The sequence below is a fragment of the Hemitrygon akajei genome, chromosome 17, assembly GCF_048418815.1.
Source record: "Hemitrygon akajei chromosome 17, sHemAka1.3, whole genome shotgun sequence".
Classification (NCBI taxonomy): domain Eukaryota; kingdom Metazoa; phylum Chordata; class Chondrichthyes; order Myliobatiformes; family Dasyatidae; genus Hemitrygon; species Hemitrygon akajei.
Genome location: NC_133140.1, coordinates 76,586,578 through 76,658,666, shown reverse-complemented (window position 1 = coordinate 76,658,666; position 72,089 = coordinate 76,586,578). Strand labels below are relative to the sequence as shown.

Below are 72,089 nucleotides of genomic sequence, written 5' to 3'. Positions count from 1 at the left end.
CTTGTTTCTACTTACCTATACCTGCTATGCACCTCAATTTTACTCTTAACTAGGGCCTTAATATCTCTTGAAAACCAAAGTTCCATATACTTTTTATATTTACTTTTTCTCTGACAAGCTTTGCACTCTCAAAATTTCATTTTTGAGGGCCTCCCACTTTCCAAGTACACCTTTGCAAGAAGGCAACCTATCCCAACCCACGCTTGTCAGATCATTTCTGATGCCATCAAAATTGGCCTTCCTCCAATGTAGAATCTCAACCCATGGGCCAGATCTAACTTATTTACAAATTTACCTTTTTGCATATTTTTGTAAATTGATGCAGCTTCAAAAACATTGCAGGGGAAAGATTGGCGAGGACTAATAGCTAATAAATAGGCACGTAGATATACAAATGTGTAACAGGGCGCCACAGACGAAACCTAGAAATAGAGACACGGAATGCAGCAGTGATGACACCCAAGTTTAAGGAACTTCACTAATTATGTTACAGCCTGCGCCCGTTGTTGTTAATTACGTTTGACTAGGGATAATATATTTTTTCTGTAATCAAGACCTACTTTACTTAATTAAAAACACAAGTGATTCTGCAGATGCTGGAAAACCGGAGCAACACAAGCAAACATGCTGAAGGAACTCAGCAGGCCTGGCAGCATCCATGGAGAGGAATAAAGTGCCGATGCTTTGGGCCAAGGTCCTTCATCAGTTCCTGAGAAGGTTTTGCTCAAAGCACCGGCTTTTAATTCCTCACCATAGATCCTGCCTGACCGGCTGAGTTCCACCGGAATTTTGTGTGTGTGTGTTGTTACTTAATCAAGCCTGTACGTAACTACCATCCTGCTGGCAGAACCTAGTTTTGCTGTTGATTAAGTTTCTGTGCAACCTTGTCAGCTGAGAATGTAAAAGCTGCACCAAACTCGTGCTTACGTAGATCAGCTTTGACTGGTTTCATTGTGCGCACCGCTATAATAAACCACTCATTATTTCAAACACCACACCCTTCCATTTGCTCCTACAAGGACATGTCGCTGTTGTCAAGTAACCAAAAACAGATGCCCTCCCTCTCTCTCCTTCTCTCCCCCTCTTTCTCTGCCCTATGTGATCCACACTAAATTTGATTTATAGGCGATGATGATCTGGAGTCCACAGCAGCAAGGAATTTCCAGTCACTTGACATAGTGAGAAAGGAGCAGCTAATATATTAAGCCTCTCAGAAGTTAGTACAGGCATGATAGCTCAAGTAAAATCCTTCCATGCCACCAATACTGTTGACTCACACACATCATCCAGCAACTGAGCATAAGTCTGGTCACCCAAGGTTACACATTCATCTTCCACTAATTGCTGACTCATGAACACAAGAGATTTTGCAGATGCTGGAAATTCTGAGGAGCATACACAAAATGGTTGGCAGCATCAATAAAGAGTCAACATTTCAGGCCAGGACCCTTTATCAGTCCTGACCTGCTGAGCTCCTACAGCATTTTATGCGTGAATCTCTGACTCAGCTCTGCATCAGGTGATGAGATGCCTAGCTTCTCAGCAACTTGCCAGCTTTTCATATTTTATACTTGAACTCAAATTCTTGTCATTGGCATTTGTGGTATTGATTGCCAGAGAAATGAATTCACAACTTCAAATTGAAGGTTTTCTGGCTTCAATCCCACACCCATATTAACACGAGCAATAATTGGCAATTAGTTTATTAATGTACCGATACACACAGAAAAGCTTTTGTTTGGATGCCATCCAGAGAGAGATCATTCTATATGTAAGTAAAATAGGAAAACTACTTTGTGGGCCAAAGGGTCTGTTCCTGTCATGTTCTGTGCCACACTCACACCCACACACCCACTCATTAATATAAATATCTAATCAGCCAATCATGCAGCAGATACTCAATGCATAAAAACATGCAGACATGGTCAAGAGATTCTGTTGCTGTTCAGACCAAATATCAGAATGGGGAAGAAATGTGATCTAAGTGACTCTGACCATGGAATGATTGTTGGCGCCAGACAGGGTGGTTTGAGTATCTCAGAATCTTAATCTCCTGGGATTTTTATGCGCAGCAATCTCCAGAGTTTACAGAGAATGGTGCAAAAAAAAAAACCCATCCAATAAATGGCAGTTCTGTGGGCAAAAATGCCAGAGGTCAGAGGAGACTGGCCAGATTGGTAGTTTACAGGAAGATGCCAATAACTCAGATAACTACACATTACAACAGTGGTGTGCAGAAGAGTATCTCTGAACACACAACATGTCAGACCTTTAAGTGGATAAGCTTCAGCGGCAGAGGATCACCAACATACACTCTGTGGCCACTTTACTGGGTACAAGAGTTTCCACGGAGTGTATGTTTGATGGAACAACAGCATGTAGAATGTAGTGCTACAGCTACAAGTAGGGTGCAAGGGCCATGTTGAGGTAGACTGAATGATCAAGACATTACCTTTCTGTGAACCTCTAGTTATACGTAAGAGCATATTGAATAAAGTATTTCTTAATAGCTTGGAATATGAGATTCCCTCCTGGTGCCTTGTGTTGACATAACCTGTAGAGAAAGCAGCTTTGATTGCTAAAGCTCTGTTGGATCAAACCAATTCACTCGCTGTGCCACCCATCCACCAAGAAGTCTCATTCCACTCTCTGTCAGCCCACATATGAAGTCTGAATTACAAACCCACAGATCAGATTTTGTTCATTTGAGGCTAACAGTGAAAGAGAGAAAAGAGAATCAGCTGTGACTTAATTAGTTACTTAATGTACGATCTTTAGTGAAAGTCAAACTAAAGCCTCCAGGAGTACAACTGTTTCCGTGCACACTGTACATGCCAGGAATATAAATCACTTAAATGGGGACAGCATAGTTAATGATATATTTTGGCCGGAAAAAGAAGATAGATAAAGTAGAGTAAATGGCTTGGTTCTACAGTGTATGTGGAAATAAAGGGGAGGATTTATATGGGCATCAAGCAAAGTGCTGGAGGAGCTCATCGAGTCAGATAGCAAATGTGGGAAGAAAAAAACTTATCTTTGCAAGACAAAATACTATATCATCTACAGTTTCTTGTATATATGGTCATAGCTCTCTCAGAATGTGCTGAGACAATGGTTGATATAACATTTGAGATTCTAGGTTCTGATATTTGGCCCATCAAGTCCGCTCCACCATTCCACCAGGACTGATTGATTATCCCTCTCAACCCAATTCTCCTACCTTCTTCCTGTATCCTTTGACACCCTTACTAATCAAGACCCAATCAGCCTCTACTTGAAATATACCCAGTGACTTGGCTTTCACAGACATCTGCAGCAATGAATTCCACAGCTTCACCACCTTCTAGCTAAAGAAATTCCTTCCCATCTCCCACTGCAGGAAGGATGTGAAATTCTTGGAGACAGTGCAGATGAGATTCATGAGAATGATGACATGTTTGAACGAATTCAACAAGGTTAGACTGGAGGAATCTGATGTCAAAGTCGAAGATTGAATTTATTGTTCTCTATATTCCGATTCTGATTCTGATACATAGGCACGCGTACATGTATACACAGGTAGAATGTAAAACATACTTCCAGCAGCATCACACAAGGAACGTTCACAAGAAAAAACATAATTAAACATAGATTATTCACAGTTTTTACAAGAAAATACAATTAGCACAAAAAAACAAAGAAAATTTTAGTGCAAAGTGATCAAAATAGTCATTATTTTATTAAGCTGTGGTGATTCAGGTTTGGCATGTTGGTTCAGGAACCAAATGGTCGAAGCAAAGTTATTTTGGGACTTCTGGTTTCTGTCCCTCCTGTCCAATGGTGGCTGCAAATTGCCCTTACACAAAGCAAGGCTTCCAGCATTGTCTCCTTACTCATCACAAGCCCAAGAGCCAAAATGGCTTGGCTTCTTCCTATCACCCCTACTGGGGTATAGGCCAATGTGAACAGCTCGCTAGAGTACTAGAGGCATTTATCTTGGGCTGGTCTTTCAAGTTCAAAGTTTGAAGTATATTTATTATCAAAGAATGTATACATTATACAGTCTTAATACATGTCTTACGAGCAGAGACAAAGCAAAGAAACCCAAAAGAGCTCATAAAAAAATGAAGACTGGAAAACAAACCAGTGTGAAGAGAGAGAAAAAAACAAATCGTGCAATCAATAGAAGTAAGCAAATAGTAGATAGAATGAAAGTGAGTCCTCAGACATGAAGCCTAGAGCAGTCAGAGCAGGTCCACAGCCTCAGATTCAGTGCAGTGAAGAGCAGAGTAAATATCATGGAGCAGCTAGCAGACCCTCGCCTCTGATCCCGACACCTGGCCTTTTCAATCCATTTGGCCCAGCAATTGAATCATTCAAATGCTTCCAGCAGGATGCTGCCATTCTGCTTAAACATACGTTCGTCTATTGATCACAAGATCCTGCTATATGTTAAGAACTCAAAGTACTGCAGGTCTACACAATCAGTGAGTTGCTCACTGGCGGAGGTAGTGAAGGAGCTGCACGACGTGCTGCTGCCTGAGTCGAGGGAGGAATACAGTCAAATAATGAGTGGCTGTCATGATCGCTTTTCTTGTGATCGCAAGACTCTTTTGGACATTGTTAATCTGGTTCGACTCGCTGATTTATGGGATGCGATCAGAGGAGGATGGACAGGGCCTAGTCCTTTGTTGTAGTGAGGATTAGGCCTGAAACCGCAGTGCTGCCTGTTTGCAGCCGCCCGGAGTGAGGGGAAGAAGCTGCTGCGTTTCACCAGGGGTGGGGTAGCGTGGTGTCCAGAATGGAATTGGTGCTGCCCTCCCTGTGTTTTGCTCAGCAGAATACAAGCTCTGTTGTGTCCGTCTGCTGGTTTTTTAGCAGCACTCAATGGACTCAGGCATCAAGCTATGAGGTCATTTGCTTTGCAGCCGCCAGAGCTGAGGCATCATGCTCTACTGGGGGAGGTGTAGCGCAGTTGTGGTAACTGAAGATTTAAAATGGACTGAGGGGTCTGGGCTATATTCATATACATTTGTCTGGTTGAATTTTTACTAATATTCGATACGTATTTGTTTATACGTGGACTAGGCAAAGCCATGGACTCACCCAGTGGGAGTCAGGCGTTGGGGCAAGGACTGGGTCTCAAAGCCACGATGTTGCCTACAAGCAACTGAAGCCAGTTAACAGATGGTAGCAGTGGGCTGGGGTGTTTGGGGGCTCTATCTCTCTCTCTCTCTCTCCCCCCTCTCTCTTTCTCTCCCCCTCTCTCTCTTTCTCTCCCTCTCTCTCTCTCTCTTCCTCTCTCTCTCTCTCCCTCTCTCTCTCTTCCTCTCTCTCTCCCTCTCTCTCCCCCCCTCTCTCTCTCTCTCTCTCTCTCTCTCTATATATATATATATATATATACACACACACATACACACATATACACATATATACACACACACACACATATATATTTATGCATATTCCATGTTATTGTATTTTTACTGATATTCTATATGGGTCTGTTGACATGCATCAAGCCGTGACATCGTGGGGTGCGGGGGCAAGGTAGGTCTCAGGACTCCTATTCCGTGATTGTGACCTTATGTGTGCTTACTGTGTGTGAACATAATTTTGCACCTTGACCCTGTAGTAACGCTGTCCCATTTGGCTGTATTCAAGAGTATTCATATATCATTAAATGACAATTAAACTTGAATTGAGAAAGCGTTTTGTTAACCACCAATAAGTAGGTGCTGTCCTTCAGCAGTGCCATCTTAAACCGTACGCCCAGGTGTAGCCCATCTTCTTTTCCTGGGGATGAGGTCTCCTGAGCTTCTGTTGCCATTTCTGTAATTCTGTGTGCATAAGTGTGTGCTTTTGAGAACATACTGGACACACACAAACAAAAAGCCATGGATGAACCAGAAGATTCATAATCTCCTGAGAGTTTGAGCTGTGACATTCAACAATGGTGATCCAGAATTATAGAAGAATTCCAGATATAACCTTACTGAAGGCTATTTTAAGGGTGAATAAAGCATTGTGACTGAGATTAGAGATGGATCAGATACAAAACAGATTTGGCAGGACTTGCTGGCTATTACAACCTAATAGCATGAGTCGCTGTGATACTTCACTCCTAGATGAACTCAATGACTTTTATTTATGGTTTGAAAGGGAGAATAAAACTACACCTGTGTGAATCCCTGCAGCCTCAGGTGACCCTGTGTTCTCTGTCTTGGCAGCCAACGACAGAACATCTTTCAAGAGGCTGAGCCCTCACAAAGCGTCAGGCCCTGATGGTCTACCCTGAAAGGCTCTGAAAGCCTTTGGCAACCAACTGGTGGGAGTGTTCAAGGACATCTTCAAACTTTGACTACTGCAGTTGGAAGTTCTCACTTGCTTCAAAAGGGTGAATATCCAAGAAGAGCAGGGTGAACTGACTTAATGATTATCATCTACTGGCACTCACATCTTCTGTGATGAAGTGCTTTGAGAGGTTGGTCATAGCTAGAATCAAACCCTGCCTTAGCAGGGACCTGGATCCACTGCACTTTGCCTATGGCTACAAAGGTCTACATTGGATGCAATTTCACTGGCTCTCCACTCAACCTTGGATCACCTAGAAAACAGTAATACCTATGTCAGGCTGTTGTTTATAGACTACAGATCAGTGTTCAACACAATCATACTCTCAGTTCTAGTCAACGAGCTCCAAAACCTGGGCCTCTGTACTTCTGTCCATAGCTGGATCTTCACCAGGGGATTACAGATTGGTGGATTGGAAATAAGATCTTCTTCTTTCTGACAGTCAACACAGGCACACCTCAAGGATGAGTTCTTACTGATGATGAGTACTGAAGATGAGTACTTTCTGTACACCCATGAATGTGTGGCTCGGTACAGTTCAAACGCCATCTATAAATTTGCCGATGACACAACTATTCTATGCCAAATTTCAGACGGTGGTAAGGAGGCATATAGCAGCAAGATAGATCAGCTGGTTGAGTGGTGTACAGCAACAAACTTGCTCTCAATGCCATTAAGACCAAGCAATTGATTGTGGGATTCAGGAAGGGTTAGCCAAGGGAGCACACACTTGCTCTTATCTAGGGATCAGAAGTGGAAATGGTGAGCAGTTTCAAGATCCTGGGTGTCGAAATCTCTGAGGATCTATCCTGGGCCTAACACATTGTTGCAATTGCAAAGAAGGTACAACAGCAGCTATGTTTCATTAGGAGTTTGAAGAGAATCAGAACGTCATTAAAAACAATCACAAATTTCCACAAGTATAACGTGGAGAGTATTCTAACTAGCTGCATCACTATCTGGTATGATGGGGGTGGGGGCACTGCACTGGATCAGAAAAAGCTGCAAAAAGTTGTACCTCACTAGCTTTTCCTTTTCTTTTTGCACTACTTATTTAATTTAACTTTAATATATATATTAAAGTTACACACACACATACATATATGTATCCTTACTATAATTTACCACAAAACAACAGATTTCACGAGATATACCAGTGGTATTAAACCTTATTCTGATTCTCTTCTATCCATTGGTCAATTTCTTAGCTTTTTCAATCCAACAGTAATATATTCCAAGGTTCTCCTATGTGAAACACTGTACACTTTCCAGCTGACTGTCTGGGTGCTTTGTCTCCTAGAGTCTTCATTTAATTAATTTCTGGCTGCATGTAGATATGCTCTCCTATTTTTGATCCCTTGTTACCTGGTAGTTAGTGTCTATCATTATTTTGAAGATAGAGTGGGTCTGTGAAAAACAAACAGACATGACTAATGATTCGCAGTGATGACTTTCAAAAGAGTATACAAAGTTAGTGAATAAACAAATTTCAAGTTGCAGAGGAGAAGAAGGGAAATGAGTAGATAATGTTCAGTACCACAAAATGCTGGAGGAACTCAGCAAGTCTGGCAGCAACAGTGAAGGGGAATAAACAATCAATGTTTCAAGCTGAGACACTTCACTGGTAAGGAAGAGGGAAGGAGTCAGAGTAAGAAGGTGGGGTAGAGGACAGGCGGATGAGAGGTGAAACAAGTTGAGGGTGAAGAAGGGGGAGTGGGGGAGGGGTAAGAAGCTGGGAGATGATAGGTGGAGGAGGTAGGAGCTGAAGAAGAAGGAATCTAATCGGAAAGGACAGTCGACCCCTAAAACATTGACTGTTTTGAGGAGTAACTCAAGGATGCATCACCAGCCATTGTTCTACTCTCTCTGAAATCAGGACTATGTGGCTAGGCACAGCTCATACACCATCTGTAAATCGACTAATGACATCACAGTAATAAGGAGAATCTACTATTAATTACTGTCACTCCAAAGACATCATCTTTTCATTTCATCATTGCCACTATGGAGTCTTGGTATGCACAGATTATCCAATTTGTCTAATCCGTCATGATGGTGTCTATACCTTACAAAGTTCTTTATTGGCGTTAATTGTTGAGGGACATCCTGATTTAATAACAAAAATCTATTTGAACATCCTTAAATTAATATTTAACAACAAGGCAAGAAGATCAGTGATATGTTTTCATAAAAGGTGGATCATTTGTGGAATAGAATACTATCAGGATGAGTAAACAGTATTACTAAATATTTCTGGTGAAATACTGGTAATATCATGATAGCTGTGATTAAGGTATGCCAAAAAGAATCGGCTGCCTGCAATGAATTGGTTCAGTGATTCTGGATAATGGAATTCTCATCACTTGCATTGATAAGTGGAGCAAGGTAGCATAGCAGCTGGTGTAATGCTCCACAGCGATTTGGTTTCAATTCCGGCTGGTGCCTGTAAGGAGTAAGTTCTCCTTGTAAACCATGTGGGTTTCCTCCAGCTGCTCTGGTTTCTTCCCACATACCAAAGATATAAGGTTTAGTAAATCGTAGGCGTGTGGTGTTGGCGCCAGAATCATAGTAACACTTGTGGCTGCTCAGCACAATCTTTGTACTGTGTAGGTTATTGATGCAAATGATACGTTTCACTGCATGCTTCGATGTTTTAATGTACATGTTACAAATAATCCTAATCTCAGCAATATTAATGAGATATCAAAAGAGATAAATAGCCTGAATCATGTAGTAAGTTGAAGACAATAAGGAAGGAGGATGATTAGAAATATCAATGAAAGATGCCCATTTTTGAGATGGGAAGGAGATTCAATGTGGATGAGTTAGACCAAAGCACAGAACTGAGCCTATAAGACCATAAGACATTGGAGCAGAATTGTGCCTTTCGGCCCATCGGTTCTTCTCCACAACTTTATCTCTCACAACCCCATGTTTCTGCCTTTTCCCTGTAATCTGTGACACCCTAACTAATCAAGAACCTATGAACGTGTGCTTTAAATATACCCAATGACTTGGCCTCCACAGCCATCTGTGGCAATAAATTCCATACATTCACTTCCCTCTGACTAAAGAAATTCTGCCTCATCTTGGTTTCAAAGGGATATTCTTCTATTCTGAAGCTTTTCCCTTTGGTCATAGATTCACCCATTTATGGAAGTATCCTCTTCAAGTCGACACTTCCAATGAAATTCTCCCCCTTGTTTTACTAAACTCCAGCAAGTACAGGCTCAGAGGCTTCAAACGCTTTCATATGTTAACTCTTTCATTCCTGGCATTATTCTTGTGAACCTCTTCTGGACCCTCTCAATACCAACACATCCTTTCTTGGATAAGGCACCCAAATCCACACACAATGCTCCAAGTTAATTTTAAACAATGCCTTATAGAGAATCAGCATTACAGTCTGGCTTTTATATTCTTATATTTAAATTACTGAATAGAGGAAGGGTCAGGATTTTGATGGGATTTGTCTGCAGCTCTCTCAGTGAGGGAGATGTAGAAGGAGATCTTCTCCAAGAATTGCCACCTTGTCGCTGTGAAGAGTCTTGTGAGTTCCTGAGAACCCAAGAGCGACGCTGTCTGGAGCTTAGCTTCTGGTAGGATCACCCATGGTGGTAAGGTCAAGAGGGAGGTTGCAGACAAAGAGTGATACAGCCAAGACCTCAACAGTGGGGCTGGCAGTAGATGATACATTATAACAACAGTGAAGGCAGAAGAAGGTCATAGCAGAGAAGGGTCCCCAGTCATCTTGCATTCCATGCCACTGGACCCTAACCCCAATATGTCAAGGACTGGGTGACGGTTGCCAACACAACAGCCTCCACACGATAACAAAATCATGCATCGGCATTCTCCACTAGGAAATAACCTATTAGGGAAACATCATACTTGATTTGAGAAATCTCATTACTGCTAGAGTGGGATACACAATTATACTGATCACAGAAGCACACAGCAAGATAATAGAATATCAAAAGATTTTGTTTATCTCTAAATCAGGTGATTAAAACTTTTGATAAGGGTCTTTAGAAGAGATTGTGGCAAAGCTAATTGGATACGCTTTTTATTTAGTTCACAAAGTAATTGGCAGCTTGGGTTAGTAGGATGAAGTGAGTAATATTGACAAGAAATGCAAGCTCATCTACTTTGGATCCAAGAAAGACAAATTAGAACGATTTTTTGCATGGAGAGGAATGAAGAAAAGAGGAGTGAATAGATTTTGATGTGTATGTGCTGATGAATGTTAGAAAGCAGATACAAAATGTGATTAAAATTAAAACATCACGCCAGCTTAAAAGTTTCTTCCCCCTCGGGCAGTTAATGTTATCAGCCATTGTAGTTAACCCCTCTTCCAACCCCCTGTATCTATTACCCCTGTCACTGCGCAACACCGTAATGACTTTAAACTGCTGATTATAATGCTGTCTACATTGGAAATAGTTGCTGGTATTCATGCGTTTATGCACATTTTCTTCCATATTTGGACTTCTAACACTATTTTTATATAATTTTTTATTCTTTGTAATCGTTCAATGTTGATTTTTGTTGTAAGTAGCATCAACACACCAGAGGAAACTCTGAATATTTGTAGCAACTTTATTAGGTATACCTGTACACCTTCTCGTCAATGCAAACATCTAATCAGCCAATCATGTGGTCGTATTTCACTGTATAAGAACATGCATACATGGTCAAGAGGTTCAGTTGTTCAGATTAACCATCAGAATGGGGACAAAATGTGATCTAAGTGACTTTGACCGTGGAATAATTTTTTGTGCCAGGTGGGATGGTTTGACTATCTCAGAAACTGCTGATCTGCTGGGATTCAGAATTTACAGAGAACCGTGCAAAAAACAAAAAAAAATTTAAAAAATCTAGTGATTGGCAGTTCTGTGGGCAAAAACACCCTGTTTTTCAGAGGGGTCAGATGAGAATGGCCAGCCTGGTTCAAGCTGACAGTGAGGTGACAGTAACTTACATAACCACATGTTGCAACAGTGAAGTTCTAAAGAGCACCTCTTCAAGGCAAACCTTGAAGTGCATGGATTATTAGGGTACAAGACCACCCCTGACTTCAGTCCAGTCCTTAATCAAGTGGCCACTGATGGTACATGGCAAATAAAGCTGTTCCGATATCCCTGATAAAGGTGTTTCTTAATCCAAGAATCTTTCATGGACTGTTGACCAGCAACCCAAGAAGTGTGGAATGAGAAAGTGGAGTTGGCTGTTGAGCACTGTTCTACTCAACATGTCAGCCTGGCTGGGTATGACTGTAAATTTCTTTCTCTGAAGGACAATAGTCAACTAGATGGGGTTTCTTCAGTACAATGTAAAACTAGTAGACTCATGATTTCTGCTACTGAGAAGAAATTTTTTACCATAAAATTCAGATCGCATTGATTTACTTCAATTTACATGCATCTCCCAGCTGTCATGGTGGGGTTTGAACTCACTCATGTACTGTGCTGTTGCTGTTGCAAAAAGCTGAATTTCATGATACTTATACACTGTATATGAAAACAATAAAACTCTGCCATAGGTGCTGCCAAGCCAGCTGAGAAAGGGGGAGAGATGGGCATGGGGTTAGCAACACCATCCCATAAAAAAAAACAGTGCTACAGAAGTTCAGAGATCTTGTCCCTGGGAGAGGAAGAATCTAAGAGGATGGGTTACACCTGGGAAAACCTGAGAGGCTGCCCCTGGACAGAGGGCTCTGGTGAGTTGCTCCAGAGGAGCCAATACACTTGACTATTGTACCACTGTTATATCACCATCAAGAATTCCAACTGTGCCATTCCACACCCACACTTTGGGAAGTCCAATCATTGGCTGTACTAATACTATAGGCAGAGATTAGAGACCGCTGCGCAAGTGGTGAGGACTATGTAGGTGTGGGCAAGGGAGGTGAAGAATTGCTTACAGGACTCCTTAGGGTCGATGGACTGGACAATATTCAGAAATTAATTTTGAGTCTGAATGAATACGCCACAGTTGTCACTAACTTCATCTGGACTGTGTGGATGAGTGTGTGCCTTTGAGAACATAGTGGACATACGCAAACAAAAGGTCATGAATGAACCAGGAGCACAAACACAGAGGTTGTGTACAAGAAGAGCCAGAGTCGCCTATACTTCCTAAGGAGACCGAGGTCCTTTGGAGTAGAGAAACGTAGAAAACCTACAGCACAATACAGGTCCTTCGGCCCACAAAGCTGTGCCAAACATGTCCTTGCCTTAGAAATTACCTAGGGTGACCCATATCCCTCTATTTTTCTAAGCTCCATGTACCTGTCCAGGAGTCTCTTAAAAGACCCTATTGTATCCGCCTCCACCACCATCGTTGGCAGCCCATTACACGCACTCACCACTCTCTGTGTAAAAAGCTTACCCTGACATCTCCTCTGTACCTTCTTCCAAGCACCTTAAAACTGTGCCCTCTCATGCTAGCCATTTCAGCCCTGTGACAAAGCCTCTGACTATCCACACGATCAATGTCTCTCATCAACTTATGCACCTCTATCAGGTCACCTCTCATCCGCCGTCGCTCCAAGGTGAAAAGGCCGAGTTCACTCAACCTATTCTCATATGGCATGCTTCCCAATCCAGGCAACATCCTTGTAAATCTCCTCTGCACCCTTTCTATGGTTTCCACATCCTTCCTTTACTGAGCCGACCAGAACTGAGCACAGTACTCCAAGTAGGGACTGACCAGTGTCCTACATAACTGCAACATTACCTCTCGGCTCCTAAACTCAATCCCACGATTGATGAAGGACAATGCACTGCATGTTTTCTTAACCACAAAGTCAACCTATGGACTTGGACCCCAAGGTCGCTCAGCTCCTCTACAATGCCAAGTGTCTTACCACTAATATCATATTTGACCTACCAAATTGAACCACCTCACACTTATCTGGGTTGAACTCCATCTGCCACCTCTCAGCTCAGTTTTGCATCCTATCAATGTCCCGTTGTAACCTCTGACAGCCTTCCACACTATTCACAACATCTCCAACCTTTGTATCATCAGCAAATTTACTAACCCATCCCTCCACTTCCTCATCCAGGTCATTTATAGAAATCACAAAGAGTAGGGGTCCCAGAACAGATCCCTAAGGCACACTACTGGTCACCGACCTCCATGCAGATTGTGACCCATCTACAACCACTCTTTGCCTTTTGTGGGCAAGCCAGTTCTGGATCCACAAAGCAATATCCTCTTGGATCCCATGCCTCCTTACTTTCTCATAAGCCTTGCATGGGGTACCCTATCAAATGCCTTGCTGAAATCAATAAACACTACATCTACTGCACTACCTTCATCAATGTGTTTAGTCACATCCTCAGAAAATTCAATCAGACTCGTAAGGCATGATCTGCCTTTCACAAAGCCATGCTGACTATTACTAATCATATTATGGCTCTCCAAATGTTCATAAATCCTGCCTCTCAGAATCTTCTCCATCAATTTACCAACTACTGAAGTAAGACTCACTGGTCTACAATTTTCTGGGCTTTCTCTACTCCCTTTCTTGAATAATCGAACAACATCTGCAACCCTTCAATCGTCTGGAACCTCTCCATTGATGATGCAAAGATCATTGCCAGAGGCTCAGCAATCTCCTACCTTGCCTCCAACAGCAGCCTGAGGTACATCTCATCTGGTCCCAGTGACTTATCCAACTTGATGCTTTCCGAAAGCTCCAGCACATCCTCTTTCTTAATGTCTATATGCTCAAGCTTTTCAGTCTGCTGTAAGTCATCCCTACAATCGTCAAGATCTTTTTCCTTAGCGAATACTGAAGCAAAGTACTCATTATGTACCACTTCTATCTCTTCCAGTTCCATACACACTTTTCCACTGTCACACTTGATTGGTCCTATTCTCTCACGTCTTATCCTCTTGCTCTTCACATACTTGTAGAATGCCTTGGGGTTTTCCTTAATCCTGTCCACCAAGGCCTTCTCATGGCACCTTCTGGTTCTCCTAATTTCTTTCTTAATCTCCTTCCTGCTAGCCTTATAATCTTCTAGATCTCTATCATTACCTAGTTTTTTGAACCTTTCGTAAGCTCTTCTTTTCTTCTTGACGAGATTTACAACAGCCTTTGTACACCATGGTTCCTGTACTCTACCATCCTTACCCTGTCTCATTGGAATGTACCTATGCAGAACTCCATGCAAATATCCCCTGAACATTTGCCACATTTCTTCCTTACATTTTCCTGAAAACAATTGTTCCAAACTTATGCTTCCAACTTACTGCCTGATAGCCTCATATTTGCCCTTACTCCAATTAAATGCTTTCCTAACTTGTCAGTTCCTATCCCTCTCCAATGCTATGGTAAAGGAGATAGAAATGTGATCACTATCTTCAAAATGCTCTCCCACTGAGAGCTCTGACACCTGAACAGGTTCATTTTCCAATATCAGATCAAGTACAGCTTCTCCTCTTGTGGACTTATCTACATATTGTGTCAAGAAACCTTCTTGAACACACCTAACAAACTCTACCCCATCTAAACCTCTCACTCTAGGGACATGCCAATCAATATTTGGAAAATTAAAATCTCCCACCACAACAACACTGTTATTATTACACCTTTCCAGAATCTGTTTCCCCATCTGCTCTTTGACGTCCCCGTTTTATAAAACACATCCAGTAGTTATTGACCCCTTCCTGTTTCTAACTTCCACTCACCGAGACTCCATAAACAATCCCTCCATGTCTTCCTCTTTTTGTGCAGCCGTAACACTATCTCTGATCAACAGTGCCACGCCCCACCCCTTTGGCCTCCCCCCCTGTCCTTTCTGAAGCCTGGCACTCAAAGTAACCATTCTTGCCCCTGAGCCATCCAAGTCTCTGTAATGACTACAACATCATAGCTCCAAGTACTGATCCACGCTCTAAGCTCATCTGCTTTGTTCATAATACTCCTTGCAGTAAAATAAACCCATCTCAAACCATCGGTCTGAACTTGTCTCTTCTCTATGACCTGCTTATCCTCCCTCTCGCACTGTCTTCAAGCTTTCTCTATTTGTGAGCCAACTGCCTTTTCCTCCGTCTCTTCAGTAGATAGATAGATAGATACTTTATTCATCCCCATGGGGAAATTCAACATTTTTTCCAATGTCCCATACACTTGTTGTAGCAAAACTAATTACATACAATACTTAACTCAGTAGAAATATGATATGCATCTAAATCACTCTCTCAAAAAGCATTAATAATAGCTTTTTAAAAAGTTCTTAAGTAGTTTATTTAAATACATTAAATACAATCAACCCCGGCACTTTAACATATCTTACTCCTGGCGGTTGAATTGTAAAGCCTAATGGCATTGGGGAGTATTGACCTCTTCATCCTGTCTGAGGAGCATTGCATCGATAGCAACCTGTCGCTGAAACTGCTTCTCTGTCTCTGGATGGTGCTATGTAGAGGATGTTCAGGGTTTTCCATAATTGACCATAGCCTACTCAGCGCCCTTTGCTCAGCTACCGATGTTATACTCTCCAGTACTTTGCCCACGACAGAGCCCGCCTTCCTTACCAGCTTATTAAGACGTGAGGCGTCCCTCTTCTTAATAGGCCTCCCTTTCACATACTCTACCAGTCTGTTGTTGCCAGTAAAATCTTCGTGGCAGTGGTGTGCTGGGGCAATGGCATCAACACGGGTGCTGCCAACAGGCTGAATACACTGATTAGAAATGCTGACTCTGTTATAGGAGTCAAACTGGACACACTGGAAGTTGTGGTGGAACAAAGGACCCTACGGAAAATCCTGGCAATTCTGGACAATGTTTCTCACCCTCTGCGTGCCACTTTGGTTGAACAGAAGAACACTTTCAGTAACAGACTAAGATAAATGCGCTGCTTCAAAGAGTACTATATGTAGTCATTCTTACCGTCGGCTGTCAGGCTCAATAACATATCCAACTATAGCCGGGGAAGTGATCTTGTTGATGCACCATCAATAACTCTCGGAGACGTGAGGCGAGATATAGGCTTTTATTCGCTGGAAGAGAGCAGTCAGCAGCAAGTGATCACCATACGACATCCTAGAGACTGAGGGAGAGGCAGTGCCTCCAATCGCCTTTATACCGGGGTCTGTGGGAGGAGCCACAGGAGCAGTCAGCGGGGGGGGGGGGGGGGGCGTGTCCAGACAGGTATATGTAGTTCACCACACATGTTATCTTTGACTTGTAAATTTTGTACATCTTAATTTTAAGGCAACTTATTTCTATTCTTTCTTCTCTTCTAATATTTGTATATCTGTGCACTTATAATGCTACTGTGACACTGTAATTTTATTTGGGATAACAAAGTATCTACCTATTTTCTCATTGCTACCAAGGAGGAGGTAAAGGAACCTGAAAACACACACTCAATATTTCAGGAATAGTTTTCCTCTCCACTATTAGATTTCTGAATGGACATTGAACCCTGAATACTACCTCAGTATTTTTTTTCTTTATTTTTGCACTACATATTAGTTTAACTTTATATATTTCTTATTGTAATTTATAGTTTTCATTTTTTATGTATTGCACTGTACTGTTGCTGCAAGATAACAAATTTTACAACATATACCAGTGATATTAAACCTGATTCCGACTCTGATTCTCTTCTATCCCTTGGTCATGTTCTCAGCTTTTCCAATCCAACAAGTTCTCCTATGCGAAGCACTTCACACTTCCCAGCTGACTGTCTGGGTGTTTTGTCTCCTAGATTCTTCATTTAATTAATTGCTGGCTGCATATAGATATGCTTTCATATTTTGGATCCCTTGTTACCCAGTACATAATGTCTATCATTATTTTGAAGATAGAGTGGGTCTGTGAAAAACAAACAGACATGACTAATGATTCATCCTGATGACTTTCAAAAGGGTATACAAAGTTAGTGAATAAACAAGTTTCAAGTTGCGGAGGAGAAGAAGGGAAAATGTTCAGTAACACACAGAAAAACTGCAGAAGGAGTTCAGCAAGTCAGGCAGCATCAATGAAGGGGAATAAACATTCGGTGTTGCAGACCGAGACCTTTCACTGGTAAGGAAGAGGGAAGAAGGGTGTGAGAGAGGAAGGAGTACACACTAGCAGATGATAGGCAAAGCAAGATGAAAGGGAAGAGGGGGGAATGGGGGACGGATAAGAAGCTGGGAGATGATAGATTGAAGAGGTAGGGGCTGAAGAAGAAGGAATCTAATAGGAGAGGATAGTGGATCCTTGAAACATTGACTGTTTACAGGTGTATCTCAAGGATACATCATGAGCCACTGCTTTGCTCTCTCTATATACTCATGACTGTGTGGCTAGGCACAGCTCATACAGCATCTGTAAATTAGCCGATGACACCACTGTAACCAGTCCAATAAGCTATTAATTAATGTCACTCCAAAGATATTATCTTATTGTTTTATCATTGCCACTATAGAGATTTGGTATGCACAGACTGTACAAGTTGTCTAATCCGTCATGACAGCCTCCATGCTTAAAAAGTTCTTATTGGTGTTAATTGTTCAGGGACATCCTAATGTAATGAAAGAAGAAGGTTTTGAACATTCTTAAATTAATATTTAACAACAGGGCAGGAAGGCAGATGATATGTTTTCATAAAAGGCTTTTCATTTGTGGAATAGAATACTATTAAGATGAGTAGACAGTATTACTGAATACCTCTGGTGAAATACAAGTAACATCGTGATATTTGGAATTAAGATTCGCAAGAAAAGAATGGCTGCAATTGGAAAACTAACACAAAACATGAGAAAATCTGCTGATTCTGAAAATCCAAAGCAACACACACAAAATGCTGGAGGAACTCAGCAGGCCAGGCAGCATCTATGGAAAAGAGGGAATAGTCGATTCCAGCCGAGAACCTTCATCAGGACAATTAGCATTAACGTCCTTAACGATGGAGCTGCAGGAAGAAGACGACATATCACAATGGCAGTGAAGATGGAGGAAGGCTGCAGCAGAGAAGGGTCCCCAGTTAGTTTACACTCCATGCCACTGGACTCTGATCTCAATACGTCAAGGATTGTGTGATGGCTCCCCACAAAAACAAAATCATGCATCAGCATTGTCCACTAAGAAATAACCTGTTAGGAGAACACCATACTCAACTTGAGTGATCAAATTACTGCAAGAATGTGATACACAATTACACCAATCACTGAAGCACACAGCAAAATAGTAGTATATCAAGAGATTTTGTTTCTCTCTAAACTAGATGATTAAAACAATTGATGAGGTTCTGCACAAGAGATTGTGGCGAAGCTAATTGAATACAGCTTTTTATTTAATTCGCAAAGTAATTGGCAGCTTGGGTTATTAGGATGCAGTGAGTAATATTGACAAGAAATGCAAGCTTATCTACTTTGGATCCAAGAAAGTCAAATTAGAATTTTTTTTTGCATGAAGAGGAATAGAGAAGGGAGGAATGAATAGATTTTGATGTGTACATGCTGATGAATGTTAGAAGACAGGTTCAAAATGTAATTGAAGTGAAAACCTCACACCATCTTAAAAGTTTCTTCCCCCTGGGCAGTTAACCCGATGAACCATTCTAGTTACTTCTCTCCCTCACTCTCTCTATCTATTACTCCTGCCACTGCACTACACTTATTGTAATGCTGTTTACATTTGAAATACATGTTGGTATTTATGAATTTGCAGTATATGCATTTTATTCCATCTTCATACTTCTAACATTATTTTTATATTTTTTTATTCTTTGTAATTGTTTAATGTTGCTTTCTTATTGTAAGTAGCACCAACACACCAGAGCAAGTTCTTGATACATGTAAATGTGTACACATAATGTCCACTTTATTAGGTACACCTGAACATCTGCAAACATCAAATCAGCCAATCATGTGGCAGCAACTCAATGTATAGAAGCATGCAGACATGGTCAAGAGGGTCAGTTGTTGTTCAGGGGGCAAAATATGATTGAAGTGACTTGGACCGTGGAATGATTGTTAGTGCCAGACGGGATGGTTTGACTATCGGAGAAGCTGCTGATCTCCTGGGATTTTCATGCATAACTGTCTCTAAGGTTCACAGAAAATAATGGGAAAACCAAAAGGCATCCTGTGAGTGGCTGTTCTGTGGGGGGAAACACCTTGTTGGTAAGACTGATTGGAGGAGTGTGTCCAGACTCGTTCAAAGTAATGGGATAGCAACAGTAATTCAGATAACAGTGATATGCTGAAGAGCATCTCTGAATGCACAACACGTTGAACCTCGAAGTGGATGGACTACAGCAGCAGAAGACAACACCAGGATCCACTTCTGTACCCACTAAAGTGGCCACTGATAGAATATGGCAAATAAAGTTGATTCTATATCTTTGATCTTTGGTCCTTTATTAAGGTGTTTCCAGGTCCAAAAATTCCTTCATGGAGTATTGGCCAGTGACTCAAGAAGCCTGGAATGAGAAAGTGAAATTGGCTGTTCAGCACTGTTCTTCTGGAAAACACACATAAACCAGTCTGGGTGTGGTCTGTAATTTTCCTTCTCTGAAAGACAATAGTCAACTGGATGGGTTTTGTTCAATATAAACTAAACCTGGTAGACTCATGATTCCTGTTATTCAGAGTAGAATTTTAACATAAAATCCAAACCTTGTTGGTTTACCTGAATTTACATGTTTTCCCAGCTATCTCGGTGGGATTTGTACTCACTCATGTACTCTACTGCTGCTGCAGAAAGTTAAATTTCATGATATTTTTACCCTGTGTATGACAACAGTAAAACTCCGCCTTGTCAGTAGCAAGTCTGGCTGGGAAAGGGGGAGAGTTGGGCATGGATCTTGCAACTCCATCCCATAAAAATCTAGAGCTGCAGAAATGCCAGTAGAAGCTCTGAGATCACATCCCTGGGAGAGGAAGGACATTTGCCTAGAAGATAGGGTACACCTAGGAAAACTTGAAGGTCGCTCTGGTGAGCTGCTGGGTGTGGCCTTTGCCCTAGCAGGAGTGATGGGCTTAAGCAGAAGAATGACAACAGCAAGTTTAAACTTGGACTTCAATTGACCTGTTTTACTCTACCCTTGCTTCCCCTCCCAGTAAGGCAGCAAAGATCATCTTCAGGTGAAACATTGATAAATAATTATCAATATTCAATTCTGCCTCTTATCACATAATGTATTTTGTGTGTAGCATCTTCCCACGCACAAATTGTCTGCTGCATTAGAACTGCTTAGAGCTTGTGAAGACTTGAGCCCTTAATAAATGCCAACTTAATAAATTTCCTGAAGAAGGGTCTCGGCCCACAACGTCAACTGTTTATTCCTCTCCGTGGATGTTGCCTGTTCCTCCAGCATTTTGTGTATATTGCTCTGGATTTCCACCATCTGCAGAATTTCTTGTGTTTATAAGTGCCAATTCTTCTATTATTCCTTTGGAGATAATTGGATTATTAGATCATCCTGACTGAGGACAAGCGATATTCTTGGAGTTTACCAGCTCCTTATTGGTACTGGGGGAAATAAAACCTTTAATTCCAGTCTGACTCTTGAATGCGGAGTGGTGAGTCTTTTGAAGGCACAGTTAACAGCTGCTGAAATCATTAAAGTTGGGTTCAGCAAGGTGTGAGCAAAAGCACCTGTGACTAATTGTTCACTGTTGAGTAGATCCTTGAGGTTTAATCTGCTCTGAACATGATAATTGCTTGTTAAATTGCTTTCAAATGTTTCTGATATTTCATAGCACAGCACCAAGTCTTTTACCTGTTGAATCTCCTTGAAGCTGAATTAAAAACAGCTTCTCTACCTTTAATCTCCTGCTTAGTCTGTTTTGGTTTTCTGGAGGATGATGGGGCTACTAAAGAATAGGATCATCGAACCAGTGTATAGAGGAATCATTTATAGAGATAAAATACTTGTTAGTTTGTTTCTAGCAGGCCGTGATATTAAGAGGCTTCCTGTGCATAGAATGAAAGGCTCCCCATGATGAAAATGTTTGATATAATATTTGAGTAATATAGTTATAGCTTTCAGTGAGTTTCTTTCTTCTCTGACCTGGCCACTCCCTTTTTAAAAAAAGACGAGTTTTATTTGTCACATGTACATCGAAACACAGTGAAGTGTGTGATGCACCATCAATAACTCTGAGACGTAGGTTAAGGTAGGCTTTTATTGGCTGGAAGAAAACACAAGCAGCAAGTGACCATCACACAACATCCTGGAGACTGAGGAAGGGTCTGTGCCTCCAATCGCCTTTATACCGGGGTCTGTGGGAGGAGCCACAGGAGCAGTCAGTGGGGGGGGGGGGGGGGGGCGTGTCCAGACAGGTATATGTAGTTCACCACAGTGTGTAATTTGCATTAATGGGCAACACAGTTCGAGGATGTGTTGGGGGCAATGCACATGTGTCACCATGCTTCCAGCACCAACATAGCATGCCCACAACTTGCTAATCTTAACCTGCACTTCTTTGGAATGTGGGAGGAAACCGGAACACTTCAAGGAAACCCACAAAGTCACGGAGAAAGTGAACAAACACGAGGAAATCTGCAGATGCTGGAAATTCAAACAACAACACACACAAAATGCTGGTGGAACACAGCAGGCCAGGCAGCATCTATAGGGAGAAGCGCTGTCGACGTTTCGGGCCGAGACCCTTCGTCAGGACTAACCGAAAGGAAAGATAGCAAGAGATTTGAAAGTAGTAGGGGGAGGGGGAAATGCGAAATGATAGGAGAAGACCGGAGGGGGTGGGATGAAGCTAAGAGCTGGAAAGGTGATTGGCGAAAGTGATACAGAGCTGCCATCCCATGATCCTTTCCATTCTCCAGCTCTGTATCACTTTCGCCAATCACCTTTTCAGCTCTTAGCTTCATCCCACCCCCTCCGGTCTTCTCCTATCATTTCGCATTTCCCCCTCCCCCCACTACTTTCAAATCTCTTGCTATCTTTCCTTTCGGTTAGTCCTGACGAAGGGTCTCGGCCCGAAACGTCGACAGCGCTTCTCCCTATAGATGCTGCCTGGCCTGCTGTGTTCCACCAGCATTTTGTGTGTGTTGTTGTGAGAAAATGAACAAGCTCCTTACAAACAGCGTGAATTAAACCTGGAACCACTGGTGCTATAAAACATTATGCTAACCGCTGCACAACCATGTAGCCCCTAAAGTCGTGAGCTGTATTTTCCTCAGATGCTCAGTTCATCCCAAACAAGGCCCCTCATCTCCTGTACTTGTTTATTGGCTTATAATCACCACATGTTCTGAGATAACGAGAAAAGCTTCTGGTTTCATGCCATCAAGACACATCATACCTTACTTAACTACACGAGGTGGTATGAAGGAAAATTGGCTCACATTGTGCAATGGCTTGCATCTAAAATTCTTACCTCTGTTTTCAATTCCTTCCATGACTTCACCACTTTCTCTGTTTCAAAGTCAAATTGAAATCTATAACAAATGTACAGTATGTGCATGTTACCATATATACACTGAGATTTGTTTTCTTTATAGGAAAAGAAAGAAATAAAGCTATACATAAACAAAAACATGACAACCAGGTAAGCAAATTGTGCAGGGAAAAACATAAAACATACTGAGAACATGAGTTGTTGAGTCCTTGAAAGTGAGCCTGTAGTTTGCTAGAATCAGTCCAGTGTTGAGGTGAGCAAAGTTATCCACACTGGTTGAGAACCTGATGGTTGAATGGCGATAACTGTCCCTGAACCTGGTGGTGTGGGACCTAAGGCTCATGTACTTCCTTCTTGATTGTAGTTCACAGCTCAAAGTAAAATTTATTATCAGAGTACATACATGTCACCACATACCACCCTGAGATTCTTTTTCTTAACAAAATCTAGAGCAGCAAGAAGAGAGCCTGGCAGGATGGACAGAACATAGTGCCTATAAGATCCCTTCGAGCGCTCTCAAGTGTCCTTCCTTGGTTGCTGTGGCAATACATACAAAGTCTTTCTTTCATACACTGTCAACAGAGCACTCTAACTTCAGGCCCATTATGAAAAGGGACTAATGATATTGAGTAATTCTGTGCATTAACACAAGTGATTGAGAAGGGATGCGCTCAGACCGATGGTTTGAGATGTGTCTACTTTAAAGCAAGGAATATTATTGATGCACCATCAATAACTCTGAGACGTGGGTTAAGGTAGGCTTTTATTGGCTGGAAGAAAGTACAAGCAGCAAGTGACCATCACACGACATCCTGGAGACTGAGGAAGGGTCTGTGGCTCCAATCGCCTTTATACCGGGGTCTGTGGGAGGAGCCACAGGAACAGTCAGCGGGGTGGGGGTGGGGGGGCATGTCCAGACAGGTATATGTAGTTCACCACAATTATGAACAAAGCAGATGAGCTTAGAGTGTGGATCAGTACTTGGAGCTATGATGTTGTGGCCATTACAGAGACTTGGATGTCTCAGGGGCAGGAATGGTTACTTGGTGTGCCAGGCTTTAGATGTTTCAGAAAGGATAGGGAGAGAGTTAAAAGAGGTGGGGGGGTGTGGCACTGTTGATCAGAGATAGTGTCATGGCTGCAGAAAAGGAGGAAGACATGAAGGGAATGTCTATAGAATCTCTGTGAGTGGAAGTTAGGAATAGGAAGGGGCCAATAAATCTACTGGATGTTTTTATAGACCACCCAATAGTAACAGGGACATTGAGGAGCAGATAGGGAGACAGATTCTGGAAAGCAGGGTGAAGTGCTGCTGGAGTTCACCAGAGTGCTGTTCCGGCACCTCTGTAAAAAAAAGTCAAAATAAACAAGCGGGGAGTTTAACAGCGGCCGCATATTAAATAGAGGGAACTTTACGGAAGCGGGGTTTGGAGAGAAGGTTGGTGGCTGGAGGGGAAAATACCACTAACAGCATTAGGATATTTGATCGTTTTTGGTGAAATCCTGGAGCTGTGACTGTTTTGTGAAATTCCGCCTCGCTCGACCCGTTGTCCCGGCATACCCTGCAGTAGCCTCCCACCATTCCACAGATCCTCAGTCTCTCTCCAGCACTTGTTGTTTGAGCACTGTTCGCTGAGAAAATAAAGATCTTAGCTCTTTTGAAAAGTGGCATGTCGCTTGCCAAAGTGGGCCGTAAGGTCGATAAGAATGAATCGAGCATTCGCACAATAAAGCAGAAAGAAGCTGAAATTCGTGGAAGTGTTAATGTGACCCCCTACAATGGGAAAAATGGTCTCTCTGGTTTGTGATAAAGTGCTTGCAAAGACTGAGAAAGCATTAAGTGTGTGGCTAGAGGACATGTCACAGAAGCATATCCCTGTTGATGGCAAAATTATGCGTGAAAAAGCACTTAGCCTCTATAAGCACGACTGTGAGGGGGTTGAGGAGAGTGAGAGGAAGTTTAAGGCTAGTAAGGGATGGCTGGCTAGCTATGTAAAGCACTACAGCCTCAAGAACTTAAAGATCACGGGAGAATTGGCATGGCAGGTGTACCAAGTATCCTATTATGGAGCCGATCGAAGTACATGCTTGAAGTCTCTCAGAAAAAAAAATTGTTGATCACAAACTATCAAAAGCTCACACTGCTGCTCTAAGTATTGAAAATATAGCTAGTGAAGATGCTCTTGGAAAATTATGTGACACCATGAATGCTTTGCATTTAAAGGCAACTTGTTCAATTTTTCGTTCTGCTTGTTATTTAGCTCAGAATGACAGAACATACCCTGATCACTTTGGCTTATAGGAACTTAAAAAAAATGGTATTGACATTGGAATTGGATTGCATTCCTGCACTAGTACTACAGAGATAATTGATCACATAGCCTTTAATATGAAAAAGAAAATTTGCCAGCATATCAAGCAAATAAATGGCATATTTTCTGTTCTCATTGATGAATCAACAAGCCTAAGCATTAAGACTGCCCTAATAGTTTATTTGAAATGTGAAAGTGATAAGGAAGGTGATCCCCATTTTATGTTTTTATATCTAATTGAACTGCCTGATCAGAAAGCTGCAACTATTGCTAAGCATCTATTAAACTGTCTCAATAACCATGGATTTGATGACTCTTACTTGAAACAGAATCTTGCAGCATTTGCTAGTGATGGGGCGAGCGTAATGCTTGATGTCAAATCTGGTGTTGCTACAATTCTCAAGGAAGATTACCCTGATATGATAATTTGGCACTGTCTTAATCACAGATTAGAACTTGTGGTAGGTGATTCGGTGAGAGAAGTTCATGGAATAAATCATTTTCAATCATTTTATGGACAAATTGTACTCTGTTTACAGTAGTGTAGTTCACCGCACGACGAGTACTCACGGTTCCCCTTTGCCATCCCCTGCCCCGACACCACTACCACGTCCGTCATAAAAGCCCTGCGCCAGCTCTTCACTCTGTTCGGACATCCCTGCTATATCCACAGTGATAGAGGGTCCTCCTTTATGAGTGACGAGCTGCGCCGGTACCTGCTAGCTAGGGGCATTGCTACTAGTTGGACCACGAATTATAATCCCCGGGGAAATGGACAGGTGGAGAGGGAGAATGCCACAGTGTGGAAGGCCACACTTTTAGCCCTTAAGTCAAAAGGGTTGCCGCTCTCTTGATGGCAGGAGGTCCTCCCTGAGGCACTCCACTCTATCCGCTCCCTGTTATGTACGTCCACCAATGCCACCCCTCACGAGCGCCTGTTCTCTTTTCCCAGGAAGTCTGCTACTGGGACCACCCTACCAGCTTGGCTGAAGTCCCCAGGGCCAGTGCTGCTCTGGAAACATGTGAGGAGTAATAAATACTCCCCGCTGGTCGAGAGGGTTCACCTTCTACATGCGAACCCCCAGTATGCCTACGTGGTCTTACCTGATGGGCGGGAGGACACGGTCTCCGTCCGCGACCTGGCGCCCGCAGGAGCAACAGATCACTACCCCGAACACTCCAAGGTAACTATGAACCCTGTACCCGAAGTGACACCGTGCACACCAAGCCCTACACAGACTCCTCACGACACTCCTATACCGGGCGTCTCGCACACGCGTGAGGGATCACTGACTCCTAGTGGGCTGATACCTCCAGTCAGGCCGGAACCAGCACAACCTCCGTCTCTGGTGCAATCACCACCACTGGCACCTGTGCAATCACCACCACCGGCACCTGTGCAATCATCACCACTGGCACCTGTGCAATCACCACCGGCACCTGTGCAATCACAGCCGGAGCTACGTAGATCGCAGCGACTGATTTGACCACCTGATAGACTTAACCTGTAAATATACTTGTAAGAAACTTTGCCCCGTGGGGACTCTCTTTTAAAACAAAGGGGGGGTGAATGTGGTGAGCTACATATACCTGTCTGGACACGCCCCCCTGCTGACTGCTGCTGTGGCTCCTCCCACGGACCCCGGTATAAAGGCGATTGAGGTCTGAGCCCGGCCTCTCTGTCTCCAGGATGTAGTATGGTGGTCAACCACTGCTTGTTCCTTCTTCCAGTCAATAAAAGCCGGTATCTCGTCTTTACGTCTCAGAGAGAGTTATTGATGGTGCATCAAGTAGATCACCTCTAAATCAAAAGGAACTGTCTAAATGTGCCCCTCAACTAGAACAACAAATTTGCAAAATAGGCCGTGTTCTGGGCACCAGGTGGGTAGCTAGCTCATTTTGAACAATTTCAGCACTGTGTTTTCATTTTGAAAAATCAATGAAAGATAAAACAAGATTTGGGAGTGACAGAAAAACCTATGAAGGTCTGTTCAACAGACTCTCTTCAGAACAGTTTCTATTGGACTTAGCTCTAAAGTATGACACCTTGTATGAGCTTGGTTTACTGTCAGAGTGTTTACAGAAATGCACTACTATGCAGACAAACTGGAGCATAAGATCACTGCATGGACTGAAAGAGCAACCTGGTACAAAAACTCTAGAAGCTCAAGAGGCAGTTGAAAAGGGGAAGTTTGGAGAAATTACCTTAACAAGCAACAAGAAAATAGTCTCCATTAATTATCTACAGTTTCTTCGTAGTCCTATAAACAATTTGCAGCACCATATGTTCATGGCAACATCTTTGAAAGGTTCTCAAACTTCTAAACCTCAAAGTATGTATAAATCCTGCTAAATGAAATGTGTGTCCTTGATAAAGGTAACTGGCCTGCTGAAATACCGCCTAATTATGGAGAAGCTACAATATCATCTCTCTGTAAGAGGTTAAAGCTTTCTTCCTCCTCTGTAATAAATGCCTTATGTGGAGGATCGTGGATGCCACATTCCCCAAGATTTACACCCATTACTGAGCTGTTCACGAGTTACTCCTATTGGTACTGCTGAGTGTGAGAGAGGATTCAGTCACATGAACTTAATAATAACAACACGCTCAGGAATTCTCATAAATCACATATCAACACTTACGTTTGTTAAGCTACACGGACCTCCTCTAGTTCAGTGGAATCATGGATGTGGTACCACAGATCAGCAGATGACACCAGTACAAGAGCTGCTTCAGAATCCCGAACACATATGACATCTGACCCTTTGTGGAAATTATTCTGAAACTTCTCATTGGTGGCATTTGGTAAGTAGGTAATTATTTTTAAATTGGTAAAATACATGATTACCGTCTTTTTTTTACTGGCTTGATAATTATATTTATGATCATCAGTGAGTGCAACCATACAATACTTAGTCATATTATTAAATTAAGTATTATATGTTTTATTGTACCAGTTATACACTGAAATGTAGTGATGGGCTATAATCTTGTTAATGTCTTAACTATCACTGTATTTCTGTGGAGCTCTGGAATTCATATATTCCTTTCATCTTGGTTTAGTGCTTGACATTATAAGAAGCCCTATGCATTTACATATGTCACACCCAATTTGTGTACCTGCTCATTATATGAATGGGCCAAGGAAGTTGCCCAGTCCATGAAATGAGCAGGTACACAAATTGGATGTGACATATATATAGAGAGAGAGGATATAGGAAAAGGCAAGCATTTTGTAAGTTGTGGCACCTAAAAAATTAGCTCTGTACCCCTGGTAGAAAGGTGTAATAATAACAGGGTTGTTGTGGTGGGAGATTTTAATTTCCCAAATATCGATTGGCATGTCTTGAGAGCGAGGGGTTCAGATGGAGTGGAGTTTATGAGGTGTGTTCAAGAAGGTTTCTTGACACAATATGTAGATAAGCCTACAAGAGGAGAGGCTGTAATTGATCTGGTATTGGGAAATGAACCTGGTCAGGTGTCAGATCTCTCAGTGGGAGAGCATTTTGAAGATAGTAATCACAATTCTATCTCCTTTACCATAGCATTGGAGAGGGATAGGAACAGACAAATTAGGAAAGTGTTTAATTGGAGTAAGGGAAAATATGAGGCTATCAGGCAGGAACTTGGAAGCATAAATTGGGAATAGGTGTTCTCAGGGAAATGTACTGAAGAAATGTGGCAAATGTTCAGGGGATATTTGCATAGAGTTCTGCATAGATACATTCTAATAAGAAAGGGAAAGGATGGTAGAGTACAGGGACCCTGGTGTACAAAGGCTGTTGTAAATCTAGTCAAGAAGAAAAGAAAAACTTATGAAAGGTTCAAAAATCTAGGTAATGATAGAGATCGAGAAGATTATAAGGCTAGCAGGAAGGAGATTAAGAAAGAAATTTGGAGAGCCAGAAAGGGCCATGAGAAGGCCTTGGTGGGCAGGATTAAGAAAAACCCCAAGGTCTTCTACAAGTATGTGAAGAACAAGAGGATAAGACATGAGAGAATAGGACCAATCAAGAGCGACAGTGGAAAAGCGTATATGGAACCAGAAGAGATAGCAGAGATATTTAATGAGTACTTTGCTTCAGTATTCACAATGGAAAAGGATCTTGGCAATTGTAGGGATGACTTACAGTGGATTGAAAAGCTTGAGCATGCAGATATTATGAAAGAGGATGTGCTGGAGCTTTTGGAAAGCATCAAGTTAGATAAATCACGGGGACCAAACGAGATGTACTCCAGGCTACTGTGGGAAGCGAGGGAGGAGATTGCTGAGCCTCTGGCAATGATCTTTGCATCATCAATGGGGACAGGAGAGGTTCCAGATGATTGGAGGGTTGTGGATGTTGTTCCATTATTCAAGAAAGGGAGTAGAGATAGCCTAGAAAATTATAGACCAGTGAGTCTTACTTCAGTAGTTGGTAAGTTGATGGAGAAGATCCTGAAGGGCAGGATTTATGAACATTTGGAGATCCATAATATGATTAGGAATAGTCAGCATGGCTTTGTGAAGGGCAAGTTGTGCTGTACAAGCCTGATTGCAATTTTTGCAGATGTAACTAAACTCATTGATGAAGGTAGAGCAGTAGATGTTGTGTATATGGATTTCAGCAAGGCATTTGACAAGGTACCCCATGCAAGGCTTATTGAGAAAGTAAGTAGGCATGGGATCCAAGGGAACATTGCTTTGTGGATCCAGAACTGGCTTGCCACAGAAGGCAAAGAATGGCCGTAGATGGATCATATTTAGCATGGAGGTCGGTATCCAGTGGTGTGCCTGAGGGATCTGTTCTGGGACACTTACTCTTCATGATTTTTATAAATGACTTGGATGAGGAAGTGGAGGGATGGGTTAGTAACTTTGCTGATGACACAAATGTTGGAAATATTGTGAATAGTGTAGAGGGCTGTCAGAGGTTACAGCAGGACACTGATAGGATGCAAATCTGGGCTGAGAAGTGGCAGTTGGAGTGTGAGGTGGTTCATTTTAGTAGGTCAGATATGATGGCAGAATATGGTATTAATGGTAGGACTCTTGACAGTGTGGAGGATCAGAGGGATCTTGGGGTCCGAGTCCATAGGACACTCAAAGCTGCTGTGCAGGTTGAGTCTTGGCTAAGAAAGCATACAGTGCATTGGACTTCATCAATCATGAGACTGAGTTTAATGAGGTAATGTTGCTGCTATATAGGACCTGGTCAGACCCCACTTGGAGTACTGTGCTCAGTTCTGGTCGCCTCAGTAAAGGAAGGATGTGGAAACCTTAGAAAGGGTGCGGAGGAGATTTACAAGGATGTTGCCTGGATTGGGGAACATGCCTTAGGAGAATAGGTTGAGTGAACTCGGCCGTTTTTCCTTGGCGTGATGGAGGATGAGAGGTGACCTGAAAGAAATGTATCAGATGATGAGAGGCAGTGATCATGTGGATAGTCAGAGGCTTTGTCCCAGGACTGTAAGTGCTAGCACGAGAGGGCACAGTTTTAAGGTACTTGGAAGTAGATACAGAGGAGATGTCAGGGGTCAGTTTTTTACACAGAGAGTGGTGTGTGCGCTGCCAGCGACGGTGGTGGAGGCGGATACCATAGGGTCTTTTAAGAGAATCCTGGACAGGTACATGGACCTTAGAAAAATAGAGGGCTATGGGTAAGGTCCTGTATTATGTTGTAGGCTTTCTATGTTTTTCTGTGCTTCTGAGTCTCTTGGTCATCTGCTCCATACTGAGGTGAGAACTTAGTCATAGGGTCATCCAAACTTCTCTTAAATATTGCATTTTAACCCGCACCAACAGTTCCACTGGCAGCTTGTTCCACACTTGCATACCCTCTGAGTAGAAAAGCTACCCCTCATGTTTCTCTCAAACGTTTCACCTTTTACCCTATCCATACCCCTCATAATTTTAAATACCTTTATCAAATCTCCCCTCGTTCTCATACTGAACAAGGAATAACATCATAACCTGTTCAATCTTTCCCTCTAACTCATGTCCTCAAGCTTCAGTAACATTCTTATAAATTTTCAAGAGTCAAGATTGTTTATTGTCATTCGTCAGTGCACAAGTGTAAAAGTGAACAAACTTGGAGAAAAAGAGACAACTGGATCTGATGGAGAATCAGAAAAAAACATATTAGCATTCAGAGCACAAAACACACAATAAAACACAATAAGGGTGTCTTGGTAGCATGGTGGTTAGCACAAAGATTTACAGTATCAGCGACTGCGGTTCAATTCCCGCCACTGCCTGTAAGTAGTTTGTACGTTCTTCCCGTGACTGCATGGGGTTCCACTGGGTGCTCCAGTTTCCTCCCACAGTCCAATTACATAGTGATCGGTAGGTGAACTGGTCATTGTAAATTGTTCCATGATTAGGTTATTGTTAAAACGGTCCAGCACGGCTCGACAGCCAGAATGGCCTATTCCGCGCTGTCTTGCAATAAAAAAATGCATTAAATTAACATATATTTTCTCTGCACACTTCTTGAGTGAGGGTTTTGACTGGAAATGTCAGCAATTCCTTTCCTCCCTCTGATGCTGCACAATCTGCTTTCCAGCAGATTATCTGTTGCTCCAGACCCAGCATCAGCAGTCTCTTGTGTCCTCGTGTTTTCTGATGGGTTCTGATGAAAAGCCTTGGAGCTCTCTTACAGATACTCTCATCTCAGGTGGCGACGAGAGTGCACACAGGAGCGAGATATGCTAACTAGTGGCATGGTGTTGCAGCATCCACCTTTCACTCAACATCAGTAAGACCAAAGAGCTGATTGTGGACTTCTGGAAGGGTAAGATGAAGGAACACACACCAATCCTCATAGAGGGATCAGAAGTGGAGAGAGTGAGCAGCTTCAAGTTCCTGGGTGTCATGATCTCTGAGGATCTAACCTGGTACCAAAATATCGATGCAGTTATAAAGAAGGTAAGACAGCGACTATACTTTATTAGAAGAGATTTGGTATGTCAACAAATGTACTCAAAAACTTCTGTAGATATATTGTGGAGAGCATTCTGGCAGGCTGCATCACTGATTGGTATGGGGGTGGGGGGTGGGGCTACTGCACAGGACCAAAAGAAGCTGCAGTGGATTGTAAATTTAGTCGGTTCCATCCTGGGTACAAACCTACAAACTACCCAGGACATCTTCAAGGTAGTGTCCATTATTAAGGACCTCCAGCACCCAAGACATGTCCTTTTCTCTCTGTTACCATCAGATAAGAGGTACAGAAGCCTGAAAGCACACACTTAGCAATTCAGGAACAGCTTCTTCCCCACCGCCATCTGATTCCTAAATGGACATTGAACCCGTGAACACTACCTCACTTTTTTAATATATATTATTTCTGGTTTTTTGCATGAATTTTAATCTACTCAATATATGTACACTGTAATTGATTTACTTTTTTATTATTATTTTTCTTCTAATCTATGTATCGCATTGAACTGCTGCTGCTAAGTTAACAAATTTCACGACACATGCCAGTGATAATAAACCTGATTCTGATTATGATACTGTTTGATTAGTTGAATGTTCTCAACACTTTCTATGTTTTTCATTAATCCCTGCAGGACTATTCCTTCTTGGTCTTGACTCCTATCGTTGCTTCTCTTTCAGTTTCTGAGTACATTTTGTTTATGTGCATGTTAAATATACAGGAGAAAAGCAAACTGCTACAACCTTATACCGCTTAACTTGGCAATTGCAGTTTTGTGCGTGTACAGTGAACCACAAATATCAAATACTGCGAACATAAGTCCACAGACATCGACAAATGGTATCCGTTAGAAATATTTGCCAAGCTGAGGAATGCTGTTGCTGTGGCCATTTTCATCTCTGAACCCATGACAAACACTCATTTCTTGCACAGTACACATCAGGAGATGTCAGGCAAACCCCTCCTCCACTTCAGCCTCTTCGTGTTTTTCTCTGACCCAATACGGATTTTTCCATTTTCATTTTTCATTTCCTCCACTGGCCTTCACTGTGGTTTCTTTGGGAGTGATAGGCCATTGAATGCCAACTTGAGCATGGATTTTTACTGTAGCCTTGTGTTGAGTCTGTGGCTAGATTCAATACACATGGGATTCCAGGAGAGAGGAGGCTTTTATCCTAATGCTTTTGGCTGGATTTGAACCCAGCCTCCACATTGAAAGGATGCTGTGCTAACTCACAACATCACCCCATTCTCATTGCATGCTCTGTTTTAGCCGCTGAAATTGACACTACCTTCATTGTGTAGACATCGTCTCCAAGTCAGCATGGCTTCCTTAAGGGAAAATCTTGCCTGAAAAATCTGTTGGATGTTGTGTACTTGGATTTTCAGAAGGCCTTTGACAAGGTGTCACATATGATGCTGCTTAACAGGTTAAGAGCTTATGGTATTACAGGAAAGATGCTAGCATGGATAGAGCATTGGCTGATTGGCAGGAAGGAAAGAGTGGGAATAAATGGATCATTTCTGATTGGCTGTCAGTGACTAGAGATGTTCTACAGGGGTCTGTGTTGGGACCACTTCTTTTGATATTATATGTCAATAATTTGGACGATGGAATTGAATCATAGAATCAAAGAAGCATAGACGTCAACAGCACATTACAGGCCCTTTGGCCCACAATGTCATGCCAACCATGTAACCTGCTCTAGAAACTGCTTAGAATTTCCCTTCCACATAGCCCTCTATTTTTATAAGCTCCATGTATCTATCTAAGAGACTCTTAAAACACCCCGCTCTATCTGCCTCTACCACTGTTGCTTGCAGTGTATTCCACACACCCACTACTGTCTGTGAAAAAAACTTAACTCTGACGCCTCCTCTGTACCTACTTCCAAGCACTTTAAAACTATTCCTCCTCATGTTAGCCATTTCAGCCCTGGGAAGAAGCCTCTGGCTATCCACACGATCAATGCCTCAAGCAAATTGAAGGCTTTGCGGCCAAGTTTGCAGATAATACAAAGATAGGTGGAAGAGCAGGTAGTGTTGAGGAAACAGAAGCCTGCAGAAGGAGACTGATTAGGAGAATGGGCAAAGAAGTGGCAGAAGACTGTGTAGGGAAGTGTACGGTCTTGCACTTCGGCAGAAGAAATAAAAGTCTAGATTATTTTCTAAATGGAGAGAAAATTCAAAAATCTGAGGTGAAAGGGGACTTGGGAGTCCTTGTGCAAGATTCCTTAAAGGTTAATTTGCAGTTTGAATGGGTTGTGAGGAAGGTAAATGTAATGTTAGTATTCATTTTGAGAGGACTAGACTATAAAGGTAAGGATGTGATATTGAGACTTTATAAAACACTGGCAAGGAGTATTTGGAGTATTATGAGCTGCTTGCGGCTCTATATCTTAAAAAGGATGTGCTGAAACTGGAGAGGATTCAAAGGAGGTTTACGAAAATTATTCTGGGATTGAAAGGTATGTCATATGAGGTGCTTTTGATGCCTCTGGGCCTGTACTCACTGGAATTCAGAAGAATGAGGGGGAATCTCATTCAAACCTATTGAATATTGAAAGGCCTTGATAGAGTGGATGCCGCGAGGATGTTCCCAATAGTGGACACAGCCTGAGAATAGAGGGACGTCAACTTAGAATGGAGGTGAGGAGGTATTTCTTTAGCTAGAGAGTAGTGAGTCTGTGGAATTCGTTTTCACAGGTAGCTGTGGAGGCCAAGTCATTGGGTATATTTAAGATCGAAGTTGATAGATTCTTGATTAGTCAGAGCATGAAGGGTTATGGGAAGAAGGCAGAAGATTGAGGGAAATGGATCAGCATGATGAAATGGCAGAGCAGACCTGATGGGCCAAATGGCCTAATTCTACTCCTATATCTTATGGTCCTATGGGTGTCGTTGCAGCAAAGCCTAGTGGCTTTGAGACCAGTTGCTGAACTGCCTTTGAAACACTATCACCTTATCAGCAACAATTGATCATAAAAACACACACATGCACATACACACAAAGATGTACAAACAAATGTTCCAAAGAATAAAGACCAGCTCCTGACTTCTGTTCCTTCTTCTCAGTTACCTCTGAATATGTTTCGGCTGATGTCATCTTTCCTGACGAAATTCCCATCTTGAAGTGGTTAAAGTGGTAAAATAGCGTGTAGCATCTGTTCAGGTATGCCGGATACTGTGAAGCCACAGATGGGTTGCACATGTTGCCTGAAGAACTGAACTGTATTTCCCTGGACGTCCCAGTCAGCTCCGGTTACAAATGCACAGCAGGCCACTTGCAGGGAATTTCATCACAGACAGAGAAGGCCAGAAGGAACACACGCACTAAACTGATTTAACCATTTTAGGATAATTAAGTAACAATCTTTTCTTCAAGTTATTGTTTGCTTATTATTAGGTGTCTGAGCCACGAAATCAAAGAGTGTGATATTTTAAATGCTGGATGCTGCAGCCTTTAAGCCATTATGTGAGAACTCAAGGACTTTGGCCTCAGTGCCTTTAGATCTAAGTACTTGAGGAGAAATTGCATCTGAGGCAGGGTGTTGGTAATAGGTAGTGAGTGGTAAACATAGAAACATAGAAAATAGGTGCAGGAGTAGGCCATTCGGCCCTTTCAAGCCTGCACCGCCATTCAGTATGATCATGGCTGATCATCCAACTCAAAACCCTGTACCTGCTTTCTCTCCATACCCCCTGATCCCTTTAGCCACAAGGGCCATATCTAACTTCCTCTTAAATATAGCCAATGAACCGGCCTCGACTGTGTCCTGTGGCAGAGAGTTCCACAGATTCACCACTCTCTGTGTGAAGAAGTTTTTCCTCATCTCGGTCCTAAACGGCTTCCCCTTTATCCTTAGACTGTGACCCCTCGTTCTGGACTTCCCCAACATCGGAAACAATCTTCCTGCATCTAGCCTGTCCAATCCCTTTAGAATTTTATACGTTTCAATAAGATCCCCCCCTCAATCTTCTAAATTCCAGTGAGTATAAGCCTAGTCGATCCAGTCTTTCTTCATATGAAAGTCCTGCCATCCCAGGAATCAATCTGGTGAACCTTCTTTGTTCTCCTTCTATGGCAAGAATGCCTTTCCTCAGAGTAGGGGACCAAAACTGCACACAATACTCTAGGTGCGGTCTCACCAAGGCCTTGTACAACTGCAGTAGAACCTCCCTGCTCCTGTACTCAAATCCTTTTGCTATGAATGCCAACATACCATTTGCCTTTTTCACCGCCTGCTGTACCTGCATGCCCACCTTCAATGACTGGTGTACAATGACACCCAGGTCTTATTGCACCTCCCCTTTTCCTAATCGGCCACCATTCAGATAGTAATCTGTTTTCCTCTTCCTGCAACCAAAGTGGATAACCTCACATTTATCCACATTAAATCGCATCTGCCATGAATTTGCCCACTCACCTAACCTATCCAAGTAACCCTGCATTCTCTTACCATCCTCCTCACAGCTAACACCGCTTTGTGTCATCTGCAGACTTGGAGATGCTGCATTTAATTCCCTCGTCTAAATCATTAATATATATTGTAAACAACTGGGGTCCCAGCACTGAGCCTTGCGGTACCCCACTAGTCACTGCTTGCCATTCTGAAAAGGTCCCGTTTACTCCCACTCTTTGCTTCCTGTCTGCCAACCAATTCTCTATCCACATCAATACCATACCCTCAATACCATGTGCTTTAAGTTTGCACACTAATCTCCTGTGCGGGACCTTGTCAAAAGCCTTCTGAAAATCTAAATATACCACATCCACTGGCTCTCCCCTATCCACTCTACTAGTTACATCTTCAAAAAATTCTATAAGATTCGTCAGACATGATTTTCCTTTCACAAATCCATGCTGACTTTGTCCGATGATTTCTCCTCTTTCCAAATGTGCTGTTATCACATCTTTGATAACCAACTCTAGCATTTTCCCCACCACCGATGTCAGACAAACCGGTCTATAATTCCCCGGTTTCTCTCTCCCTCCTTTTTTAAAAAGTGGGGTTACATTAGCTACCCTCCAATCCTCAGGAACTAAACCAGAATCTAAGGAGTTTTGAAAAATTATCACTAATGCATCCACTATTTCTTGGGCTACTTCCTTAAGCACTCTGGGATGCAGACCATCTGGCCCTAGGGATTTATCTGCTTTTAATCCCTTCAATTTACCTAACACTACTTCCCTACTAACATGTATTTCCCTCAGTTCCTCCATCTCACTAGACCCTCGGTCCCTTACTATTTCTGGAAGATTATTTATGTCCTCCTTAGTGAAGACAGAACCAAAGTAGTTATTCAATTGGTCTGCCATGTCTTTGTTCCCTATGATCAATTCACCTGTTTCTGACTGTAAAGGACCTACATTTGTCTTGACCAATCTTTTTCTTTTCACGTATCTATAAAAGCTTTTACAGTCAGTTTTTATGTTCCCTGCCAGCTTTCTCTCATAATCTTTTTTCCCTTTCCTAATTTAGCCCTTTGTCCTCCTCTGCTGCTCTCTGAATTTCTCCCAGTCCTCAGGTGTGCCGTTTTTTTGTGCTAATTTATATGTTTCTTCTTTGGACTTGATACTATCCCTAATTTCCCTTGTCAGCCACGGGTGCACTACCTTCCCTGGTTTATTCTTTTGCCAAACTGGGATGAACAATTGTTGCAGTTCATCCATGCGATCTTTAAATGCTTGCCACTGCATGTCCACCATCAACCCTTTAAGTATCATTTGCCAGTCTATCTTAGCTAATTCATGTCTCATACCTTCAAAGTTACCCTTCTTTAAGCTCAGAACCTTTGTTTCTGAATTAACTATGTCACTCTCCATCTTAATGAAGAATTCCACCATATTATGGTCACTCTTACCCAAAGGGCCTCGCACGACAAGATTGCTAACTAACCCTTCCTCATTGCTCAATACCCAATCTAGAATGGCCTGCTCTCTAGTTGGTTCCTCGACATGTTGGTTCAGAAAACCATCCCGCATACATTCCAAGAAATCCTCTTCTTCAGCACCCTTACCAATTTGGTTCACCCAATCTATATGTAGATTGAAGTCACCCATTATAACTACAGGATGAAAAAAATGAACTAAAGGAGATAGAAGGAGCTAATGAAAAGGAAATTGTTCACAGAACAGGTTTCCATAATCTCTACCACACTGTCTGCAAGGGTGGTGAAAACAAACCTGAAGCTAGGTTTCAAATGAATTTGAAAAATGCTGAGGAGGAATCAGGCACTTAGGTGCACCCAGTCTTCCAGCAGAATTTACTGTCCACAAGCTAGTGCTTTTGCCAGATCCGTAAGAAAAAGTGCTGCAGGAGGCATTGAGTCAAGGTGGAAATGGATTTAGAACTGGTTATTTGTGCCACATGTACAGAGAAATAGTGAAGAGCTTCTCTTGCATACTGATTATACTGATCAGATCATTACACAATGCACCGAACTACAAAATAAACCTCTACCAAATATTCTCTTAACTCTTATCCTTTGTTTATGTGAAATATTTTTAATATACTTGCAGTGGCTGCATTAAAGCGAATATCTGATCAGCCAATTATGTGGCAGCAACTCAGTGCATAAAAGCGTGCAGACATTGGTCAAGAGATTCAGTTGTTGTTCCGTCCAAACATCAGACTGGGGAAGAAATGTGATCTAAGTGCATTTGACCGTGGAATGATTGTTGTTGACAGACGGGGTGGTTTAAGTGTCTCAGAAACTGCTGATCTCCTGGGATTTTCATGAGCAACAGTCTCCAGAGTTTACAGAGAGTGGTGCAAGAAGACAACATGCAGAGAGCAGTGGTTCTGTGAGGGAAGATGGCTTGTGACTGAGAGAGGTCAGAGGAGAACGGTCAGGGTGGTTCAAGCCGACAGGAAGATGACAGTAACTCAGATAACCATGTGTGACAACAGTGGTACATAGAAGAGCATCTCTGAACGCACAACACGCCGAACCTTGAAGCAGATGGGCCACAGCGGCAGAAGGACATAAACATACTCGGTAGACACCTTATTAGATATGTAGGTACCCAATTAAATGGTAAAATAATGTTTATACTATGACTCCCAATATCACTGGATGCTACAACCCAAGTATAAGCTCCATTTTTGTCAAACATTCAGAGTTATAATGCAGGCACATAGGAGGCAATTTGCACAGCACAACATGATACCAACCTGATATTGATGTTACCTGAGGGATCGGGAACAGTGGGTCTTCTATGCTCTTCTTTGAAGTTTAGCCGTCGTTTGTTAAGTACACCAGAGAGGGCAGGAGAAGCTTTCAACTTAGTATTTCTTCCTCAGAAAGACACAGAGGTTTGACAGCCTCGAGCTGGTGGTCAGGAGGGGGTAAATGAACTTGATGACCTTCAGGTGAAAACGCTCCCTGAATCGCAGCTGCCTTTTACTGTCCGCTTTTATTAAACAAAGGTATTCAGCAGCTAAATCGAATCAGAGGAAGCACATGGAAAAGAACTGAGCATTAAGCGGAAGGTTTGCAGAAGAGAAAAGATACTTAAAAATATATTAAACATCACCGTTTAAAAGTAAACTCAAGGTAGTTCAATGTGTGGTTAGACAAGGGATTCAGCAGAGTGAAACGTGAAAGAACCGTGTTGATCTGAGGCACTTCAATGACGTCACAACTTCCCTATAAATATAAGTAGTAGTGAGCAAACATTCAGTGCCTCCCAGGGCTGTCAGCTCTGCCTCCTGGTTTAGATTTTTCTGCTGGCTTCTCCAGGAAGCTTCCCTGCTTTCAGATCATCAGCTGGATACTAGGGGTTTCGCTATGGCAGGAACAAAACTCCTCTGGTTTGCCTGTCTCTGTGTTGCGGGGGTGTGTGTGGTCACAGCCCAGTCATCCAGGTCCAAATCCAAAGCTGGCAAAGGTAACCAAGGTCTCATTCAACATCAGTGTGTGTGTGAGAGAGAGTGTGTACGCACGTGTGTGTGCATCCATGTGTGAATGGGCATGAGACTGTGCATGTACGGATGTACGTGTATGTGTCTGAGTGTGCATGCGTGTGTGAGTACACATGTGTGTGTGTGAGTGCGTGTGTGTGTGTGTGTTGTGTGTGTGTGGTGTTTGTGTGAACATTTAAGAGTGTCAGCATGACAGTGAGCTGGGAAGACCAATTCTGTGGTGTGTACATGCATGTGTTTGTGTGTACTGTGCTTACGGATTGGGGGTATAGTTGTCGATGGCTCAGTAGTGTTTGAAAAGATGTCAAGCATTAAGGATAATAGTCACTCTACAACAGTGCACGTCATGAAGTCTTCTAAGAGATGTGTGTGTGTGTGAAAGGGAGGAAGTTCCCTCCCCTGTGCATGTATGTGCTTGTATGAGCACATGGATGCGTGAGCACGAGTATGTGTGCAATCGAATCCAGTTCTGAGTTGTGTACATACATATGCTTGTGTATACCGTGATTATGTAGTGGGGGTGCAATTGCTGATGGGTCAGTGGAGTTTGGAAAGGTGTCAAGCGGTTAGAATTGAGGATAATTGGCACTTACAGCAATCCATTATCATGAAGTCATCTGAGAAATGTGTGTGTGTGTGTGTGTGTGCATGAGCATGTGTGTGTGTGTGTGTGTGTGTGTGTGTGTGTGTGTAGAGAAAGCTTTGTCTATTCAAATCTGCAAGATAAACATCTTATACAAAGAGAAAATGTAAAGGGAGTGGAGACAAAAGAGTCCTGAATTAGGCATCATGAGAAGACCCTCCAAATATTTGAATATCCCCCCTCCCTGAGTAGAATGTGCTTAAGCGTCGGCAGTAAGGTCAACTTCCAAGTCAACTTACTTTAGAATGGTTTCTCTTGACTCTAGAGTGCTGCAATGTTTTTCTAAGCCTGAGTAAACTGGAAACATTTCTCACCTTAAATGCTATGAGTGAATTGATAGAACCTGGTTGGATGAATGTTGCCATTGTCCTGAGGAAGGACCTCGGCTTGAGGAAGGGAATCAGCCTAAGGAAGGGTCTCGGCCTGATGAAAGGTCTCAGCCTGAAATGCTGCCTGTTTATTCATTTCCAGAATATATTATTGTTCATTTATTCATTGCCTGACCTGCTGAGTTCCTCCAGCATTTTGTGTGTGTTGCTCTGGAGTTCCAGCATCTATAGAACCTCTTGTGTTAACGTTAGCATTGCCAGCATTCACATAAATCAGCAAAGTGGTTTCATTTTCAGTCAGTTTGAAACAGCCAACCCATGTATTCAGGCAGTGGAAAAGGATCATTTTCAGCAGCTTTGCAACATAAGGGATCTACCCACTAGCAGGAGATTGGCAGGACTGGATTTTAAACGGCTTGTTCTCCGCCTAATTCTGTTTCTCTCCAGTAATGATCAGTTTTTCACCTGCTGGATTAATGTCATTCCTAAAGTATATTGAATTTTTACCAATGCAATTGCACATAGTGACTACTTTAATAGGTGCCTCCTATACATACTGGAGTAACCACTGAGTGTATGTTCGTGGTCTTCTGCCATCGATGTGTTGTGCATTCAGAGATGATCTTCTGCCCACCACTGCTGTAACGTGTGGTTATTTGAGTTCCTGTTGCCTTCCTGTCAGCTTGAACCAGTCTGGCCATTCTCCTCTGACCTTTCTTCATGTTTTCATCCACAGAACTACAGCTCACAGGATTTTTTTTTTTTGCACCATCCTCTGTAAACTCTGGTGACTGTTGTGCTGGAAAATCCCAGCAGATCAGCAGTTTCTGAGATACTCAAACCACCCCATCTGGCACCAACAATCGTTCCATGGTCAAAGTCACTTAGATCACATTTCTTCCCCATTCTGTTGTTTGATCCGAACAATAACTGGACCTCTTGACCTCTTGAATTGCTGCCACATGATTGGCTGATTAGATAGTTGTATTAACAAGGAAACATACAGGTGTACCTAATAAAATGGACACTGACTGTAGCCCCAAACATATTTGAAAAAAAACATATGAAAGCATTTGGCCTATTATTAAATGCTGATTACTCTTAGATCTTGGTTGGACAGTAGCAGAGTTCCCACTGTGACCTTACTAATTTTTTCCTAACAATTAGGCTCATTTGTAATGTCCTTGCGTAAGTTTGTCAAAAGCCTCTGATTGCTGCTGCTTTCAATCTGCAAAGTGAAGGAATGAAAGCTTGCATTTTAAAGCATTTTTATCCACCCGGGAACATTGCTTTCTCTTAATTGTTTCTCCATAGAGCTGGATTTGCATAATTTATTTGCAACTTCTGACAATGTATCAATTTATGAATGTGGTGGCTGAAGTGCATAAGAATAAGGTTGCTTCTTAGTATTTTCAAGTTCAACTTCAACTTCAAATTTAATCATTGTTCTACCATACTCATTTACTTATTTATTAATTGAGATACAGTGCTGAATAGCCCCTTCGAGCCGTGCTCGGCTCAGCAATCCCCCGATGTAATCCTAGACTAATCACAGGACAATTTACAATGACCAATTAACCTACTAACCGGTACATCTTTGGACTGTGGGAGGAAACCAGAGCACCTAGAGCAAACCCACACGGTCATGGATAGAACAGTCAAACTCCTTACAGCAGCAGCAAGAATTGAACCTGGGCCCCTAGTACTGTGAAGCGTTGTGCTAACCACTGCGCCACCATGTTTATGGATAAACAGAACAGCGCTCCTCTGGGCCAGGGTACAAAGCACAGTACATACAGTCACACACAGCACAGCATAACACATATTGTTATGGAAGCACATGCAGTACTGAGCAAAAAGTTTAAGCACCTTGGATTTTATATATGGTATCATAGGACCATAAGACATAGAAGCAGAATTAGGCCATTCAGCCCATCGAGACTGCTCTGCTATTCCATCATGGCTGATCCCGGATCCCACTCAACCCCAGACAGCAGCTTTCTTGCCATATCCTTTGATGCCCTGACCGATCAGGAAACGATCAACTTCTCTCTTAATATACACACAGACTTGGCCTGCACCACCGTCTATGGCAGAGCGTTCCACAGAATCACTATTCTGTGGCTAAAAAAAATTCCTCCTTACCTTTGTTCTAAAGGGTCACCCCTTAAATTTGAGGCTGTATCCTTTAGAACTGCATACCCCACCATAGCAAACATCCTCTCCACATCCACCCTATTTAGTCCTTTCAACATTCTGTAGGTTCAATGAGATCCCCACAAATTCTTGTGAGTACAGGACCAAAGCTGCCAAATGCTTCTTATATGTTAACCCCTGCATTCCCAGAATCACCCTTGTGAAACCCCTCTAGACTCTCTCCAATTGCAACACATCCTTTCTGAGATATGGGGTCCAGAACTGTTGACAATACTCTAAGTGTGTCCTGACTAGGGTCTTATAAAGCCTCAGCATTATCTCCTTGCTTTTATATTCTATTCCCCTTGAAATGAATGCCAACGTTGTATTTTCATTCCTTACCACAGACTCAACCTGTAAATTAACCTTCTGGTAGTCTTGCACGAACACTTCTAAGTCCATCTGCAACTCTGATGTTTGAATCTTCTCCCCATTTAGATAACAGTCCACACCATTGTTCCATTTATCAAAATGCATTATCAGACATTTCCCAACACTGTACTCCATCTGCTACTTTTTTGCCCATTCTTCCAATTTGTCTAAGTCCAGCCGCAATTGCATTGTTTCCTCAGCACTATCTACCCTTCCACCTATCTTCATGTCATCCGCAAACTTTGCCTCAAAGTAATTAATTCCGTTATCTAAATCATTGACAAACAATGTGAAAAAGTTGCGGTCCCAATACTGACCCCTAAGGAACACCACTAGTCACCAGCAGCCAATCAGAAAAAGCCCCTTTTATTCCCACTCATTGCCTCCTGCCTGTCAGCCATTCCACTACCCATGTCAGTATCTTTCCTGTAATGCCATAGCATTTTATCTTGTTAAGCAGATTCAAGTGTGGCACCTTATTAAACGCCTTGTGAAAATCCAAGTAAATGACATCTACTACCTCTCCTTTGTCCACTCTGTTCGAAGAACTCCAGCACATTTGTCAGGCAAGATTTCCCTTTACAGAAATTATGCTGACTTTGACTTATTTTCTCATTAGTCTCCAATTACCTGGAAACCTCGTCCTTAATAACTCCAACACTTTACCAACTGCCGAGGTTAGGCTTCCTTTCTTTTGCTTCCATCCCTTAAAGAGTGGAGTGACATTTGCAATCTTCCAGTCCTCTGGGACCATGCCAGGATCAAGTGATTCTTGGAAGATCATGACCAAATCATCCGTTATCTCTTCAGCAACCTCTCTCAGGACTCTGGGATATAGTCCATCTGGTCCAGGTGACTTATCCACCTTAAAACATTTGAGTTTGCTTAGCACCTTTTCCTTTGTAATAGCAATAGCACTCATTCCTGCTCCCTGACATGCACAAACCTCTGGCACACAGCTAATGTTTCAGATGGTATGGCCTCCACAGAGCCCTGATCTCAATATCATCGAGGCTGTCTGGGATTATCTGAAGAGGAAGAAGCAAATGAGACAGCCAACATCTGTAGAAGAACTATGGCAAGTTATCCAAGATGCTTGGACCAACCTACCAGCCGATTTTTGTATAAAACTGCAGGACAGTATACCTAAGAAAATTGATGAAATTTTAAAGGAAAAGGGTGGTCACACCAAATTTTGATTGGAATTAGTTTTTTTTTTTACTGTTTATTGTTCTTTATATTAAATTTTCTGATATTAAGAAACTTTTCATTTAATTATTTTTGAAAGCATCTTTGCTTTACAGAATTTTTTTACGGGTGCCTAAGACTTTTGCACAGCACTGTACCGATACAAAGTATGAGCACAAGTCGTGGAGTGGCATGGCCTGAGAATTGATAGTGCATGGGACGTTGTCCTAAGCCATGTTTCCACAAGAACATGTACACAGCAGTTCCTCATCTTGCACTGGGTCAGCCGTAGACAAAGGCTGGTCCAGCTTGTCTTCTAGGAAGCAAACACTGGAGAGTAGCCCAATGGGAGAGCTGGCCTGCTGGGTGCAGCCACCAACCCAGCATGCCCCCAGTGTTTCTGTTCTGTACCACCCTGCTTCCAGTGCCTCCTCTCCTGTGGCTATAACAGGCAACGTCATGGTCACGCAAAGCAACTGCGCCAAGCAGCCCCATTGCCGTCGGTCTCACCAATGAGCCAATGAACCAAATTTGTAGTATTTTGTTTATTTCTACAGTGCCACAACATTAAGGATAATCTGATGTGTCTCTCACTGCATTAGACTTGAAGTGTAGTCACAAACCTAACGTGGAAAACCTGAGATTCCATAAAAGCACTGTAGGAGATACCATAGCATTAGGACAAGTACTGTTATGATGGGAAACAGCTTCTGCACCCAGGCTGTGAAACTACTGAACTCCCTACCACCACCCAGGTCTCATCACACATGAAGTGCCAGTAGTGTTATACTGTTTACTTTCTAACTTGGGACATAAATGCATATTATTATTTATTAATTTATTTATGGTAGTATTACCTTATTTGTTCTGTACTGTATTCATGCTGTATGTATTTTTATTGCTACTTTGTGCAATTTCAATCAGGGTGAATTGGCTCTGCAGACAAACGACACAACGCTAAGTTGAACTGAACTGTACATTCCTAGACCATTTCAATGACTCTGTGGTCTAATGTTTTATATTCTGTGTTCTCCGTCATTTTTTTTTGTCGTTTGTTCGATTTGTTCTTTTTTTTGCACGTTGGGTGTTTGATGTTTTCTTTGAATGGGTTCCATGATGTTTCTTTGTTTCGTGGTTGTCTGTGGGAAGATGAATCTCAGGGTTGTATACGGCATGCATACCTTGATAATAAATGTACTTTGTTGTGCACCTTGGTCTGGAGGAAAGTTGTTTCATTTGACAGTATGCATCTATTCGTCTATTCGGTTAAATGACAATGAACTTGGCCTTAACCTGACTTGACTTAATAATCTGATGTACCTTTCAGTGCAGTAGTTCTGAAGTGCAGTCATCCACTTAAAACATGATATTCAATATAAGTACTACAATTTTCATATTATCAATGTGATGATTTGGTAATCTGCCTTTAGGTGGCAAGATAAAAGTGCAGTGTATTGTCACGTGCACGAGTACATGTGTATATAATTGCAATGAACAACTTAATTGAAGCAGCATCACAGGAACATAGCATTATATAAGTAGTATTCCCAAGAAAAGATACAGATTTATTGATTTATCACATGCACATTGAAACATAGCGTCAAATGCATCGTTCCCATTAACAATCAACACAACCTATGCTGCGAACAGCCTGTAAGCCTCATCACACATTCCGGTACCAAAATCAAATGCTGACAATTAAACATATCATTAAGCATATATTAAATATAAATTATACACAGTTGTTGCAACAAGAACACAATTGGAATGGGGGGGGGGGGAAGGCCCATTTTAGTTCAAAGTGATCAGAGTGTTCATTAGAGTTTTGAATTTTAATCTGGAGTGGTAATTACAATTTTGCTGGTTGATCTAAGACATGAATGGCTGAAGGAAAGGAACTGTTCTTGAACATGGTGGCATGGGTCTTCCTGCTTCTGTACCTCCTGCCCAATGGTAGGTGTGAGAAGATGACATGGGGGCATGATCTGGATGGTTAGGATCTTTGATGAGTCCTGAAGAAGGGTCTCAGCCTGAAACATCAAAGGTTTATTCATTTCCATAGATGCTGCCCGACCTGTTGAGTTCCTGCAGCATTTTGCATGTGTTGCTTTGACGATAGATGTTGCCTTTTTGAGGAGGTAATTATAATGAGATAAACATTTCATGGGACATCTTGGAAAAACTGCCTTGCTTTTCCTCAAAATGGCATCAAAGAACCAAGTGAGCAGGTGGGGCCTGGGTCATATTTCCATTGGCAGTACGGCACTCCTTCAGCTGGACAGCATGTCAAGTTAGTATAATGTGTTTCTAAAACAAATGATATTTCAACCCAGTGAAGACACACACTCAACGATTCAGGAATAACTTCTTCCCCTCTGCTCTGTGATTTCTGAATGGACCTTGAACCCATGAACACTACCTTGCTACTTGTTTATTTCTATTTTTGCACTACTTATTTAATTTAACTGATTAAGATACATACTGGATATACTTACTGTAATTCATGGTTTTTCCCTCTCTTATAACGCATTGCATTGTACTGCTACTACAGAGACAACAAATTCCACACCATATGCTGGTGATATTAAACCTGATTCTGATTCATATTTCATGAATGTGCTGCCCAACCTCGACCTTCATCCTGTGAGACCAATTAGTGAAAGCACTGTGGAAGAATAAAATGGAATTAGAGTAGGATTTCATAGACAGGGGTGCTTGATGCATGGGTGCATGGCATCAGTGGGACTGCGAGTCTGAATCCACACGGACACCGAGCACTATGTACCACTGAATCCCACAAGATCATTAAAGTTTTTAACTTTCAGTCAAGCATTGTGGTTGCATTATAGGTCAGAGCATGAACGTGGAATTGCTAGCAGTTTATAACCACACTGAGAACAGGATAATGTGCTAGAACATGTCAAGGTTAAGAAAGAGGATGTTTTGGAACTTTCGTAAAAACTTCAGGATAGATAAGCCTCTGATGCTGGACAAGAAATATCCCAGGTTACTATGGGAAGTGAGAGAAGAGAGTCCTGCACTGCTGGCAATGATCTTTGCACCATCACTGGCCACAGGAGTGGTACCAGAAAATAGGCGGATCTATTCACCAAATGTCATTCCTTTGTCCAAGAAGGTAATAGGGATAATCCTGGGAATTATAGACCAGTGAGTCTTACGTCAGTGATGGGTAAGCTATTGGAGAGGATTCTTAGAGACAGGATTTATGTATGTTTGCAGAAGCATAGCTTGCTCAGCGATTGTCAGCATGGTTTTGTAAGGGACAGGCCATGGCTTGTGAGCCTTATTGATCTCAAGGAAATGACAAAACAAACTGATGAAGGTAGAGCAGTGGGTATTGGAAGGCCTAGATAGAGTGGTTATGGAGAAGATGTTCCTATAATGAGAGTCTAGGAGCAAACAGCACAGCTCTGAACAGATGGATGTCCATTCAGACCAGATATGAGAAAGATGTTTTTTAGCCAGAGAATGGTGAGTCTGTGGAATTCATTGCCATGGACGGCAGTGGAAGCCAGGTCACTGAGTATATCTAAAGAGGTTGAGAGGTTAATAAAAATTCAGCCACTTTGCTCTGAGTAGGATGTCATATACAGGCCAAGCAGGATTTGTTGATTTGTCAGTGTCAAAGGTTATGGGGAGAAGGCTGGAGAACTGGGTTGAAGTGGATGATAAATCAGCCACGATGAAATTGCAGAGCAGCCTCAATGGGCCAAGTGTCCCAATTCTGCTCCAATGATTTATGATCTTATTGTGGTCTTATGGATATGGTGTATATGATAAGCTCATTCAGAAAGTCAGGAGGTATGGCATCCAGGGAAACTTGGCTGTGTGGATTTGAAATTGGCTTGTCCACAAAAGGCACTGAGTGATAGTAGATGGAGTGTCTTCTGACAGGCTGTCAATGACTAGTGGTGGTCCACAGGGATCTGTTCTGACACCCCTTCTCTTTGTGACTTTTATAAATGACTTAGATGAAGGAATGAAAGGGTGGGTTGATAAGTTTGCATATTACACAAAGGTTAGTGGTGCTCTGGATAGTGTAGATGGCTGCCATAATTTACAACCGGACATTGATAGGATGCAGAGCTGGACTGAGAAGTGGCAATACAGAAAAGTGTGAAGTGATTCACTTTGAAAAGTAGAATTTGAAGGCAGAGTACAGGGTTAATGGCAGACTGCTCAGCATTGTGTTGGAACAGAGGGATCTTGCGGTCCACGTCCGCAGATCCCTCAAGGTTGACAGGGTGGTTAAGGAGCAGTATGGTATGTTGGCCATCATTAATTGGAGGATTGAGTTCAAGAGACATGAGGTAATATTGCAGCTTTATAAAAGAACACACCTGTACAGAGGGAATTAGAGGCAGCATTTCAATTGAAGCCCCATCAGAAGGTAATTGCAGTTTTCTAGCATATGCATTTTTAAATGTTTTTGTTCCGATCTGAAATTGACACAGTGTTGCAGAAGGAAGACAATACGGAGCCTTATCAAGGACAACATGTTCTTCAAGCTTACAAAGAGCTATATTCATGCTTATGACTATGAATAGTGAGTGTTGTCTTAATCCATCTGCTTGCCACATTGAGAGAAAATGCTGCATTTACTTGTAGTAAGAAAGCTCCACCTTGTGGAACAATGCATGAACTGCATAACTTACCCATGAGAAATTATTCTACACTGGGTCAGTGCATTGGTGCTACAATGCGTGGTAGCCAGTGCATGTTTTATGCATTGACCGACGCTGCAAAATTCTGTTGTGCATTAGACTCACGTCTATGCTGTTAGGTCCTGTTGATTTCATGATTCAGAGATTCTTCAGAAATTCGTAGTTATAGTCGCTGCAGCAATCAGGAAGGAGGTACAGGAGCCTCAGTACTCACACCATCAGGTTCAGGAACAGTTATTACCCCTCAACCATCAGTCTCTTGAAACAAAGGGGATAACTTTACTCAATTTCAGTTGCCCCATCACTGAAATATTCCCGCAACCTATGGACTCATTTTCAAGGACTCTTCATCTCAAGTTCTTGATGTTTATTGCTTATCTATTTGCTATTATTATTTATTTCTTTTTGTGTTGGCACAATTGGCGCACTGTTTGAAATGCGCATGTTGTTGTGGAATTCCACTGATTCTATAATGTTTATTATTCTATTACGGATTACTGAGCACGCCCACGAGAAAATGAGACTCAGGGTTGTATATGGTGATACAAATGAACTTTGATAATAAATTAACTGAACTTTATTGAATGTTTATAACAATAAGAAACAACGGTAACCAACTCACTCTTCTGTACGAGAGAACGAGAAAGTGAAGAAGAATAAAGAACAAAGGAAATGAAATTGTGCTTGTCTTATACCAAAAGCTAGCTCACTAGAGAGGTAAAGCACAGTCCAATGATAAAATGCAACCTGTGAAATAGGCTCAAGTAGTGTGACATCTGCTGCAGACAATTGAAGCTTCTAAAAAAACAGTGCATCAGCTAAACTACACTTACAGGAAAATTCACTGAACAATTGCACACATTAAAAAATAGGAAATGTTAAACTATGAGAAAAATAACAATTGTACACTCTGATCCATCAAAGCCTTGTTAAAGCCTCACACAAGAGACAGCAGAGACTGGAATCTGAAGGAATACACAAAAAGCGGGAAGAACTCAGCAGGACAGGCAGCATCAGTGGGAGATAATCAACAGTTGACGTTTCAGGTCAAAACCTTTCATCTGGTCCAGATGACAGGTCTCAACCCAAAGTATTGACTGTCCCCTTCCCTCCATAGATGCTGCCTGATCCATTGAGTTCCTCTGGAGGTACTTCCTGCCAGTGTAGTTTGTGTGGAAGTTCAGAGAGGTAATGCGCAGGTTTGCAGTTGGGCTTGGTTAGGGTCAGTAGATCTTTTTTTAAATTGATTTTTTAAGCATTTTTACAACACTACAACAACAAAAAAAACCCAAGACCAAAATAAGAGATGAATACAGTGCAAGATAAACATACAATGATAACATGATTCAAAATAATGATAAAAAAGCACCCAAACTAAAGTCGTGTAAAGTTAGTACCCACCCCACTGCAAGAGAAAAAAAATTCCAGACCAACCACAGCAAAATGTAGGAAATATAAATCAGAACATTCAAACCCCCAAAACTGTACATGAAAATAAGAACAAAAGATAATAATGCCTACTACCAAGAAAAAAAAGCTGAAAGTAAGGGACTGAAATAAAAACTTAATCTAAGGAAAAGTTATGAAAATATTCCAGAAAAGGTCCCCACACCTGGAGGTGGTTCGTCAAATTCAGGCGGGAGAGGGTTTGGCCAGGTGAGGGGGAGGTCATCACAACTTCAGAATTGTTGTCAGGGTCCCTAGTACTTCAGTGTCTGCGTCCTGCATTTGGGTCCATCCGGCCCCGTTCCTGACAGTTGTAGACTTATTGGGAACTCAGGGGATGTTTTATTGCCAGAGGGGGAGATTTGAGCACATCTTCGAGAAGGAGGGGGATAAGTGACTGCATATGCTGAAATCTGGAGCAACATACAAGCCGCCAACGGAACTAAGCAGGTCGAACATCATCTGTGGGGGAGCATGGAGACCCTTCATCTAGATTCCATCATTTCCTTGTCAGTACCACCAGGTTCAAGGACAGCTTCTGCTCTGCTGTTATAAGACTTTTGAATGGTTCCCTAGGCAGGTAAGATGGAACCTTAACTCCACACTTCACTTCATCATGATTTTGCTGTCGGTGAGCACTGGCAATGATGGAACTCAAGTGCAGAGAAAAGGCAGATTCCCATGTAGAGACGCCGAACAGAGTTCAGACTTGGGAATTCCTACAGAACATCGGTGGCTAAGGAACATCTGCTTAAATAGTGCAGGTGACAGAATAGTACAGAATCCCCAAGCCTATAAAAATAATCTTAATAAGGTCAAACAACTAACAATATCAGTTAAACAACAATTAACCAATTCAGGTACTCTACAAAGGGTAGCACAATAGTGTAACGGTTAGCACAATAGCGACTTGGGTTCAATTCCTCCTGCTGCCTGTTAGGAGTTTGTACATTCTCCCCGTGACCACGTGGTTTTCCTCTGGGTGCTCTGGTTTCTTCCCACAATCCAAAGACCTACTGGCTGGAAGGCTAATTAGTCTCTGTAAATTGTCCTGTGATTAGACTGGGGTTAAATCAAGGTTGCTGGGCAGCGCGGTTTGAAGGGTCAAAAAGGCCTATTCCACACTGTTTCATAATAAATAAAAAAAACCTCGACGTCCAGTGCTCTCTGGCTCCCCACACAGGCTGGAAGACCTCATTACACTGGCTCCTTATCGTTTATTTGGCCTGGACTTTTTCCGTAGCTATTACACTTTATTCTGCATTGTTATTGTTTTACCTTGCTCTACCTCAATGCCCTGTGTAATGATTTAACCTGTATGAGCAGTATGCAAGACAAGTATCTTGGGCAATGTGACAATAATAAACTAATTGCAATTCCAATTACAAGTTCATCTCTAATTGCAGTGTGGGTGACTGAGTATAGTGTTGCTCTTGATGCTTTGGGAAGATGCGATAATTCCTATCTTCAGTTCTGGATAATTATTTTTTGCAAGTTTATAGGCAAACATGTTAAACGTATAATGATTTTTTTCTGGTTAAACCACAGGTAAAGACAATTTGAGAAATGAGATTGACAAGCTGTGGCGGGAAGTAAACTTGCTTAAGGAAACACAAGCACTGCAGACTGGTGAGTCATGCTCTGGGGGGAGGATGGCATAATGGCAGGGTCAGTGTCAATCCCAGTACCAGTCTATTGCTGTTCCGTCTATGGGTGCCACAGTAGTGTAGCAGTTAGTGCAAGACTTCACAGCGCCAGAAATCCGGCTTCAGTTCCCGCCGTTTGTGCATTCTCCCCTTGGCTGCTTATAAGGGTTTCCTCTGGGTGCTTTGGTTTCCTTCCACAATCCAAAGACACACAGTTAAGGTTGGTAAGTTGTGGGCATGCTATGTTAGCACTGGAAGTGTGGCAACAGTTGTGGGCTGCCTCCAGCATAATGCATAACTGCTGCATTGGTCTTAACTGTATCTGATGCATTTCACAATATGTTTTAATGTTTTGATGTGCATGTGACAAATAAAGCTAATTTATAAAGGTTTATGGACTAGATGGGCCAAAAGGTCTGTTACTGAGCTGTATTTTTCCATGATTCTGTGACTCTGTAAAAGCTAATAATAAATTCAGCACAGACTAGATAGGACAAAGAGCCTCTTCCTGTGCTGTAGTGCACTATGACTCTCTGTCTCTAATCTTTCAGTAGCATTGCTGCCAATCCTACTGCCATTCCTGATACTAACCATCACAACTCCTCTATCCAGTGTCTGCCACTCATGACCTTTAACCACTTCATCTGAGGGGTTTAACAGCCATCTCCAGAATGACTTCACTGCCACTCTCGGTATCAGCTTGATGCACCATCAATAACTCTCTGAGACGTGAGGCGAGATATCGGCTTTTATTGACTGGAAGAAAGAACAAGCAGCAATTGACCACCATGCTACATCCTGGCGACTGAGAGGCAGGGCTCAGGCCCCAATCGCCTTTATACCGGGGTCTGTGGGAGAAACCACAGGAGCAGTCAGCGGGGGGGGGGGGGGGGGGGGGGGCGTGTCCAGACAGGTATATGTAGTTCACCACACAGCTACCACTCCCTGTGCCAATAAAACACCATAATTCAACATGTTTAAGACATTATTGATGCTGGACCGGCAGACTTCCAAGAATTCTATATATTATTATTAGTTAATACCCCAAACTTTCTAATTCACTGTTTTTTTAAAGATATTACACCATACAGTAACATATTAAATGTTCTCGCGAAGCAGGTGGGTCACGTGGAGGTGAGGAAAACAGAACCAGGGCTGGCAGGAACCATCGACTCAGTAAGCTTAAAGGGAGTTAGGAACTGGGTCCCTGGAGAATCCACCAGTTTGTCAAATGTTAGACCATTGGGAACTCTAAACAACTGGAAAGTGGGTTATCAGGGATTTGCTCCATTGCCTCCTCCAGTGGGAGTATTAATCTCATTACTGATTAAAAAAACCCACCATTGCTCCATATCAGAATGTTGTCTCAACTTCGGGCATCAACTATTTCAGATTCTGCGGTGGGGGAAGACATAATGAAGGACTGTGGTGCAGACAGCAGCGTCTTCAATTGAGTAGTGATCTTTTCTGCACAGCCAGGGCACTGCATCCATTAGATGAGAGGTCCTCACCCTATTCCCAGGACACTGCCTCCACATGGTGAGGTCCTTATTGCCACTCCCAGGACACTGCCTCCACATGAGGTGAGGTCCCTATTGCCACTCCCAGGACACTGCCTCCACATGAGGTGAAGTCCTTACTGAACTCCTAGCCCACTGTCTCCATCTGAGGCTAGTTCCTCTCTGCACTCCCGGGACGCTGCCTCTATATGAGGAGAGGTCCTCAGTGCACTCCAAGGGCACGGCTTCCACCTGAGGAGAATTCCTCGCCCTACTCCCGGGATACTGTCTTTTGTGAATACAGTCGGTTTGTCTTCTTTTGTACATTGGTTTGTGTGGAGTTTTTCATTGATTCTATTGTATTTCTTTGTTCTACTGTGAAAGTATATGGTATAGTATAGTACATCATATACTACAGTGTAGTATATGGTGACATACAATATCTATAATTTGATAATAAATTTGCTTTGAAATGTTGAAAAGCATAACATAAAGATCATTTTCTCTCCTCACAGTCTGCTTGAAAGGGACAAAAGTTCACAAAAAGTGTTACCTGGCGTCCAAAGGCACTAAGAGCTTCCACGCCGCCAACGAAGACTGCATCGCCCAAGGAGGAACCTTGAGCATCCCCCGCAACAGTGACGAGAACAACTCTCTCCGCAGCTATGCCAAGAAGAGCCTGGCCGGGGCGACAGACTTCTGGATTGGAGTCAACGACATGACTTCCGAGGGCAAGTTTGTCGACGTGAATGGAATGGCGATTAACTACTTTAACTGGGACCGTAACGAGCCACGTGGTGGGTCCCGGGAGAACTGTGCGGCAGCGTCCATCGGCGGCCAAGGCAAATGGTCGGATGAAGTGTGCCGTAATGAGAAAAGCTATATCTGTGAATACCTCATTCCGTAAAGCAGCTCTAATAACAGTCCTCTCCAGAGCGGTCATGGTCATTACCTTTAGGCATTTTTTTCCAATTGAAGGTATCTTAATGGATGCACAGGTTTGAAATACACCAAACAGTGAGGACTGGAAACTAATGCTGTGCAGTCACACATTAATTGTCAACATCACTAAAGCTGTCCTTGTTTTTAAACATTTGTCCACATTATTTCCAAAGTCAGCACTTAATGTCCTTCCTTATATGTCCCTGGCACAGGGTGGTTTTTGCTGGTTCATTTCAGAGTCAACTACTGCAGTGGTCTGGAGTCACATCTGACAACATGAGCTTTTAGTAAACAATCCAGTACTTTAACAGTGGCTATTATGGATGCTCACATTTAATTCCAGATGTGTTCAGTTACCTGAATTTAAATTTTCCCAGCTATCATGGTTGGACTCAAACTCATCTCCGCAATTTGGCTGGCCAGGCTTCTTAACCATTATGCTTCCATAATGTTGTTCTACACCAATTGGAAGTGAATTAGCAGGCGGTATCACCTTCTAGCTTGTTTTCCTTCCTCTCCCTCCACCTTCTTATTCCGACATCTTCCCCTTCCTTTCCAGTCCTGATGAAGGGTCTCAATCTGAAATGTCCATAAATTCATTTCCATAGATGCTGCCTGGCCTGCTGAGTTCCTCCAGCATTATGTATGTGTTGCTCTGGATTTCCAGCATCTACAGAATCTTCTGTGTTTATAATAGGCCATTAAGTGGATTACCCTTGCAATGTTTCTGTGCTAAAAGCCTAATTCATTTAAACACAAGCAAAAGCTGCAAACCCAGAGTAACATACAAAATGCTGGAGGAACTCAACAGGTTAGGCAGCATCTATGGAGAGGAATAAAGAGTTGACATTTCAGGCCGAGAGTTCATCAGGAAGGGTCTCGGCCCAAAATATTGACTCTTTATTCCTCTCCATAGATGCTGCCTAACCTGCTGATCTCCTCCAGCATTTTGTGTGAGTTTTAAGGTTGCTTTTATTTTTATATGGATATTTGACAGTTCACTCTAATTAGCACTGTTTGTTAGAAATATGACATTCTGATTAATCAGAAGTTTAGACTTTTACTATGTCTTGATGTGATGGCCCAAGTCTACTTTTTACAAATCCCAAGCCAATTTTAGCAGAGTCTTACCAAATCAACTTTAAGGTTACTATCCTTGTTTATTGAAGAAATTACTTCCCATGCAATGCTTTATGTGCTTCTAGGCTAATTTTTCAACAGTGCAATTTTAACAAACAAAGCTTTTCTTCTTTACACCTTCTATGTAAATAAATCAATACAAGTGCATCACCACAGTCTGGAGATCCCTTGGGGAAGTTGGTTGTTTCTATAGTTTTGGAGTCTGCCACCTCAGAGATACCACACGTAAGCTTTTAATAAATCTTTGATGAATCTCAGGGTAGTATATGATGACATTTTCATACTTCAATAAAAAGTTTACTTTGACTCTGACTTGATGAGATTATTCAAGTCATGTCAACCTAAAAGTAATAGAGTTACACAAAGCAGAAGCAAGACTTTCACTCATTGCTGTTTACCAAACACCTATGAACACTAATCCTGATTAATCCTCATAATGTTTTTATCATCTGCACCTGGAATCTACTACTCACTTAGTTGCAAAGGACAATTTACAGTGACCAATTAATCTACCAACCCACATTGTCTTTGGGATGTGGGAAGAAACTAGGGAGCCCAGAGGAAGCACTCACAATCATAGGGAGATCACTCAGACTACATACAGAGAGAAACCGAGATTAGTTTCCTGGATCTGTAAGGTAGCATGTATACCAGATACTCTACTCTACTGCCCTTTGAACACCACAAAGCGAAGATGCTAAAGAAAGCTAAAGGAATACCAATATTCTGCAATATTTCAGACTGAATAAAACCATTGCAAAGAACACTGGACCAACACGTTTTTTTCAAAAGTGTTGCTTCCTCAGAATTTTTTCTTGCTTGTGATAGACACTTGAAGCTGAACACAAATATAATTTCAGACTACTTTATCACATAGTAATTTGTAGTAAAAAGAAATTAACTTTTATTGAATATAATGATTTTAACTGCATGACGGTGCTGACGCTTTGCAATAGTTCAACTAACCTAAAACTGCTTTGTTGATGATTTTCATTTGTACTTAGTGTTTGAGGCTTCTCGCTTAACTATCCAACAATAATCAGCCAGCATTGATGGATTCCAGTTGACCTGATACCATTTCTCCATGACTGCAACATCCTGGTGCAACCTTTCACTATGCAAGTCACGGAAAGCACCAAGATTTGCAGGGAAATGTCTAACTGGGAATGCAGAAAATGAATCTTTAGTAATGTGTTGTATTTCATGGTTTCAGCTTACATTATGGGCAACATTTTAATTGACTGGAATTACGAAACATAGGTGATATTAAAAAGTGGTGCATGATAGGGAAATTTCACGGTGATTTTCATGGTCAGCAGTCCAAAATCCTTAAGGTACACCCAAAAGTATTCCGGAAGCAAAATCTTTGTTGTCCAGTGAAATCAGAGCATTCTAAGATCTTTCCTCTGAATGCTTTGCAACAGCTTTTAGGAGATTAACATTTAGTTGCTGAAGACTTCGAGACACTCCTGGAGAGTTGTCAATCATTACATGGAAAGGACAATCTCCTTCCATTAAGAGAAGAAATCTCCAGACCCAGGTAACAATTGTTACCAACACATTTAACTAATATTATTCCACACAGATTTTCTACTGCAGCAATTTTTTATATAAATGTCTGCACTTCCTTTTGGTTATGTCTTTAGAAATAAAACTCTAAAACCAAATACTCTGCCTTTACTTATTACACATTTATTTTATCTGTACAACATGTAATTTTCTTTAAAAAATTTTCGTGTTCTGTCTCCTTGCTAACATTAAAGAGAAAAACATATTTGCAGGTCAAATCTTTGTTTCACGTTGTGTGTTAAATTTTCTTTGTGTCAAAGTTTTGTTGGATGAAGTTGATCTCACAGCTCGAAATTTAATTGCAAAATGCCTGGTTCTAGAAGGTCTTCACAATGTTTACTGATAATACTGCTGCAAGCTAACCTGGTAACTAATAATATAAACTAGAACATGGAACATAAGTAGAACAGAAGGGCATAAACACAAGAGGTGCCACAGATGATGGAAATCTTGAACAACGCACACGGAAATACTGGAGGAACTCAATATGTTAGGGGAGTATGGAGGGAATAAATAGCCAACATTTCGGGCCAGGACCCTCCATCAGGATAGAAAGGAAGGGTGCAGAAACCAGAATAAGAAGATAGGGTAAATGCAAGCAAGCACTTTGCCCTGTGGTTGGATGGGATGACAACTAAAAACGTCATGGGTTAAGGGTGAAAGGTGAGAAGATTAAGGGGAACATGAGGGGAAACTTCTTCATTCAAGCAGTGGTGAGGGCGTGGAACGCGCTGCCAGCACAAGTGGTGTATGCAAGATTTAGGTGAAATTTGGATAGGTACATGGATGGTCGGGGTATGAATCACATTCAGGTTCATTATCACTGGCATGTGCCATGAAATTTGTTAACTTAGCAGCAGCAGTTCAATGCAATGTATAATAATGCAGAAAGAGACAAATAAATAAGTAAATCATAAATCTTTATATACATAAACAGAAATAACATATTTTTTAAAAAGTGAGGCAGTGTTCAAGGGTTCAATGGCCATTTCTAAACTGTGTGGCAGAGGGGAACAAGCTGTTCCTGAATTCCTGAGTAAGTGCCCTAAGACGTCTTTGCCACCTTCCTGATAGTAACAATGAGAAGAGGGCATGTTGTGGGTGATGCTCATCTTTCTGAGGCACTGCTCCTTGAAGATGTCTTGGATACTATGGAGACTAGTTCCCAAGATGGAGCTGACCAATTTTACAACTTTCTGTATCTTCTTTCAATCCTGTACAGTAGCCTCTCCCACCCCATACCCAGACGGTGATGCAGCCTGTCAAATTACTCTCCACAGTACCTCTATAGAAGTTTGAGTGTCTTAGCTGACAAACCAAATCTCTTCAAAGTCATGGTGAAATATAGCCACTTTGATGTGTTGGGACTAGGTTAGATCCTCAGAGATCTTGACACCCAGGAACTTGAAATTTCACACTGTCTCCACTTCTAATCCCTCTGTGAGGATTGGTTCGTGTTCCCTCACCTTGTCCTCCCTGAAGACACAATCAGCTCTTCAGTCTTACTGGCATTGAGTTCAAGGTTGTTGCTGTGACACCACTCAACCAGCTAGTATATCTCGCTTCTGTACGCCCTTTTGTCACCATCTGAGATTCTGCCAACAATGGTTACATCATTAGCAAATTTAAAAATGATATTTGAGCTAAGCCTAGCCACACTGCTATAGGTATAGAGGGAGTAGAGCCGTGGGCTAAGCACACACCCCTGAGGTACACCAGTGTTGATCGTCAGCGAGGAGGAGATATTATCACCGATCCACACAGATTGTGGTCTTCCAGTTAGGAAGTGGAAGATCTAATTGTAGAGAGAGGTACAGGGGCCCAGGATTTTTAGCTTATCAATCAGAACGGTAGGAATGCTGGTGTTAAGCAATCAGCTATAGTCAATATACAGCATCCTTACATAACTATTTATATTGGAGGGTTATAGACTCACACGGCTCAGAAATCACGTCAGGTATTTGCGTAATTGTCTTTCGATTGCACCTTGGTTGTTTGTCAGTCTTACTTTATGCATAGATTTTCATAAATTCTATTGTATTTCTTTTTCCTGTAAATGCCTGCAAGAAAATGAATTTCAAGGTAGTATATGATAACATATACGTACACTCATAATAAATTTACTTTGAACTCTAAATTCTTCTCCATTAGCTAAACAAACTCTCTACTTTTTGACCCCACTAAAACAGGTAACAGTTTGTACTATCTGCCATATCTTTGTCTCTCATAATTCTGTAGACTTCTATCAGGTTCCCCCTCAGCCTCCTCTGCTCCAAGTAAAACAAACCAACAAATCAGTCTCTCCTCATAGCTGAAACATTTCAACCCAGGCATCATAGTGGTGAATCTTCACTGCACCCTCTCCTATAACATGGGTAGCAGTAAGCAGAAGTCCTTCCTATAATGTGGAGACCAGAACTTCACACCGTGCTCTAGATGTGACCTATCTGATGGTTTATAATGTCATCCCATTACCTCCCAGCTCCTGTATTCTGTGCCATGGCTAATGAAGGAAGGAATTCTATTTGCCCTTTTCACCAAATTTTCGCAACGTTTTACAGCACCAGTGATCACCGATCGGGATTTAATTTCCGCCGCTGTCTGTAAGAAGGTTGCACGTTCTCCCTGTGATGACATGGGTTTCCTCATTGTTGCTCTAGTTTCCTCCCATAGTCCAAAGACACACGGTTAGGGTTAGTGAGTTGTGGGCATGCAATGTTGGCACCAGAAGCGTGGCGTCTCTTGCTCCAGCACATCCTCGACAGCGTTGTTCTACCCAAAATGAAGCATTCCACTGTATGCTTTGATGGTTTCAATGTGACAAATAAAGCTAACCTTAAAAATTCTTATATTTTACTTATGCTGCCGCCTTCTAGGATTGATGAACATGTACATCAAGATCATAAAGATATAGCTTGCAGATTCTGATTCAGGTTCGCTTACTGCTATCAACACTGGGGTGCAATGAAATTCCTTGCTTGCAGGAAGCTGACAGAGTAGACGGTGGTATACGGTAGTAATAAGTGTGACAACAAATACAGCAATAGGTTCAATGCAACAGAGCGGTGCCACGCGCAACAGAAATGGTTCTAAGGTTGTAGCACAGTCTGAAGGAGTGCAAAAAAAAAATTCTGGAGTGTCAATAATGAAATAACCAAAAGGGGTAGAATTAAGAGTCTGAGAATAACACAGCACCATTGGGAAGAGGATGTGATAGATGTGACTGGCTTAGAAGTCCGATGGCAGTAGGAAAGAAATTGTTCTTGCCTCAGGACAAGTGGGCTTTTCAGGCTCCTGTATCTTTTCCTAGAAGATAGAAGAGAGAGACATGATTACTGTAGTAGCAAACATCCTTGATAATTGAAAAAGTGCTTTCCTGGTGTACGTGGTGAATAAACTCTTCTCAGCTTTCCAACTGGCTGCAGGTATTGATTATAGCTGATACAGTTACCCAGCTGGAAGCTCAAGAAGAGTTTATTTATCCTTGATAAAAAACACAAAATGCTGGCAGAACTCAGCAGGCTAGACAGCATCTCTGGGAGGAGGTAATAACCACGTTTCGGGCCGAAACCCTTCATCAGGAGTGAAGTAACATGGGATGGGCGAGGGGGGATAAGAAGTGGGGGGAGGGATAAAGTAGAGAGCTGGGAAGTGATAGGCTGGAGGGAAACGGGCTAGCGGGATGGTGGAGAATTATGGGAAATAAAAGAGAAAGAAAGGTAGGGATGGGGGGAGAGATTATAGTGAGGGGGGAAAAAGAGAGAGAAAGAGAACCAGACTAAAATAATAGATAGGGATGGGGGTAAGGGTGGGGGGTAGGGGTATCAACGGAGGTCAGTGAGTTGGATGTTCATGCCGGCAGGAAGGAGGCTACCTAGGCGGGAGATAAGGTATTGCTCCATCGACCTGCGTGTGGCCTCATCTTGACGGTAGAGGCGGCCATGGACAGACATGTCGGAGTGAGAGTGGTCTGTGGAATTGAAGTGTGTGGCCACAGGGAGATCCCGCCACTGCTGGAGGACCGAGCGCCGGTGTTCGGCGAAACGGTCTCCCAGTCTGCGGCGGGTCTCCCCAATGTATAAATGGCCACATCGGGAACACCAGATACAGTATATCACCCCAGTTGACTCGCAGGTGAAGTGATGCCTCACCTGAAAGGACTGTCGGGGGCCTGGGATGGTGGTGAGGGATCCCTGATTTATCCTTGATAATGTTTTTGTGACCATGTTTTATTTTATTTATCAGCTATCACATTTGGAGTTTGGTATTTGGCTTGGAGAGAGGTACACTCACAAGATATCAGAAGACCTGATGAGTAGAGTAGAAATTTCAGAATGAGCTCACGGGTAAAGGGTGAAAGGTGAAAGCTTCAGGGGTACGCGAGGGAGAATTTCACTCAGAAGGAGGTAAGAATGTGGAACAAGCTGCCAATGGATGAGGGTTCAATTTCAGCATTAAAAGAAATTTAGAAAAGTACACAGATGGGTGTGGGGTGGAGGTCTATGGTACAGGTCTATGGAACTAGGCAGAATAATAGTATTGGGAAATGTATGATTATGCAATTTGCTAAAAGGGACAGTAGTACGGACTATTATCTAAATGGGGAGAAGGTTCAAACATCAGAGGTGCAGAGGGACTTAGGAGTCCTCATTCAAGACTCCCAAAAGGTTAATTTACAGGTTGAGTCTGTGGTAAAGAAGGCAAATACAAGATTGGCATTTATTTCAAGGGAACATAAAAGCAAGGAGATAATGCTAAGCTTTTATAAGACAATAGTCAGGCCGCACATGGAGTATTGTCAACAGCTTTGGGCCCCATATCTCAGAAAGGATGTGTTGTCATTGGAGAGAGTCCAGGAAGGTTCACAAGGATGATTCCAGGAATGAAGGGGTTAATATATGAGGAGCATTTGACAGCTTTGGGCCTGTACTGACTGGAATTTAGAAGAATGTGGGGGGGGGGGTTCTCATTGAAACCTACTGAATATTGAAAGGACTAGATAAGGTGAAAGTGGAGAGGATGTTTCCTATGATGGGGGTATCCAGAACTAGAGGGCACAACCTCAAAACTGAAGGGGAAACCCTTTAGGACAGAGGTAAGGAGGAATTTGTTTAGCCAGAGAGTAGTGAATCTGTGGAATGCTCTGCCACAGACTGCGGTGGAGGTCAAGTCCGTGTGTATATTTAAGGTGGAAGTTGAATATTTCCTGATCGGTCAGGACATCAAAGGATACGGCAAGAAGGCAGGTATATAGGGTTGTGGAATCCAGGATCGGCCATGATGGAATGGCAGAGCAGACTCGATGGGCTGAATGGCCAAATTCTGCTCCTATGTCTTATGGTCCAATAGTTCAGCATGGACTAGATGGACCAAATAGTCTGCTTTCTGTGTTGTAGTGCTCTATGACTTTATGATTCTATGAGGTTTATTATCTCTGAGAAGTTTCACAATGTATGTCAGTGATAATAAACCTGATTCTGATTCAGGCATTTCATAATTCCATTCATAAGGATTACTGAAATCTTGTGGTTGTACCTGCCTCCAAGGGAAATGCCCTAACTTCCTGAGAATCATCCTTGTTGGGTCTTACTCTGACAAGCAACACTGGTTCTGCTCAGTTCTACAATTGTGACATTGCACAATGAGAACTTTTTGCAATTCTAAAACAGGTACATGCCCAGTACTGTACAAGCCTCATCTGTCGCAGCCTCTTCCAATACTCTCTCAAGCAATCTCACCCCCCACCCCTCCGCCAACACTGCTGTCTCATCTTTGTTCCCAGGTCTGCTAGTCGCCAATTGCTAGGTTTTGAGAACCACCTCCCATCTCTACACACTAACTGGGACACCACAGTAGTGTAACGGTTAGCGTAATGCCATCATAGTTCAGGGCGTCAGAGTTGGGAGTTCAGTTCCAGCACCATCTGTAAGGAGTTCATGCATTATCCCTGTGAACGTGTGAATTTCCTCTGGGTGCCCTGGTTTCCTCCCACATTCCAAAGATGTACCGGTTAGTAGTTTAATCAGTCATTGCAAATTGTCCTGTGATTAGTCTGGGGTTGTTGGGCAGTGCGACTCATTGGGCTGGAAGGGCCTATTCCACACTGTATCTTAAAATTAATAAATAAATTAATTAAATTGGCCATTTATCTAATTCCTGAGCTTGGTGTTGGGGAGAAGGATCCAGCTGCAGGCTTGTGGACAGTTTGCAACTTCTCAAATAGACTGACGTATTTAAAATATAGTAACAATTACTTAATAAAATTAATGAGTAACAATGTAGACAGAAGTTCATTAAAGCAATAAAAGATAAAACAAACCATTTGGGATGTTACGTTGAAGATATTGGTGAGGCCTAACTTGGAGTACTGTGTGCAGTGTTGGTCACCTACCTTCAGGAAAGATGTAAATAAGATTGAAAGGGTACAAGGAAAATTTACAAGAATATTACCAGGTCTGGAGGACCTGAGTTATAAGGAAAGATTGAATAGGTTAGGACTTTATTCCTTGGAAAGTAGAAGATTGAGGGGAGATTAAATATACAAAATTATGAGGGGTATAGATAGGGTAAATGCAAGCGGGCTCGTTCCACTGAGTTTGAGTGGGACTATAGCCAGAGGTCATAGATAGATAGATAGATAGATAGATACTTTATTCATCCCCATGGGGAAATTCAACATTTTTTCCAATGTCCCATACACTTGTTGTAGCAAAACTAATTACATACAATACTTAACTCAGTAAAAATATGATATGCATCTAAATCACTCTCTCAAAAAGCATTAATAATAGCTTTTAAAAAGTTCTTAAGTAGTTTACTTAAATACATTAAATACAATCAACCCCGGCACTTTAACATATCTTACTCCTGGCGGTTGAATTGTAAAGCCTAATGGCATTGGGGAGTATTGACCTCTTCATCCTGTCTGAGCATTGCATCGATAGCAACCTGTCGCTGAAACTGCTTCTCTGTCTCTGGATGGTGCTATGTAGAGGATGTTCAGGGTTTTCTATAATTGACCGTAGCCTACTCAGCGCCCTTCGCTCAGCTACCAATGTTATACTCTCCAGTACTTTGCCCACGACAGAGCCCGCCTTCCTTACCAGCTTATTAAGACGTGAGGCGTCCCTCTTCTTAATGCTGCCTCCCCAACACGCCACCACAAAGAAGAGGGCGCTCTCCACAACTGACCTATAGAACATCTTCAGCATCTCACTGCAGACATTGAATGACGCCAACCTTCTAAGGAAGTACAGTCGACTCTGTGCCTTCCTGCACAAGGCATCTGTCATCAGTTAAGGGTAAAAGGTGAGAAGTTTAAGGGGAACATGAGGGGAAACTTACTTACTCAGAGGTTCGAGAGAGTGTAGAACAGGTGGTGCATGCAGGCTTGATTTCAACATGTAAGCAAAGTTTGGATATGTACAGGGATAGTGTGGGTATGGAGGGCCAAGATTGCAGTGTAGGTTGATTGGAGTAGGCACTTCAGAATGGCATGGCACAAGCTAGATAGGCAGAAGGGCCTTTCTGTGCTGTACTTTTCTATGACCCTGAAACTCAAGAAACTTCACTTCATACAATGTTTGTGGGCTCTTGCCGATGAGTGGAGTTGATTTTTGTACGAGTCCTCACTGGGGAATGTGAAATGCTTCAGCCCCTTTCTTCAGCATTTGAGTTCATTACACTGGTCTCAGAGTATTAATGGAGTGGATGATCAGACATGCTGGTGTTTGCCTGCCCACTTACCTCAGTTTAGTGTCGTTCACCAAACGTGCACAGATGTTGAGGCAAGCCAATCTGCAAACAGATTTTATTCAGTTTGATTTGTACCATTAAAAGGCAGCAGAGGGAGCTCCGTGAGCTGTGGAACATGGAAATCGAGCATTCATTGTCGCGAGACATATACGCATTATATACTTGGGTCATGATGACCTGGCCAATTACTGCTAAGTGGTTCTGATTGGAATCACCTTTCTCATGCCCCCACCCACCACCTCCCCTGTCCCAATAAGGTCTTTAAGTTTTTAAAATGCAAAAATCCATAAAAGTTATTCCATTTGCACTGCCAATGGAGGACAGTTGACTAATGAGTGATACTTAACAGACACTTAACATTATACTTAAAAAAATTAATACTAGTTGCACATTAAAACTCCTGGAAAGATTTAGGTGGATCAATTTTTATGTACAAAAAACCTAGGTTAAGACAGTGCAGACTCGGGATCCTGAAAAACCAGCACTAAACCAAAACACATGTGTTTAGATATGTTTTTACAACATTAGGAAAGGCCAGAAGGTCAATGTCAGGTGCTTGAAAGCTGGTTCCGGTAAGATGGCGACGCACTTGGATACAGCAGCTTCTACGGGGCCAACCAAAGGTGTTAATTGTCTTTTTAAAAATACCTTTTTGCAATCACAAGGCACTGCTGGACATGAATACCGCCAAACATTAACAACTTAACAGATGAACATTACAACTTCAAGTAGTGCAGATGTCCCCATCCACGATTTGCTTGTTAGTGGAGGAGTTGGACCTGGTGCAGACCACGTCGTTGCCTGCTGCAGAGAGATGTCGGAATCGGCGTGCAAAGGCGGAGGGCAGTCTAACAGCAAGTGATTGTCTTGGCAGGTTTTCTTGTGATTGCAAGTCTCTGTTGGACATTGGTAATATGGCAAGCTGCAAGTCCAGTTCACTGGTTTATTGGTGGGCCTGAGGTGGGGGAGCTGTGTGGTGTCAGTGTTTCTATGGACTGGGCCTCACTCCATGGTGTTTCCTGTTTGGAACCACCCAGGAGAGAGGTGACAGAATCAGCGGTGTGACGTCCATGCCGGCGGTGGTGCTGACTCAGTGCAAGCGAAGCTGGATTGCGTTCATCAGCAGACTGCTGTGGGCTTTCCCTTTGTTGGGGTTAATTCGAGACTGCCATTACAGGTCAGGAGTGGCTCACGTAACACACATAATGTTAGGAGGCCGGGATGCGAGGGAGGGGGGAGCGAAACTGGGGACCCCGCTACACCGATACTATTAGTGTCACGCGATTCAGTAAACAAAAGAAACAGGTAACTCGTGAGCATATGGCTGCGGGCCAATAAGATGGACACAAGTGCCCGATATTACCTAATATGTAGCGGGGGGTGTGCTGGGGGAAAAGGGGTATAAATAAGAGCAGATTGTAAGGGGAAAACAGAACGCCTTCTCCAGCGACTCCGTGGATTCGCTGTGCCAGTTACGAATTCTGCAATAAAGCCACGTTTTGCTATATTCCGGTGTTAGTTGTCTCTCTTCCTAAAAGAACACAGGGCAGAATTTCAAGCCCAACATTTGGTGACCCCGACGTGGGGAGGGAGAGACAACACAGGCTGGCGGGTCCGACGGCAGACAACTTGCGGCCGCAAGCTCGACTAAGGTCAGGAAGTGCCTGTTATATCTAAGACTTCCACTAGATAGTTAAATCACTGAGTTAGATCTTGTCTGCTGACGGATCCTCACCAACCCCAAATTACCCTGGGAGAGATCATTCCCGGTGCAGAATCGTGACTGGTAAGTACTAACTCTTAATCTGTTTTTAGGAAGATTCTCCGCCCGTGGAAAAGTCTTCTGAGTGAGGGTACCCGCCGCCCACGATGGGCATAAAAGTCTCAGGAGTGAGGAGGAGAAGAGAAAGTGTTCCGTGGTACACCTTAGTGCACGGGGATACTGACGGCGCCTACCTTAGACTGGTTGTTAAGAGGAGAAATCTCCCACGCGAAGGTCAGGTTTTGAAAGGCGACCGTCCCATATTTGATCCTCTCTGTGTACTAGGGAGCCATGGAGCACTTCAATTTCGAGTTACCGAAACTCAGACATTTGTGTGTTGAGTAACAGAGTATATGAGAGTTTTTAGAAATATGGTAAAATTGATAACTGTGCAAGTTCAATAAACTAACAGTGAGCAGCCGCAGGGGTCGGACACCATCAAGGTAGGAGTGGAAGTGTTACCCCGAGGCCCGGGGAAGCTCACCTGGAACGGAAAACGGTAGTATGGTCCATACCCTGTCGCCGAGGTCTCCAACAGGGCATTAAAAGGTAAGAAGGGAGGGGGACAATAACTGACATCATTTTCTACTGGCTAAATAAGACCTCTGGCAAGTGGGGAGCGTTTCTGGGACAGTCGGCTCTAGGACTGTCTATTTAAATTGCTATCTTTATCACGTGTGGTTGTTGTTGCATACCCTGTATTAGGACCCTAGTCATCCGGACTATAGATCGAGCCTTGACTGGAAAGAATGGAACTCCACCGGCGTACCAGGCACCCTTGTTCCCGGTGGAAGGGGAGGACACGGCCCTCCCGGAAAGCGGACGCGCTATGTGAGGACACGGACTGAAATGGACCATGGCAAGGGGGGGATTGTGAATTTGTTATTAAGTTTTCTGAAATGTTGCATGCTACTTGTAAAAATTGCGGATGTTTAGGGAACCCCTACCCATATTTTGTGACCCTAGGTCGGACAAATCAGGATAAGCAAATAGGGAGGACACGCCAAAGAGTGCCGGGGGACGCTCACCTCTCTGCCTGATCCCGGCAGCTGCGGAAAAGATTGTAAGGGATGTGGGGATGTGGCCTCTGGGAGGCCAAGGGAGGGAGTGTTGGGGTTAATTCGAGACTGCCATTACAGGTCAGGAGTGGCTCACGTAACACACATAATGTTAGGAGGCCGGGATGCGAGGGAGGGGGGAGCGAAACTGGGGACCCCGCTACACCGATACTATTAGTGTCACGCGATTCAGTAAACAAAAGAAACAGGTAACTCGTGAGCATATGGCTGCGGGCCAATAAGATGGACACAAGTGCCCGATATTACCTAATATGTAGCGGGGGGTGTGCTGGGGGAAAAGGGGTATAAATAAGAGCAGATTGTAAGGGGAAAACAGAACGCCTTCTCCAGCGACTCCGTGGATTCGCTGTGCCAGTTACGAATTCTGCAATAAAGCCACGTTTTGCTATATTCCGGTGTTAGTTGTCTCTCTTCCTAAAAGAACACAGGGCAGAATTTCAAGCCCAACACCTTGCTGACAACATTCATGGACTATATTGTATTAGTTTTGTGTGTGACTGCGTGCTTCTTGCTGTCTTATATATGCTCTATGTGCCTGGTGCTGTGTTTTGCACTTTGGTCCCAGAGGGATGCTGTTTCGTTTGCTGGTATTCATGTATGGTTGAATGACAATTAAACTTGAACTTGAACTCTTCTATTATAAAATAGCAACTACCTTTCTCCTGCCAATATTAAGTAACTCATTGTAACAAAGTATCTACAGGAGGAACTTAACCAGTTGAACAGCATCTGTGTTAAAGAATCGTTCAGATTCTTTAACACATAAAGATTGGAACTCTGTATTGGGACTCATCTTGACACAGGATTTCAACCTGGAATATATTGACAATTCCTTTCCTCTCACAGATCCTGCTTGACCTGCTAAGTTCCTCCACTTTGTTGCTGTACATTCCAGCATCTGCTGTCTTTTGTGTCTCCACTAAGCAACCGGTTGTACATCTAGCCTAACGTACATAGGGTTCTACACATGTAATAACTAATTTAATGATTTCAGCACCGCGTTAGCTGTGATCCAGTGAGTCACATTCTTGCCTTTGTGTCAGCAGGATTTGTGCACTAGATCCACTCCAGAGATCATTCTGTCCACAGCTCTCCAGCAGACGAAGAGACCATGCCTGCGTGCACAAGACCTGGACGACATACTAGCCTGAGCTGATAAGTAGTAAATAGCTTTTATGCCACAAAATCACAAGGAAATGAACAATCTCCAACAAAAGGGAGTTTATCCACCTGATCTTAGGATTCAATCATATTACTCAGTCTTCCACTATCAACATCCTTGCGTCATAAACCCAACTAGATGAGCCACGTAAATATTGTGGGTAGAGTACAGTTCAGAATCTGTGTGTTTTGCAGTGACTGATTTATCTCCTGACAATTATATGATAGCATAGTGGTTAGCACTATGCTTTACAGTATAGGTGACCTGGGTTCAAGTCCCACCACTGCCTGCAAGGAGTTTCTACGTTCTGCTTGGGACTGTGTAGGTTTCCTCCAGGTGCTCTGGTTTCCTCCCACTGTCCAAAGATGTACCAGTTGGCAAGTTAATTAGTCATTGTAAATTGTCCGGTGATTAGGCAATTAGGGGGTAGCTGGGTGGCACGGCTTGAAGGGGAGGAAGGGCCTAGTCCACAGTGTTTTTCAATAAATACAGTGCCTATAAAAAGTATTCACCCCCACCCCCCCTTGGAAGTTTTCGTGTTTTATTGTTTTACAACATTGAATCACAATGGATTTAATTTGGCTTTTTTTTGACACTGATCAACAGAAAAGACTTGTGTCAAAGTGGTTACATTATCTTGGATCTGTGTAAGTCATTGGTTAGGCTGCACTTGAAGTATTGTGTATAGTTTTGGTTACCCTACAAAGGAACAATGTGGTTAAACTGGAAAGAGTGCAGAGAATTTAGAAAAAGCTACACAACGGACTCTTAGCATCACAAATCAGCGAGTTGCTTGTTACGTCTCCCCTCTCACTGTGAAACAGAGGCACCTCTTTCTCCCTTATCAGGGAGGGAGAGAGCCGGTGGTATGTCGAATACCAGGTGAACGAGTAGTCTTTAGGGTCCTGCAAGTCTGTGTCTTTGTTGTTGCTTTGCTCACGCTTGAGTGCTCAGTGGCTGGCGGGTGCCGATGCTTTTTTTTTGCTGATGGGAGGGGGGGATTGTTGCTTGCTGCCTCTTATACATGGGAGGAAGGGGAGCTGGGGGGGGGGACTTTGGGGTTCTAACATTTAACTGTCATTCATTCTTTGGGGGCACTTCTCTGTTTTTTGTGGTTGGTTGTGAAGAAAAAGCATTTCAAGATGTATATATTTCTTTGACATTAAATGTACCTTTGAAACCTTTGAAAGAAGATTTACAACAATATTATCAGGACTAGTGGACCTGAGTTACAGTGCCTATAAAAATATTCACCCCCCCCCCCCCCCTTGGAAGTTTTCATGTTTTATTGTTTTACAGCATTGAATCACAATGGATTTAATTTGGCTTTTTTGACACTGATCCGCAGAAAAGACTCTTTCATGTCAAAGTGAAAAAAACATTTACAGATTAGTCTAAATATATTACAATCATCAAACACAAAATAATTGATTGCATAAGTATTCACCCCTCTTCCCCCATACATACAAGGGTGTATGTATTTAGTAGATACATACACCTTTGGCAGCAGTTATAGCCTTGAGTTTGTGTGGATTGGTCTCAATCAGCTTTGCATATTTGGACACTGCAATTTTCCCCCATTCTTTACTAAACTGCTCAAACTCTGTGAGATTGAATGGGGATCATGAATGAGCATTCCCTTTCAAGTCCAGCCACAAATTCTCAACTGGATTGAGGTCTGGATCCTGACTTGCCCACTCCAGGACATTAACTTTGTTGTTTTTAAGCCATTTCTGTGTAGCTTTGGCTTTCTGCTTGGTGTCATTGCTTGCTGGAAAGCAAATCTTCTCCCAAGTCACAGTTCTGTTGCAGACTGCTTCAGGTTTTCCTCCAGGATTCCCTTGTATTCTGCTGCATTAATTTTACCCTCTACCTTCACAAGCTTTCCAGGGCCTGCTGCACTGTATAATCCCCACAGCATGATGCAGCCGCCACCATGCTTCACGGTAGGGATGGTGTGTTTTTGATTATGTGTGGCGTTTGGTTTACACCAAACATGGCGTTTGGTCTGATGGCCAAAAAGCTCAATTTTGGTTTCACCTAACCATAGAAACTTCTTCCATCTGACTTCAGAGTCTCCCACATGCCTCTGGAAAATTCTAGCTGAGATATCATGTGCATCTTTTTCAACAGTGGCTTTCTCTTTGCCACTCTCCCATAAAGCTGAGACTGGTGAAGTATCCAGGCAACAGATGTTGTATGTGCAGTCTCTCCCATCTCAGCCACTGAAGCTTGTAACTCCTCTAGAGCTGTCCTAGGTCTCTTGGTGGCCTCCCTCACTAGTCCCTTTCTTGCACAGTTACTCAGTTATTGAGAATTGCCTGCTCTAGGCGGATTTAAGGCTGTGCCATGTTCTTTCCATTTCTTGGTGATTAACTTAACTGTATTCCAAGGGATATTCAGTAACTTTGAAACTATTTTGTATCCATTTCCTGACTTGTACTTTTGAATAACCTTTTTGTGGAGTTGCTTGGAGTGTTCTTTTGTCTTCATGGTGTAGTTTTTGCCAGGATACTGACTCACCAGCAATTGGACCTTCCAGACACACGTGTAGTTTTACTACAATCAATTGAAACACCTTGACTGCACATGGTGATCTCCACTTAACTAATTATGTGACTTCTAAAACCAATTGGCTGCACCAGTGATGATTTGCTGAGTCATATTAAAGGGTAGTGAATACTTAAGCAATCAATTATTTTGAGTTTTATATTTGTAATTAATTTAGATCACTTTGTAGATGCTTGTTATCACTTTGACGCAGAAGAGTCTTTTTCTGTAGATCAGAGTTAAAAAAGCCAAATT

The 72,089-nt window shown here is 42.5% G+C and overlaps 1 protein-coding gene and 1 long non-coding RNA gene across 3 annotated transcripts; one reads left to right on the top strand and one right to left on the bottom strand.

Moving 5' to 3' along the window:
- Nucleotides 1-19,156: 19,156 nt before the first annotated feature.
- Nucleotides 19,157-39,533, bottom strand: LOC140740847 (uncharacterized). Of its 2 annotated transcripts, none has more exons than XR_012101946.1 (3): nucleotides 39,122-39,533; nucleotides 22,690-22,750; nucleotides 19,157-19,766 (listed from the first exon to the last, which is right to left on the bottom strand). It is a non-coding gene; the product is annotated as an uncharacterized lncRNA (long non-coding RNA). The 2 variants fall into 2 exon arrangements; XR_012101947.1 differs by having other exon boundaries at nucleotides 39,138-39,533.
- An 86-nt stretch (nucleotides 39,534-39,619) lies between these two features.
- clec3a (C-type lectin domain family 3, member A) lies at nucleotides 39,620-57,744 on the top strand. Its single transcript, XM_073070403.1, has 3 exons — nucleotides 39,620-39,837; nucleotides 52,279-52,359; nucleotides 54,391-57,744. The coding sequence occupies exons 1-3, from the start codon at nucleotides 39,738-39,740 to the stop codon at nucleotides 54,780-54,782; spliced, it is 573 nt and encodes a 190-aa protein (XP_072926504.1). The 5' UTR covers nucleotides 39,620-39,737; the 3' UTR covers nucleotides 54,783-57,744.
- Nucleotides 57,745-72,089: the final 14,345 nt, after the last annotated feature.

Bases quoted from the DNA above. Each gene is read 5' to 3' on its own strand.
- clec3a (XM_073070403.1), top strand. From the start codon at position 39,738: ATGGCAGGAACAAAACTCCTCTGGTTTGCCTGTCTCTGTGTTGCGGGG. The intron at 39,838-52,278 runs GTAACCAAGGTC...GTTAAACCACAG, and splicing joins CAAATCCAAAGCTGGCAAAG to GTAAAGACAATTTGAGAAAT. The intron at 52,360-54,390 runs GTGAGTCATGCT...CTCTCCTCACAG, and splicing joins AACACAAGCACTGCAGACTG to TCTGCTTGAAAGGGACAAAA.